The sequence below is a fragment of the Corythoichthys intestinalis genome, chromosome 8, assembly GCF_030265065.1.
Source record: "Corythoichthys intestinalis isolate RoL2023-P3 chromosome 8, ASM3026506v1, whole genome shotgun sequence".
NCBI classification, from domain to species: domain Eukaryota; kingdom Metazoa; phylum Chordata; class Actinopteri; order Syngnathiformes; family Syngnathidae; genus Corythoichthys; species Corythoichthys intestinalis.
Window position 1 is genome coordinate 8,665,673 of NC_080402.1, and position 72,089 is coordinate 8,737,761.

Here is a 72,089-nt window from a genome sequence, read left to right on the forward strand (position 1 = left end):
GTGAATCCCGAACTACCTTCTTTTTAATTCACTTCTACCAAAATAACACAATTAAACAGGGGATTAAACATTCCACACTGCCCTTAATAGGGATAATGTGCATAGTCTTGGTAAATAAATATAAATAGACACTAATGCTGACTGATGTTGGTGTTGTCATGATGTACCTTGAGTTTCACATTCAATATGCTAATGGTTTTCGAGACCGAAAGTGTTCATAAATCTCAGCGCCGTGTGTTTTGATGGAAAAATAATACGCTCTGTTCTCCTAACCGCCTTGAAACGATTGCGTTTCTGTGGTTTAGCAATATTGTTTTTAGCACGGCTATCGTTACTCATGTTACTGGAAAATGGCCCCTGTGCTAATGGTTTATAAGGCTCAACGCAGTTTTATGTATAATATTATAAACATGTGGTAATCGTTGTGTTAGTGTTGTTTTGAATCCACTGGCAGGATTTTATCAAAAGCCACTCATTGCTAATTAGCTAAATGATGGCTTTGTGCGGAATTAGCTCAGTCATTGTCATGTAGTGCATTTTAGCAAGTAGTAAGAGACACTTGATGTTTCATTTTCGGGCCATGTCAACACTTTATGCGTGAAACCGGCTTTAGTTATTGATGTTAGCTTGGGTGATGTTAGCAAAAATGGATTTGGATGTTATAAAACTATTATTGGTGGAAGTCAAATGCTGCGCATCCATGTTCTTATAACTGTTGTTTTTGGCAGCCCTTTTGATTTTCGTCTGCCTTTTTGGATTAAAAAAAATTCTTATTTGTCTGAGTCATATTTTACCCAGATAGCAGACCGACGTTGAAAAGATGTTGGATCAACATTCCGCTGTCGATATTATATCGTTGAACGTCACTTTTGCACCCTTAATTAAATGTTGTTTCAGCGTTGAAATCCTTACAAAACCTAAACGTCATTTCTATTATTAATAATATTGGAACAACGCTATGTTTTCGACCGAAACGCCCGCTCACCCATAATTCAATGACTTTTCAATCATATTTTCCGGTCAATCATAAATCAACTATTTGTCAACATTAGTTCATCAACTAAAAAACAGTGTTAACCCAACCATCGCCTGACATACCATAGAGCAATGTTGTTTCAACATCGCTTGACGTCGAAAATTTCGATGTCAACCATACGAATAATTTTGATGGAAAACCAACGTTTATTCAATGTTGGTCTGCTATCTAGGTAGTTATTTCAAAATGTATTCGTCTTCTTCTAGTTTTAATCAACGAAAACTCAGACAAATTTCGTCTATTTTTAGTCAACAATTCTCAAAATGTTTTCGTCTGTCAACTTCAAAATTTTTAGTCCATGAATAAATAGTTTTCAACAATTTCCGAATAAACATTGACAGATGAACAAATAATTGTAGAGTCTACAAGGATATCAACATCTTTATGATAATTCACACTCAGCAGGAAAACACTGGAAGATGTAAAAAAGGTTGTCCGCCCGATTGCCTGCCTGAGCGGTCCACTGTCCGACGGGTGGACTTCTTGGTCAGTTTTGCAAAGGAATTAACAAAGGAATTGCCTGACTTTCATGTGGGCGCAAAGAAGGCGCAGAAGGAAAAATTGAATTGGCAACAACCTCCAACGCCTAGCCTAAAAGGGCAAAGTGTCATATGTCACCACATAAAAATGTTTAGTTTTGTTTTTTATTACACCGTCCCTTGTACTGTAGGCAAACTGCAGCGAAGATGTAAAAAGGTTGTCCGCCCGATTGCCTGCCCGAGCGGTCCACTGTCTGACAAAGCCAAAGCACCCCTGCCATGCAAACACTCAAGATGCTAATTGGAACAATCCAACCCTGTGGATTTGTGAATGTGAATGACTAATGAGGACCTCAATGCTCACAAAAGATATGCTGATTAGGGTCAGATGACCCTTCTCTGGATACAAAAGGGATATGTATCAACTGATCCACCCTTGGTAGTTCTAGTTAAGAAGACACCGAGTCAAGGTGCTAAATGGTAACGCTAAAGCGAACACTATGCTAATGCTACAAGTTAGTTTAGTGTGTGTTGACCACCTAGCACAGACCTTTAAGGCTAAAGCAACATGGCATTGTTAAGAAAACAAAACTTACCAAGCAGTACCGGACACAAGTGTCACAAAAGGAGCCTGGAATGGGCGCATGCTTAAGCCTGTGTGTGGGGCGGGGGTGGTTGGGGGAAGGCACAGAATCTCACATGAGCGACACAACCAAACACTGCAAAGATGCGTGCTAACTACACATTCAATAAGAAAATATCACACATTGTGAACGGATGGAAACTATGGCGAATTTTCATCTCCTTCTCGTTTCGTCAGACGACAACTGGCGTTCATCTCATTACGTTTTAGTCTCCTAAGACACATTTTTAGCTCGTCATCATAGCGTCGTCATGAAAAAAATTGTTGACGAAATATTTTCGTTACCGTCACCGTTGTCGAGAACAACACTGTTTGGATGATAAAACTTATTAGCCTTAGTCAGATTTTAATCGTCTCGAAATGTGTGTCTTCGTCTAGTTTTTGTTGACGAAAATCGTGACCAATTTTATCTAGTTTGAGTCGACGTTTTCTAAATAATATTTTCATCTGTAAAATTATATTTTACTTCAAAAATAAATAAAGGTTTCCAACTATTTCGAATGAACATTGACAGACAAGCACATTCTATTGTAGCGTCTCCAAGGACAACGTGTCTGATCCACAAGCAGTTTGTGGCCTGTGTCCATATTTTTGTGGCCCAGCTGCAAGTAAATATAAAAAACAAAAACAAAAAAAAAACAAAAAAAAAAATAGTGAAAAATGTAAAAACCACCAAAAAGTCCAAAAACTTTAGAAAACATGAAAAACTGTGGATGAAAAAAAAACAAAAAACGCCTATCCAAACTGAAACAACAAAAAAAACAAAAATTTGAAAAACAGCTAAAAATTGCAAACTCGAAAACAGTGAAAATTTTCAAAACCACACAAAAATTGGTAGAAATGCAAAAACTACATTAAAAAAAGCATAATGATATTGACAAGAAACATTCACCAGACACTGCGCCACGCCTTCAAGTAGGTGGCCGTCCCGCACTCGGCTTCAGTTGGTCGAAGTCAGTCGCGGTTATTCCCAAACACATGCAGCGATCAAACGCCGCATTTAGGTTGAAAAAGAACAAAAGCTGTACCGCATACAAACAGGAAGAAATGTCTCAGGAGAGATTAGTTCGAGGATTCAATCTAATTATATTTTGCGTACCATGCATGCATTTTGAAACATGAAAAAAAATCTTTCGGAGAAATTAACCACTACGGCATTGGGGTTATGATTCTCAATATTTTCGTAAAATAACTGCCAGGTTTTTGCTTTTAATTGAAAATCATTTATTCACAATCATTTTCAACGGAAAAATCGCTTTGTGATAAGGCGGCGCCACAGTGGCTTAAAGACTAGCAGCACATTCGACATATTTACGTAAAATAAATGCTAACCGCCCGGTTCTTTGCTCTTTTAACAAAGACTCGAGACTGTTTTAGGTCCATACGTATCTATAAAGAATTCAGGGAGTTACGCATTTATTCACAAGAATTTTCAACGCAAAAAGCTCTTTGTGGTGATAAGGCGGTGCCACAGTGGCAAAACAAAAACATAGTAACCTTTGCTATGTTTGGAAGCCATATTACGTTGTGAATCAACCGTTAAAGTTGCTAAAATTGCTCCCATTTTTGCGTTAGTTGCCTTCTTTCTACTTTCGACATTTAAAAGTTTTAAAACTGTTTCATCATTCAAACATAGATTCAAGTCAAGATTTTGCCGATTTAGGAGTATTTTAGATAAAAGTTTACTTAGGTTCGCTAGGAAGGTTCACTACAAAAGAGCCTTTCTGAGAAGTCTACTGCTTTAAGATGGCGGCTGTTTACCAACGCCAGCAAGTGTATCATTTCGCATCTCTTTCATATACACGTGATATCTAGCGTAGCATCATGTGGGTGTAGTTTGCAGGCTGTTGGCTCCAGTCAGGTATTATTGGAGCCACCTAGCCTAGCATCGCGTTTGCAACTCCCTCTTTCCCACTCCCCTCTCTCAGTGTCTCTGACTTTTCTCGCGGCATTCAACCAACATAGAAACGCATAGTAAAGCATTGTCTCGTTGCCGAAACGGTGACAAAATCCGAACGGGAAAAAAAAACTGTAATGCACAAAAAACGTACAGATTTTGAACGTACGGCGTACACATTTAAAAATCAGTGCTCACTTGTACGAATTACTCCGAAACCGTACAACTTGACAGGTATGACGGAGATAGGCTCGCTATTAATCAGCCCCGCGCCTAGTCAATACATTATGAAATCTATGGAAAAAATATATGGACAAATATTAAATAAATTAGACGTCTAACGCCGTCAATCACAGCCAATGAGTCAACAACGTAAAAATAATATATTCAAATTCAAATTTATTTATATAGCACAATTCAACACAAGGCAATTCAAAGTGCTTTACATTACATGAAGATCATAAAAATCACATTTAAATCAACACAACGTAAAAACCAAGACAAAAGATCGCATTTAATCACAGAATAAAATAAAATAAATATAAAACAAAAATAAAAATAAAACAAAAACTACTACTACTAATAATAATTGAAATCAGCAATGGAGATAAGCACAAGAGGAATAGAAAGCAGGTAGATTGAAATATATAGACAGTTATGGATACGCAGTGCTAAACAAAAGCGTTTTTAGCCCTGATTTAAAAGAGCTAACAGTTTTAGCACACTTCAGACGTTCAGGTAACTTGTTCCAGAGGTGAGGAGCATAATAACTAAATGCTGCCTTACCCTGCTTGGTTCTTGTTCTTGGAACATGCAGAAGACCGGTTCCAGACGACCTTAGGGGTCTAGATGTCTTATAGGAATCTAACAAGTCAAGCATGTATTTTGGTCCAAGGCCATTAAGTGTTTTGTAGACGAGCAGTAGTATTTTATAGTCTATCCTTTGACTCACTGGAAGCCAGTGTAGCGATTTCAAAACCGGTGTAATGTGGTCCAGCTTCCTTGTATTTGTGAGGACTCTGGCTGCAGCATTCTGTCCTAATTGCAGCTTCTTGACTGATTTTTTATCAAGACCTGTAAATATACCGTTGCAATAGTCAGTTTAAATGGCTATCAAATTTTAGGTCTGAGTCAATAATTACGCCAAGGTTTCTGACTTGATTTGTAAGTGACATTGTGCTAAGTTGGCTGCTTATCTTTGACCTTTCCTTTTTGGGCCCAAAAATGATCACCTCTGTCTTCTCCACATTTAACTGGAGAAAATTCTGGCACATCCATTCATCGATTTGATGAATGCATTTACTCAGGGAGACTAAGGGACTATAATCATGTGGGGACACAGAAATGTACAGTTGTGTGTCATCTGCATAGGCGTGATAGGAGATGTCATACTGTTCCATTATCTGAGCTAACGGAAGCATATAGATGTTAAATAAGAGTGGTCCAAGAATTGACCCTTGAGGGACTCCACACGTGAATTTGGTTCGTTCTGACTGATAGTTTCCGATTGACACAAAGAAATCCCTATCATGTAAATAGGATGTGAACCACTGAAGAATAGTGTCAGTAAGCCCTACCCACTGTTCCAATCTGCTGAGTAGTATGTAAAGGACATTTATACTAGGTCGAGATAGCCCTACCATTTTTATCGAACATTTCTTGGGTGCTAATCAGTTGCTGAGTGTCTTGTGTCACACTTTGTGTGTGTTTTTTTTTGTTTTTTTTTGTCGCTTGTGTGTTGTGCTTGATTCCTTAGCGAGTGGCGTGTGTCTGACGCCTCTTCTCTCCCCTTAACCTCAATCAAATGGTGCTGGACCTCCACAGAACACCTGCTTTCACAATGTGCCTGTAAGTCCGTGACGCCCAATCGATGGGCCACCTCGGGAACGGCGTGTTGGGCCCGCACCGAGGGAAGCCGGGGACTTGAGGGGGGCACCGGGGGGATGGGTTGCGTCTGCCAGCCTCATTCTTCACGCTTCTTTTAAGAGAGGCGTGCGCGCGAAATAATACCTGCTCATTAGGAGCACGCCGCCTCCCGGCTAATTCATCGCGGACTGTCACGAGCTTGTGTACGACCCCCGGGAAAGACATAAATCACAGGCGGAACAGAGCGGCGGAGCGGCCGGCTCGGTGCCCCCGACGCCGCTGATTTATCAAGCAAATTACTGCGAGTCCTGCTCGGCCCAAACACTTTGCAGAGGAAATCACCGACTAACCCCTGAGCCAAGCGATTTATTGAAAAAAATCGCCCCCGCCCCCAAGCCCACACTCTCCCAAGCTCATCCTCTGCCATCCTTTCGCGTGCCACTCCACTCATCTTTCACCGACTTAATTAAAATCCATCCCGTCGGCTCGTTGGCATTTATTACGACCGGCGGGCTAATGAAACAAAGACAACGACAAAAGCAAAGCTGCTTTGTGCCAGTAAACATTTTACAACCAACACACACACACCTTAATATATGCTTGGGCTTCCTACTGTAGTGACATTTAAACAAGGTTTAAGGTAAGGTTTACTTTAGTCAATCATATAAACACCAAATGCAGGGCAGGAAAGTAAGGAGATTTGAAGGAAACCCTATGGGGATAAACTCATTATATGTCATTGAGTTGCTCAAATCTCAAAGACTGATTATGCTTATTGTCGCAAAATTATGAGACATACAGTGGGGCAAATAAGTATTTAGTCAACCACCAATTATGCAAGTTCTCCTACTTGAAAAGATTGATGAGGCCTGTAATTGTCAACATGGGTAAACCTCAACCATGTGAGAACTCCTAACTCCACTATGGCCAAGACCAAAGAGCTGTCAAAGAACACCAGAGACAAAATTGTAGACCTGCACCAGGCTGGGAAGACTGAATCTGCAATAGGTAAAACGCTCGGTGTAAAGAAATCAACTGTGGGAGCACTTATTAGAAAATGGAAGACATACAAGACCACTGATAATCTCCCTCGATCTGGGGCTCCATACAAGATCTCACCCCGTGGCATCAAAATGATAACAAGAACAGTGAGCAAAAATCTCAGAACCACACGGGGGACCTAGTGAATGACCCACAGAGAGCTGGGACCATAGTAACAAAGGCTACTATCAGTAACACAATGCGCCGCCAGGGACTCAAATCCTGCACCGCCAGACGTGTCCCCCTGCTGAAGCCAGAACACGTCCAGGCCCGTCTGCGGTTCGCTAGAGAGCATTTGGATGATCCAGAAGAGGACTGGGAGAATATGTTAAGGTCAGATGAAACCAAAATAGAACTTTTTGGTAGAAACACAGGTTCTCGTGTTTGGAGAAGAAAGAATACTGAATTGCATCCGAAGAACACCATACCCACTGTGAAGCATGGGGGTGGAAACATCATGCTTTGGGGCTATTTTTCTGCAAAGTGACCAGGACGACTGATCTGTGTAAAGGAAAAATGAATCGGGCCATGTATCGAGAGATTCTGAGTGAAAATCTCCTTCCATCAGCAAGGGCATTGAAGATTAGACGTGGCTGGGTCTTTCAGCATGACAATGATGCCAAACACACAGCCAGGGCAACAAAGGAGTGGCTTCGTAAGAAGCATTTCAAGGTCCTGAAGTGGCCTAGCCAGTCTCCAGATCTCAACCCCATAGAAAATCTGTGGAGGGAGTTGAAAGTCCGTGTTGCCTCACGACAGCCCCAAAACATCACTGCTCTAGACGAGATCTGCATGGAGAAATGGGCCAAAATACCAGCAACAGTGTGTGAAAAGCTTGTGAAGAGTTACAGAAAACGTTTGGCCTCCGTTATTGCCAACAAAGGGTACATAAAGTATTGAGATGAACTTTTGGTGTTGACCAAATACTTATTTTCCACCATGATTTGCAAATAAATACTTTAAAAATCAAACTGTGATTTTCTGGGCTTTTTTCCCCACATTCTGTCTTTCATGGTTGAGGTTTACCCATGTTGACAATTATAGGCCGCTCAAATATTTCCAAGTGGGAGAACTTGCACAATTAGTGGTTGACTAAATACTTATTTGCCCCACTGTAGCTTAGTTGTATCTTACTTTTCACAATGTTCTTGTTTGGTGTTACAGTATGTTGGCCTTATATGGTGAAGAATACCCTGATGAATAATTTTAGCACAAATTCAAAATGCATTTGGAGAAAAATAGTTCAGCTCTCCCTCAAAATATCCCCAATTGGTATTTACCAGTGGCAAACTGTGATTTTGCCATAAAATTGGACTCTAACTTGTCCTGCCAAACAATTCGTGTCTAGTTTGTTATGTTAGGAAATTGAGTTCTTGCTTATTTTACCAGAGAACCTAATTTCTTTCTTGACATGCCAGAAAACTGGGCTCCAAATTTTCCAGATAACCCAGATGTAATGTTATCGTGTCAGAAAATGGTGCTCTAACTTGTCCTGCCAGAAAACGGAGCTCTAATTTTTGTTATCAGAAAATGGAGCTCTGGTTTGTCATGACAGAAAACGAAGCTCCAACTTTTTCAGAAAACCGAGGTTATATTGTCCTGCTGGAAAACGAGCTACCTTTGAGGAAAACGACCTCTAACTTGTCTTGCCAGAAAACCGAGCTCTAACTTGTCCATCCAGAAAACTGCTCTAACTATTTCAGAAATCCAAGCCCTAAAATGTCCTGCTAGAAAACGCAGCTTGAATTTGTCATGTCAGAAAATGAACTCTATCTTGTCCTGTCAGGAACGAGCGCTTACTTGTCCTGTCAGAAAACGAGTTCTAATTGGACCTGTCAAAAAACGCCCTCTAACATGTCCCTCCAGAAAAATGAATCTCTTAAATTATCCTGCCAGAAAATTAATTTGTCTTGTCAGCAAACAAGCTTTAACATGTCAATTCAGAAAACTGTGCCCTAACTTTTCCAGAAAACAATTCTTTAACTTGTCCTGCCAGAAATTTGAGCACTAACTTGTCCAGACAGAAAACTGAGCCCTACCTTGTCAATTCAGAAAACTGTGCTCTATCTTTCACAGTACACGAAACTTGACCTGCCAGAAATTACAGCACTAATTTGTCCTGCCAGAAAACCGAGCTCTACCTTGTCAATACAGAAAACTGTGCGTGCTCTAATTTTTCTAGAATGTCAACCTTGACCAGCCAGAAATTTGAACACTAACTTGTCCGACCAGAAAACCGAGCTCTACCTTGTCAATTCAGAAAACTGTGCTTTAACTTTTCTAGAAAACCAAACTTGACCTGCCAGAAATTTGAGCACTAACTTTTCCAGACAGAAAACTGAGCTCTACTTTGTCAATTCAGAAAACTGTGCTCTAACTTTTCCAGAAAACCAAACTAACTTGACCTGTCGGAAATTTGAGCACTAACTTGTCCTGCCAGACAGTTATACCTTGTCAATTCAGAAAACTGCTCTAACTTTTAAAGAAAGTCAAACTTGACCAGCCAGAAACTTGAACACTAACTTGTCCTACCAGAAAACCGAGCTCTACCTTGTTAATTCAGAAAACCGTGCTCTAACTTTTCAAGAAAACCAAACTCTAACTTGATCTGCCGGAAATTTGAGCACTGACTTGTTCTGCCAGAAAACCAAACTCTTCCTTGACAATTCGGAAAACTGTGCTCTAACTTCCCCAGAACACCAAACTTGACCTAGCAGAAATTAGAACACTAACTTGTCCAGACAGAAAACTGAGCTCTACCTTGTCGATTCAGAAAACTGCTCCAACTTTTCCAGAAAACCAAACTTGACCTGCCAGAATTTATAGCACTAATTTGTCCTCCCAGAAAACCGAGCTCTACCTTGTCAATTCAGAAAACTGTGCTCTAACTTTTCTAGAATCTCAAACTTGACCAGGCAGAAATTTGAGCACTAGCTTGTCCAAACAGAAAACTGAGCTCTACCTTGTCAATTCAGAAAACCGTGCTTTAACTTTTCCGGAAAACCAAACTTGACCTGCCAGAAGTCATAGCACTAACTTGTCCTACTAGAAAGCCAAACTCTACCTTGACAGTTCAGAAAACTGTGCTCTAACTTCTCCAGAACACCAAACTTGACCTGCCAGAAATTTGAACACTAACTTGTCCTACCAGAAAACCGAGCTCTACCCTGTCAAGCCAGGAAACTGTGCTCTAACTCTTCTAGAAAACGAAACTTGACCTGCCGGAAATTTTTGCACTAACTTGTCCTGCCAGAAAACCAAACTCTACCTTGTCAATTCAGAAAACCGTGCTCTAACTTTTCCAGAAAACCAAACTAACTTGACCTGCCGGAAATTTGAGCACTAACTTGTCCTGCTAGAAAGCCAAACTCTACCTTTACAGTTCAGAAAACTGTGCTCTACCTTCTCCAGAACACCAAGCTTCACCTGCCAGAAATTAGAACACTAACTTGCCTGCCAGAAAACCAAACTCTACCTTGTCAATTCAGAAAGCCGTGCTCGAACTCTTCCAGAAAATTAAACTTGACCTGCCAGAAATCTGAGCACTAACCTGTCCTGCCAGAAAACCAAGCATTACCTTGTCAATTCAGAAAACCGTGCTCTAACTTTTCCAGAAAACCAAACTAACTTGACCTGCCGGAAATTTGAGCACTAACTTGTCCTGCTAGAAAGCCAAACTCTACCTTTACAGTTCAGAAAACTGTGCTCTACCTTCTCCAGAACACCAAGCTTCACCTGCCAGAAATTAGAACACTAACTTGCCTGCCAGAAAACCAAACTCTACCTTGTCAATTCAGAAAACCGTGCTCGAACTCTTCCAGAAAATTAAACTTGACCTGCCAGAAATTTGAGCTCTAACCTGTCCTGTAAGAAAACCAAGCACTAATTTGTCCTGCCAGAAGACAAGCTTTAACTTGCCAATTCAGAAAACTGCTCTAACTTTTCCAGAAAACCAAACTTAACGTGCCAGAAAACCGAGCCCTACCTTGTCTTGCCAAACAAAAACAGAACGGGCTTTACTCCTCCTGCCAGGAAACCCATTTCTAGCTTTTCCTACTAAGTAACCGAGCTCCTGTAAACCTAACTATAACCTATCCTAGTCTGTTTACTCCTACCCTAAGCTGTCTTAATTGTAGTGTATTTGGCAAATCCTTTTTGGCTATTGGTCTTCCACATGGAACCATTTCTTGGTCTTGTCCGTCAGTTAGTTGCCTCAGGTTAAGGCCATTGGTGTGTTGCCACATCTGCTTAACATAAGTGTAACCAGACTAGCTTACTGTGGGCCTTAATTGACTCTTGTGCTCGTGGAAGGGGGTGATGAAGAGCTGGAGAGCTTCTCAGATTGGCAATGATACTTAAAGTGCAAATGTGTCTGTATTGAATCAGGAAAACAACAACTCAATTATAGGTCTAACTGCCTAGACGGGAGGTCCAAATGACATTGTCGGCGTGGTTCCTGGCAGTCACTGGACTCTCTCTCTCGTTCTCCCACTCCTGCTTCCTCTTGAGGTTTGGAGATTGGGGGGGGTGGCGGTATAGAGGAAGGTGCTAAATTAGCTGGCTGATCCGCGCTCAGTGCCGCATACACATCCCCCTATTACCGCCGCCCGGGCGCCGCTTAATATTCCGGGCATGGCGGTGCGCGTCTAGATTGCAGATTTATCAAATGGGAAAATGAATGTATGATGATCAGTTAAATTGAAAATCAGCGCCCGGGTGACAGACCGCGCTGACACCTCGGTAATTAGAAAGAAAAATGATGGCGTCCGAATGCATAATAGAGCAAAAACAATTTACGCCATACACACTCCCACCAGTCCAACCTCCCTCTTCCACGCTGTAATGACGGCGCGCTCAAATTGAAAATTTCTCCCAGGTTGAAATTGAATTCATAAAGGGGGATGCATGAGGGACACGGCAGGAGGTTTCCAGGTCCACTCATGGATCGGCGTGCTGTATCGCCTGAAAACTGAAGCAATCAAGTGGATGTCCAATGTGTAAGGTGGCTGTCTGTCTCTTTCTGTGTCAATTCAATAGCAAACATCGCATCGTAGTTATGCTTAGGGTTTCCTTCAGATGGTCATTTTGTTTGACAAGCTGTCACCATGAACAACTAAATGATTAGCAAATGAGTTGAAAACTACTTTGAGTCGATTAAGGCTGCAACAACTAATCGATTATATCAATTAATAAATTAGTTGCCAACTAATTTCATAATCGATTTTTTAATCATTTGAGTCCTTGGTTGTGTGTAATGTAAGGCTGCACGCACGCACCAGTGATTAAAGCAAGAGAGAGAGAGAGTTCACTGCTGCAAGTGCTGCTGCTGACTCAATATTATTAAGTGTCAATAGCTTGATTGTCTTTTGTGTTGTTAGATCCATTGTGCCTCCCGCAGAAGTGAGTATATGAAGCCAATTGTATTGTGTGTATTCTTTGTTGATGAGATGTTACTACTTAGCACGGAGCTACGCTACTTAGCGATCACGCTAATTAGTGTCTTAAGTGTCAGTTTGTACTGTGTGAAAAAAAAGTCAATCAGCAGGACTTTTTTTTTTTATTTGAATAAACAGGTATTTTGTCTGATTTGTGTACTGGGAAGTTGTTTTAATTTTTTATACTCAGAAGCTTTATTAAAAACTTTAAGGTTTAAATTCTTGAAACAGTTGCCGACTACAGTTAAGTCAGGAAGCTGTGATAAAAAAATATTTTTGAAGGGAATAGTCATCCATTTTGTCTTCATTGTTACTTACAGCATGCCGAAGACAACTTCAAGTTCAATTGTGAAGGTAAATGAAAAATGTAACATTTATCCATTAATTGCTTAATCGTTTAATTAATCATCCAATTAACTGATTATAAAAATAATCATTGGTTTCAGTCCTAGAATCGATGAATCTTTTCGACACATTTTGATCACGGATTTGTCCAAATCGTCTTTTGTGAACCTCCTAATAGGGATATACATATATTTTTAAATTGTATTTACGTTGCTTATACACATATATATATATATTAGGGCTGTCAAACGATTAAAATTTTTAATCGAGTTAATTACAGCTTAAAAATTAATTAATCGCAATTAATCGCAATTCAAACCATCTATAAAATATGCCATATTTTTCTGTGAATTATATATAAATTCTGTAAAATAAATTGTTGGAATGGAAAGATAAGACACAAGATGGATATATACATTCAACATACGGTACATAAGGACTGTAGTGGGCATTTCACTCTACTGGTCATTTAAATCTGTCTATGCTGTCCTGACTCCGAAGCGTCTACTTTTTCCAAAGCTAGACAGCTAGTGAACGACGCCTTAATAATCAGACTTCTTCCTTTTTCATCTGATTTATTAATAAAATGGCCTCAAACCATTGTCCTCTTTAGGCCGTCGTAAAACTACAACAAAAAAAAAGTACACAAGCGTTGCATTAGCAATAACGTTAGCTTAGCACTCTATACAGGTCCACTAAACACAAACAAAAAGCGTCTCAGACAAAAAATATAACATTTCGCTTACTAACATAATATTTACATTCTTTACAACAACCATACTTACGGACAAATCTTGTCCAAGGATCATATAAGCACAACATTACAACGTAGGCGTCAGCCCGAGACGTTGTGCAGCCATATTGAAGTTGAACTGGCAAGAAAACAAACCATGTCGCAAAGCGATATGGCAAAGAGCCTTGCTGTAAAACTTACCAAAAGGCAGAATACTGTCTGAGCGAGACATGTGCGTTAATTGCGTCAAATATTTTAATATGATTAATTTTTAAAATTAATTACCGCGCGTTAACGCGATAAATTTTGACAGCTCTAATATATATATATATATATATATATACACATATATATATATATACACATACACACACATACTGTATATATATGTAAATATACAGGGGTTGGACAAAATAATGGAAACACCTAACATTTTGGTATCATAATCATTGAACATAATGATTAAAGAACGGCATGAGGGACATTCTATTTTGGATTTTTTTGTTTTTATTTCTGTTTTCTTAATTTAAAAGGGAAAAAACAGGAAATAGTATCTTTTTCATTTATTATGTTTTTCATTTTATTCATGTTTATTATTGTACAGTATTAGTCATAAAAAAGACAAGAAATCTCTTTTAATCTCAAATTTTAAATGTATTTTTCATTTTTATTTTCTTTACATTTTTTCAATACAAAAGAAGGGGAAATACAAATTTTCTTATATTTTCTTTATCAACTTTCTTTTTTAAATAAAAAGGACACAGTAAAAACAAATTATTTTGTATTTTTCCCTTTTTTTTTTTTTTTTCCCAAAATTAAAAATAAGGGGGAAAATTTTTGAATTTTCCGATATTATCAGGTAGCCGATAATATCGGCCGATAAAAGCATTTTAAAATGATATGGAATAATATCGACATCAGTATTTCATGATTGATTTTGGACCAACATGCATGTTGCCTTCAAGTGCTAGTCACAGCTTAGCACAGCAGTCATTCTTATTGACCATAAGTTGTCCCCAAAATAAAATGCTTGGGATTTGCTATGTGAGCATTATCATTGTTGTGCGAGTCCACTTACTCACATAGAGGGGAGGGCGGGGCTCTGTCAGACGCGCTGCATCCACGAAGAGTCGCGTGAGGCTGGGACTGTCATCCGATGGCTTTCATTTGGCTAGTTTTGCCTTAATGCGATCGCATGTATCATAAACGTTATTTGATCACGTGACTTCTGTAGTTTAACTTATATACTATATCTAGTATGTATTGTATATATCTCAAAAGTGTGCACCGTGATCATGTAGAACTTAAACATATACAAAAACAATTGAATACAACATATCAAAATAAGCGTACTAATTCGAGCGAATCAAATACGATCGGATAAAATACTAGCGGTCAACAGAAAATTGGCCCCCTGCCTACTCTCTTCCTACCTTAATCAAACCTTCCCAGGTCGTCACAGGTGATATAAATTAGGTGACGAAGTGACAGTGACACACCCACTCCACGCACAGATACTCATTAACCCTTTGCAATACCAAAACAAGTAGTGCTCAAATTCCTGCCTCTAACAATCATTATTAAAGCATTCAGTGGGGCATCAAAATACAATTAGTCATCATTTGTTAAGTCAACAACCGCATATATCGCTATTGGTTTGATATCGGTATCGGATTTTTTGAGTTGGACAATATCGGGACATCGGTTCAAAAGTTAATATCGGACAACTCTAGAAAAAAATACATATATTCTTTATTCTGTTCTTAAATCATTTGAGTGTTTTTTTAAAAAATTTATTTACTTGGAGAAAAAAACGGAAATATACTCTAATTTCATTTGAACTGGAAGGACTGGCTGTGAATCCTCATGTTTCACTGCCATTGACGACAATAGACGTCCAATCCAGTTTGACTTAGGGGCTGAGAGCGATCAAAATATTAATGTATTGGACTTCTATTGCCATAAATGGCAGCCAATAAGTTATCAAAATGGCACGTCCAAAAAAATTACAAAGTTGTCCAACTGTCATCCACGTCCTGTAGCAACAAAGCATCCGCAAACTATTATATTACCATCACTGAAACTATGATCATTCAATGCCACCCCTCCCAGTCAAAATAGATTGGATGTCTATCTCCATTAATGGCAGTCAATTAGTTAATTATTATTTTATTGTGTATTTTAATAAATAATATGGTTAAAAAAAAAATTTTTTTTAAAGCATTGAAGCTACTTAGATCTGAATTGATTTATCGCCTAGACTTCTATTGCCATCAATGGCAGCAAATGAGTTATCAAAATGGCATGTCCAAAAAAATGACAATGTTGTCCAACTGTCGTCCAGGTCCTGTTGCCACAAAGCAGCCGCAACTATTATATTACTACCACTTAAACTATGATCATTCAATGCCAACCCTCCCAGTCAAAATAGATTGGACGTCCATTTCCATTAATGGTAGTCAATAAGTTAATTATTATTTTATTGTGTATTTTAATAATTAATATGGTAAAAAAAAAAAAAAAAAAAAAAAAAGCATTGAAGCTACTTAGATCTGAATTGATTTATCGCCTAGACTTCTATTGCCATCAGAGGCAGCCAATGAGTTATCAAAATGGCATGTCCAAAAAAATTACAATGTTGTCCAACTGTCGTCCAGGTCCTGTAGCGACAAAGCACCCGCAAACAATTATATTACCATCACTGAAACTATGATCATTCAATGTCAACCCTCTTAGTCAAAATAGATTGGATGTCTATCTCTATTAATGGCAGGCAATTAGTTAATTATTATTTTACTGTGGATTTTAATAAATGATATGGGGGGGGGGGGGGCATTGAAGCTACTTAGATCTGAATTGATTTATCGCCTAGACTTCTATTGCCATCAATGGCAGCCAATGAATTATCAAAATGGCATGTCCAAAAAAATGACAATGTTGTCCAACTGTCATCCAGGTCCTGTAGCGACAAAGCACCCGCAAACAATTATATTACCATCACTGAAACTATGATCATTCAATGTCAACCCTCCTAGTCAAAATAGATTGGATGTCTATCTCCATTAATGGCAGTCAATTAGTTAATTATTATTTTATTGTGGATTTTAATAAATAATATGGAAAAAAAAAAAAAAGCATTGAAGCTACTTAGATCTGAATTGATTTATCGCCTAGACTTCTATTGCCATCAATGGCAGCAAATGAGTTATCAAAATGACATGTCCAAAAAAATGACAATGTTGTCCAACTGTCATCCAGGTCCTGTAGCGACAAAGCACCCGCAAACAATTATATTACCATCACTGAAACTATGGTCATTCAATTCCAAACCCTCCCAGTCAAAATAGATTGGATGTCTATCTCCATTAATGGCAGTCAATTAGTTAATAATTTTATTGTGTATTTGAATAAATAATATGGTAAAAAAAAAAAAAAAGCATTGAAGCTACTTACAGTAGATCTGAATTGATTTATCACCTAGACTTCTATTCCCATCAATGGCAGCCAATGAGTTGTCAAAATGACAAGTCCAAAAAAATGACAATGTTGTCCAACTGTCGTCCAGGTCCTGTTGCCACAAAGCAGCTGCAACTATTATATTACTACCACTTAAACTATGATCATTCAATGCCAACCCTCCCAGTCAAAATAGATTGGACGTCCATTTCCATTAATGGCAGTTAATTTGTTAATTATTATTTTATTGTGCATTTTAATAAATAATATGGTAAACAATCATTGAAGCTACTTAGATCTGAATTGATTTATCGCCTAGGCCTAGTTTTAAAAAAAGATTTTTAAGGAACAATCCCTCCAAAGTACTTTTCGCTATACGGGCAGATGAAAACCTCCGTTTTCTAATTAATCGTCCTCTCGAAACGAACCGATTAAAGCAAATAAAAGCGCAGATTTCACCGAAATGAACGATTTAATGTGATTGTTTCGGTCGAAGGGGACGTTTCCCCGGGCCTTATGGGAAAATAATGTCCTTATGAATTAAATAATAGGGTTATTACTTTCATTGATTTTAGCTGTCTGGGAATTTAGTGTTGAGCTGAGGGTCTTAACCCATCCTCCATCCTCCTCTTCCTCGTGTCTAATTATTTTCCTCTAAGCCGCCCCGCTTCCCGCAGCGCAAACAGCGCACTCGCCGGCCGAAAATTATGTAAATATTATTAAAGGGACTCGGGCGCGGAAATTCATTTTAAGCTCGGGCTCCGCGGAGCAAAGCCCTCCCGTCCCTCGGATCCGCCGTCAATTTATTTGCAAATAAAGCGGGCGCTGTGACCGGGAGGGATCAGGGATATTTAGGCGGCCTGTCAACACGGCTCCTACGCGCGCACGCCGGACAGAATTAATGCTTTTAATAATTGGGATTTCACTTTCCGGGGGGACTGGGGTGGCGTTTAGAAGAGTGCAATCGTAACCGGATTTTTTTTTTTTTTGCAGGTCCTCATGGGCGTTTAACCCGTTTTAGCTACTCAAGTTGTGATTTTTGCCCGGCCCTAAAAAGTGAGAGGCTAGCAGTGAATGGTTATGTTTCAGTTGCAATGACGGTGATAGATGTCCAATCTATGTGGATTGGAAGGATTGATTCTTGTGCCTTTCTTTTAACTGATTGGCTGCCATTGGCGTTGCGAGACTTCTAGTTTAAATTAATTGGATGCAGTGTTGTTTTCTTCAATGATGACTGTAACGAAAATATTTCATCGACGAACAATTCTGGCAATGACGAGATGATAACGAGCTAAAAACGTGTTCTGGAAGCACTGTTGTTTTTGGCAGCCATTTTGATTTTTGTTTTAGTCTTAGTCTTTTGGACGAAAACACTTATTAGTCTTAGCATATTTGAGACATTTCAAAATGTTTTTGTCTTCGTCTAGTTTTAGTCGACATTTCTCGTAATTTTTTTTCATCTGTAAACTTAAAAAGTTTTAGTCCATGACTAAATTAATAAATAAAAGGAAAACAGCACATTATTTGCAATGAATTAAACTCACCTAGACGCCACAAACTATATGCAAAATTTAAGACACCGAGTAACTGCGATAAATGCTAATGCGAACGCTATGCTAACGCTACAAGTTAGTGTAGTATGTGATGAAGAGTCTGAGCACAGACCTTTAAAGGCTAAAGCAATATGGCAAAGCCAAGATAAGAAAACAAAACTATGAAATATGTTTCACAAAACTACACATACAATAAAAAAATATCACACATTTTGGATTTTTGACAGAAACGATGGCGAATTTTCGTCTCGTTCGCACGTCGTCAGACGCTGGCATCCATCTCTCTATATCTAAGTCTTTCAAGACACGTTTTCTGCGTGTCATCGTCATGAAAAAATTGTTCGTTGACAAAATATTTTCATTATTGTCATCGTTGACGAAAACAACACTGCTTGGGAGACTAAAACATAACGATACGAAAGCCACTTTTCGTCTGATGAGACAAAAATAATGTACTTTTTAAAAAACTTTTTAACTTTTTTTTAAAAACTTTTTAACTTCATGCTTCAATTGGAATTCCTCACTAACATGCCTTAGCATATTGCAGTCCACCATGTTGATTTGAGAGGAATTCTCATATAAGTGCTGCTGGTGGTAGCCATATTTGAGTTATGTTCAACATAAGTGTCCAAGCCTGAATTTTGTAATATTTTTTTGTTTTTGACATGTCGCGTGATGATTTTAGGACATTCTCTTTGAATCACCCTGTACAGTACAATGTGGCTTATAGTACAATGCTGTTTATCCATGAACATATACAGTTTTCTTCTAAAATTTAGTAAGTGCAGTTTATAGTCAGGTGCAGCTTATATTCCAAAAAGTGTGGTGATTGCTATGTTCATGTGTTGACTTATAGATACAGTATATTATTTTTCAATGTTCTAAACATTAGCATTGGCTTTATCTGCTGTTTTGTCGCGTGAAATTATGTATGCATTGAAAAAAAAATCTAGTTAAAGCATCTTTCATTTGAGAGATAACATAAAAATCTATCCTTTTTCATTTTTAAATGCTACATAAGAGTTCTTGTAAAATTTAGTAGGTGCAGCTTATCATCAGGTGCAGCTTATAGTCCAAAAATTATGGTAATTCTCATGTTCTTAGGTTGAATTATATATATACATATATATATATATATATATATATATATATATATATATATATATATATATATATATATATATATATATATATATATATATATATATATATTAGGGCTGCAGCTATCGAATATTTTAGTAATCGAGTAATCGACTGAAAATTCTATCGATTAATGGAGTAATCGGATAAAACAAACATTTTTATATGAAGAGCAATTATAAATATACATGTGAAAAAAAGACATTTCATCTAATCTTGAACTATTTTCAGTCAATCAGTCTTAATTTTCAATGTATATTGTTGAAAACAGCCAACAATTGCATCTCAGATGTAACTAGAATTAAAAAAAAAAAAAAGACTAATTCACTGCTTTCACTCAAAAAACATTTAGATTAAAAAAAAAAAATATATATATATATATATATATATATATATATATATATATATACCTAAAAATGCCGTTACACTTGATAACACACATCACTTAAAAGTTAGGATTTTTCCCCACGTGTTTAAATTGAATTTCTATTTGTGTCAAGCCATTTTTAAGTTCTAGTTAAGTTTTAGGTTAGTCTAAACTGTAAGATAGGATTTTGAGTTTTTGCAGTGTTCAAAATAAATGTATGATACAGGCTGTATTGGAGCACATTATGGACCAGTGCTATTTGGTGTTTTATCCAGCAATGACTACTGAGCTAAAATTAGCTAAAATAGTTAGCATTATTGAGTTTTTATTTTACACCCTCATCACTCCACAACGCTATGTTATTTTAAAGCCTGTATGTAAGACACGTTAGCCACGCATCGACAGTGGTCATAATTAATAGAAACCTAGCCCTCCGCAGGGCTAAAGTTACGTGAGCTAGTGACAGTAACATTAATCTTATTTATTAGCGCTTAGCGCTCTTTATTAGCGCCTAGCGCTCTACTGGTTTAAGATGGCGGCTGTTTACTAACGCTGCCCAGATGCAGCCGAGTCTGTCATTTCACATCTAGTTCAACATACATGTGATCTCTATGAGAGTCATCAGACGCTACCTGCTATCAATGTAGCATCGTGTGGGCTAGTATTTAGCAACGTCGGCGTCGTTTGTAGCGGCTGTCGGCTGATGTACGTTTTTTTTTTTTTTTCTTTTTTTTTTTCTTCTTACTCTACGTACGTGACATCAGCGTGTTGTCCCGCATTAAAAGTAGTCCGAGCAAAACGTGATGCTTAGAGCTGTCAAAATAAACGATTACTCGAGGTGAATAAAATTGCTCGGATCAGTTTTTAAACTCGAGTTACTCGAGTTGCTCGAGTATTCGTTTCAGCTCTAATATATATACAGTATATACATTATATATATATATATATATATATATATATATATACAGTGTATATACATATATACAGTATATATATTCTTTTCAATGTTCTAAACATTTGAACATTACTAACATCACCTGATTTTAAGAATTTGCAGATACCGAGTCCTGATGCGATACCAATACATAGTTTTCTTATAAAATTCAGTAGGTGCAGTTTATCATCAGGTGCAAAAATTAGTCCAAAAATTCGAGTAATTCCCATGTTCTTAAGTTGAATTATATATATATATATATATATATATATATATATATATAAATTGCCTTTCAAGATGACATATCTGTTCTAGGCGTTTGATGTTATCAAGTAAATTTCCCCCAAAAATGCGACTTACAGTTGTGGTCAAAAGTTTACATACACTTGTGAAGAACATAATGTCATGGCTCTCTTGAGTTTCCAGTTATTTCTACAACTCTGATTTTTCTTCGATAGAGTGATTGAAATAGATACTTTTTTGTCACAAAAAACATTCACGAAGTTTGGTTCTTTCATGACTTTATTATGGGTTAACAGAAAAAGTGATCAAATCTGCTGGTTCAAAAATATACATACAGCAACACCAATTAGCAATTTTGGCGAATCATTGACTTGAACAAGTCAGGAAAGTCACTTGGAGCCATTTCAAAGCAGCTGCAGGTCCCCAAAGCAGCTGCAGGTCCCAAGAGCAACAGTGCAAACAATTGTTTGTAAGTATAAAGTGCATGGCACTGTTTTGTCACTGCCACGATCAGGAAGAAAACGCAAGCTATCACCTGCTGCTGAGAGAAAATTGGTCAGGAGGGTGAAGATTCAACCGAGAATCACCAAAAAGCAGATCTGCCAAGAATTAGAAGCTGCTGGAACACAGGTGTCAGTGTCCACAGTCAAGCGTGTTTTGCATCTCCATGGACTGAGAGGCTGCCGTGCAAGAAGGAAGCCCTTGCTCCAAAAGCGGCACCTTAAGGCTCAACTGAAGTTTGCTGCTGATCACATGGACAAAGATAAGACCTTCTGGAGGAAAGTTCTGTGGTCAGACAAAACAAAAATCGAGCTGTTTGGCCACAATGCCCAGCAATATGTTTGGAGGAGAAAAGGTGAGGCCTTTAACCCCAAGTACACCATGCCTACCGTCAAGCACGGTGGTGGTAGTATTATGCTGTGGGGCTGTTTTGTAAATGGGATAATGAAGAAGGAGGATTACCTTCAAATTCTTCAAGATAACCTAACGTCATCAGCCCGAAGATTGGGTCTTGGGTGCAGTTGGGTGTTCCAACAGGACAATGACCCCAAACACACATCAACGGTGGTAATGGAATGGCTAAATCAGGCTAGAATTAAGGTTTTCGAATGGCCTTCCCAAAGTCCTGACTTAAACCCCATTGAGAACTTGTGGACAATGCTGAAGAAACAAGTCCATGTCAGAAAGCCATCAAATTTAACTGAACTGCACCAATTCTGTCAAGAGGAGTGGTCAAAGATTCAACCAGAAGCTTGCCAGAAGCGTGTGGATGGCTACCAAAAGCGCCTAAGTGAAGTGAAAATGGCCAAGGGACATGTTACCAAATATTAGCGCTGCTGTATGTATATTTTTGACCCAGCAGATTTGATCACTTTTTTCTGTTCACCCATAATAAAGTCATAAAAGAAACAGACTTCATGAATGTTTTTTGTGACAAAGTATCTGTTCCAATCACTCTATCAGAGAAAAATCAGAGTTGTAGAAATAACTGGAAACTCAAGAGAGCCATGACATTATGTTCTTCACAAGTGTATGTAAACTTTTGACCACAACTGTATACTCCGGTGTGACTTATATATGGCGGAATACACTCAGGTGACTTGAAGTTCCGCTCTGAGACCCCCAATTTAGCCAAATTTCAAAATTGTCCTATATGCATGTTTGATACATCATTGGAAAGCTTAAAATCTCAATTTTCTGGGGGAACAAAAATTTTGAACAGGAAGGCATTTTTTTTTTTTTTTTTTTTAAACAGCAAAACCCTAATTGGAGGCGAGAACACGCAAGAGCAGAATTAAATACGCCACGATTTTAACAAGGTATTATCGCATACCTACCTTGTTTCGATCCAAAAACTCCATGTAGCATGTATCACTGAGTGTCAAGACAGCCACAGCCTGATTTTTGGGGGATTTTATGGGTGAAACATGGTGATACAACAAGGGTCGCGATGCAGAAATTGCAGACAACAAGGAGTGGTTGAGATTTTCTTTTTCATATAGTTACCCTTTTAAACGTTATTTTTAATTTTTTTTTTTGTTTGGATCGATTATTTATCATCTAACATATCGGGGAAAATGCGACAGGAACAAAAAAAAAATACAATTAAGCGATAGTAATGAGGTACAGTGCCTTGCAAAAGTATTCGGCCCCCTTGAATCTTGCAACCTTTCGCCACATTTCAGGCTTCAAACATAAAGATATGAAATTTAATTTTTTTGTCAAGAATCAACAACAAGTGGGACACAATCGTGAAGTGGAACAACATTTATTGGATAATTTAAACTTTTTTAACAAATAAAAAACTGAAAAGCGGGGCGCGCAATATTATTCGGCCCCTTTACTTTCAGTGCAGCAAACTCACTCCAGAAGTTCAGTGAGGATCTCTGAATGATCCAATGTTGTCCTAAATGACCGATGATGATAAATAGAATCCACCTGTGTGTAATCAAGTCTCTGTATAAATGCACCTGCTCTGTGATAGTCTCAGGGTTCTGTTTAAAGTGCAGAGAGCATTATGAAAACCAAGGAACACACCAGGCAGGTCCGAGATACTGTTGTGGAGAAGTTTAAAGCCGGATTTGGATACAAAAAGATTTCCCAAGCTTTCAACATCTCAAGGAGCACTGTGCAAGCCATCATATTGAAATGGAAGGAGCATCAGACCACTGCAAATCTACCAAGACCCGGCCGTCCTTCCAAACTTTCTTCTCAAACAAGGAGAAAACTGATCAAAGATGCAGCCAAGAGGCCCATGATCACTCTGGATGAACTGCAGAGATCTACAGCTGAGGTGGGAGAGTCTGTCCATAGGACAACAATCAGTCGTACACTGCACAAATCTGGCCTTTATGGAAGAGTGGCAAGAAGAAAGCCATTTCTCAATGATATCCATAAAAAGTCTCGTTTAAAGTTTGCCAAAAGCCACCTGGGAGACACACCAAACATGTGGAAGAAGGTGCTCTGGTCAGATGAAACCAAAATTGAACTTTTTGGCCACAATGCAAAACGATATGTTTGGCGTAAAAGCAACACAGCTCATCACCCTGAACACACCATCCCCACTGTCAAACATGGTGGTGGCAGCATCATGGTTTGGGCCTGCTTTTCTTCAGCAGGGACAGGGAAGATGGTTAAAATTGACGGGAAGATGGATGCAGCCAAATACAGGAACATTCTGAAAGAAAACCTGTTGGTATCTGCACAAGACCTGAGACTGGGACGGAGATTTATCTTCCAACAGGACAATGATCCAAAACATAAAGCCAAATTTACAATGGAATGGTTCAAAAATAAACGTATCCAGGTGTTAGAATGGCCAAGTCAAAGTCCAGACCTGAATCCAATCGAGAATCTGTGGAAAGAGCTGAAGACTGCTGTTCACAAACACTCTCCATCCAACCTCACTGGGCGCGAGCTGTTTTGCAAGGAAGAATGGGCAAGAATGTCAGTCTCTCGATGTGCAAAACTGATAGAAACATACCCCAAGCGACTTGCAGCTGTAATTGGAGCAAAAGGTGGCGCTACAAAGTATTAACGTAAGGGGGCCGAATAATATTGCACGCCCCACTTTTCAGTTTTTTATTTGTTAAAAAAGTTTAAATTATCCAATAAATTTTGTTCCACTTCACGATTGTGTCCCACTTGTTGTTGATTCTTGACAAAAAATTAAAATTTTATATCTTTATGTTTGAAGCCTGAAATGTGGCGAAAGGTTGCAAGGTTCAAGGGGGCCGAATACTTTTGCAAGGCACTGTAGATATCCGTGACTTTTTTACAGACGCCAAATTTTTTATTGTGACGTAATTCGTTAAAAGTTTAAAATATGCGAGTAAATAATTTATTTGTCTTTTTTTTTTTTTTAAACTAAAATTTAGACATCAATTAATGATTATAGGCTAAATACGACAGACATTTTGAATAATAAATATAATTACCTTCTTTTTATGGCTAGGTTGAAACAAAAGCGGTTGCGTGACGTCTGTAAACGGGGGTTTTCAGGGTAAAACTGACAAATTAAAAATAGTTCGGAGGCTTAGTGCGCCATGAATCTGCTATGGCAGCATATAGACATATTGTTCTATCAAACACAACAGTTCTTTTGCCTTGAAATACAGCATTTTATTTTAAAAAGGGGTGCAAGAGCAGAAACAGCTTTTTCAGTCTTGTCTGTGTTTTCCGCCATATGTTTTTTTTCCTCTTTGTTGTGCATTTGAGATTTATAGTCCGAAAAATACGGTAATTACTCTTACATTCAGGTAACTGAGTTACTAACGCAATTACTTTTTGGGAGAAGTAATTTGTAACTATCATTAATTACTTTTTTAAAGTAAGATTAACAACACTGTTCGTAGCTAGCGGTACCACTGTATATGTATTATTGTGTATCTGGATTATTTTGTTACTTTGTACCCCTTTAAAAAGATGTTTTTTAAAATCTATTAAAAACTCGATCCTTTAAAAAATGGCGTGGTTGGATCGTGGACGTCCCTAATGTACAGTGATAAACTCATTATGCTGATTTCACATCAGTGGTGTCTTTATCTGCTGTTTGGTAACAAAAAAGAAATCACATGTGCATAAAAAAAGGCGCCTATAGCCTCAAAAAATCTGGTTCAAACATCTTTCTTTCATTTGATTCCCCCCAACCCCAAAAAAATTATTAATGTGAGCCCCGACTCCACTCCCCCCCGTCCCTTGAATCTTTATCTGGCTCACTCCCGTAGGGCCCCCCACAATAACAACAAATGACGAGGGTCTCCGGCGCCTTTTGTGAAGGAGAGGGGGGCGGGACGCAGGCAGCACGCCTGTCCTATTATGTGCGACACATGATCAATAGGGCGATAAGGCAGCGACATCAATATAAGCGACAGAACAATGAGGGATATCATCGAACATCTATCTTAATATAGCCGGCTACAAGGGCTGGCTGACAAGCGCGCCAGCTCATGAAAATTCCGCCCCACGAATCACTCGCAGCCCCCCACCCCGACCCCTCCCTCCTACACTCAATAGTCTATGCACACACACGCGTGCGCGAGCGCCGTGCAGCTTGCTATTATTCCCCCATTTCAATTTGACACCCCTGCCTTTCATGCTAATTCTATTATTGTAGGAAGTTTATGTGATTCCATATCACTAGAAATCACTAATGTCTAATAACCCTTTGGGCTGAGGAGGGGGGGGGTGAAGGAGGAGGAAGGGGAGCTGCCTGGAGACCCTGCAGCAGCCAGTGGGAAAATAATTACTTTCATATCAAAACTCAGCAGGAGGCGCAGGGTCCTATAGCCGGCGGCCACTAACCTCATTCGAGGCCGGCCTTTTCAAATGAATAAATTTGTTAAAGCAATAAATACAAACAGCCAGACGGTAGTGAGAGAGGGGGGATTTATCTGCTCCGACGCCCGCAACGGTCCACCAGCCGGGCTCCCCCCAGTTTCCCTTCCCTTGCAAAGACAGTGCTCACTTTGAAACAATAGCTTTTATTTATCAAAACGTTAACATATAAATATTGTTTTCTCCTTTTTACAATATCTGAGGATTTCCGTTGCAAGACGAGTTTTCTATACAGGTTTTGGTCGCCAAAAAGACAGAAAAAGAAAACCTCAGCGTTCAGGATACGTGATTAAAAAATAGGGGAGGATTCGAGCCGGGTTTTCCACCAAGCAGTGCAGTTCATTTCTATCATGTTCATAACTGTCTTCAAAATTGCCACTTTACAAAGGGGTGGAGCCTGACACACTGCAGTCTATTGATTGGTTGACAAACAATGGTCACTCCGTACGAGGAAATGGGATTGCTATTCCAAGTAGAACGAACACATCCTCCATGTCATGTTTTACCACGATCTGACTTATTGAGTTTACTGACTGAGACCCCCTGTTACAGGCTGTTTTTTATAGGTGGGGACCAAGTCGCCTTGTCAGTAATCCAATTTGTGAGTCCGAACTATTCCTGTCAAAATAGTGGGATTATTCTCATCTCGTTCCTTGATACAGAGCTGTAACCTATAGTCCAGTGCGGTTTATTTGTTAATTTATTTGGGTTACTGTAATTTCCCGAATATAACGCGCACTTTTTTTCCCCAAAATCAACTTGTAAAATCACGGTGCGCATTATAAACGGGTACATGGATGGAGACAGAAATATATATATATATATATATATACAGGGGTGCACATACCGTATTTTTCGGACTATAAGTCGCGTTTTTTTTTCATATTTTGGCTGGGGGTGCGACTTATACTCAGGAGCGACTTATGTGTGGAATTATTAACACATTATGATATAATTTCACGTTATTTTGGTGTTTTGCAGTGACACTGATGGTTTTGTAAAGTTGTTAGCATGTTCTTATGCTATAGTTATCTGAATAACTCTTTATAGCTATGGCCACGTTCGCGTTCTGCCTTTGGCAGTGTATGTTCAATTGTATTATTGACTTTTTTTATCTTGAAATGGATGCATTTAGTTTGTGGTGCTTTCACGCCCACGTGAGGGCGCACTCGCACTTGTTTACGTGAAGAAGAGTGCTCACACGCCAGAAGAAGACGGACAGCTACGTAGCTCTGAGTGAGTAAGTGAGTGAGTGGGCAAGTTAGCGAGAGAGAATAGACGGCTGCGAACCTACTTTCATTGTTTATGCTTTTAAATCATCTCTACAGAGGCAACGCCTGCGTGTATCATCTTTTCTGTTGTTGTTGTGTGTTTTCCACCCGCGATCGGACACTTAGAGCCAGTTGTGTGGTTGTTTGAACGATGTGCTAATGATAGCGAACGCATGCTAACCTGTTACTTATTACTAATAGTACCTAATTATCATTTATTTACGTTGATGCAAACCTGTTTTCTATCGAGGACCAAATTGATTCAGCAAATTATACGGACGTCCAGCATTGTCTTTTGGTAGTTCGCTGTATAGCCAGGACCGAGCCGTAACGTTGGACAGTATATTCACATTTCGTTGTTCATACACTGTACATTTATTTAGCATGTTGTTCTCTATTGTATTTTTATATAAAATTGCCTTTCAAGATGACATGTCTGTTCTATGTGTTGGATTTTATCAAGTAAATTTCCCCCAAAAATTCAACTTATACTCCGGTGCGACTTGTATATGTTTTTTTTCCTCTTCGTTCGGCATTTTATGGCTGGATCGACTTATGCTCAGGAGCGACTTGTAGTCCGAAAAATACGGTAAGTGGTCCGCATGCACGCATGCGTACTGGACGTAGACAAACGGGCTGACCCTCAACGACTTCCATACGCTTTTGCGTACCGATGGCTGACCAATGTATTTGTGGCGGACACGAGAAAATAACTTCTCAAAATGTCGAAGAGGCAGGCCACACTGAGTAATTACTTACGTGTTCCCCCACCCCCGTCAAAAGACAGACAGACGACAGAGATGTCACCGGAGCTACCGAAAAAAAGGACTTTTGCTGAAAAGTGGCTACAGGAGGTACCATGGCTAGAAGCAAATGATGCTCGCACGGAAATGCGGTACAAAATGTGCCGCGAGAATCCCAATGTCGCCGATAAGAGCAGCGCATTTTATGTAGGGTCAAAGAATTTCAGCCATCCAAACTTTGAAAAGCACAAAAAAAACAGAGCGCATGTGGCAATTAAGCAAACTATCGATGTCAGACATGACCCCACTCGCCCTAGTCATGTGAATTTGTATATTAAGCAAAATATTTAGTTCTGACCATTTCCTGATTTAAAATTTAGATAGGATATAAATTTAAGATTTAAATTAAATTTTTAGTTCTGGATTCAAACAATCAGGTCCAAAACTTCTTATTTAAAAATAAATATTTAAGTTGCTAAATAATGTTGTAAATGTGCAAAATAAAAGTGACTCTTAAAAATTTCACACCATTTTAAACACAGTGTGCCGCTAAATGTGAGAAAATGTTGTCGTAATTTTCAGTATGTGCTGCTTTACAAACGGCGCCCCGTATAATGGTTGTATACAGAATTTGGGAAAAAAAATTCCCGGTTTCCCGGAAATTTGCCCAAAATGTTCCCATTCACTGCGATTGGCTGGCAACCAGTTCAGGGTGTCCCCTGCCTACTGCCCGTAGTTGCCTGGGATAGGCTCCAGCACCTCCGCGACCCTCGTGAGGAAAAGCGGCATGGAAAATGAATGAATGAATGAATGTTCCCATTCATTTTTAATGGGATCCAACGTTCAAATTTCCCATTTCACCTTCAATGGAATTTCCAATGCAACTAAAAACTGCAATTTCTGGAGAAATTACTCTGGGTCTTTGCTGTGTGGAGATACAGATTTTAGCCCCGCCCAAGTTGGTTTGGGGACATTTCGGGGACAATACCAGGTCACTTCCTGTTGATTTAGGGACATTTTGGGGGGTTTATTCCGGTCATATCAGGTCATTTGGGGACATTTGGGGGCGTGGCCTGGTCACAACAGGTCATTTGGGGACCTTTGGGGGGTGTGGCCTGGTCAATCACGTAATTTAAGGACATTTTGGGGGCGTGGCCTGGTCATACCAGGTCATTTGAGGACATTTGGGGGGGCGTGGCCTGGTCATACCAGGTCATTTGAGGACTTTTGGGGGGCGTGGCCTGGTCACATCAGGTCATTTGGGGACCTTTTGGGGGCGTGGCCTGGTCATATCTTGTCATTTGGGGACATGTGGGGACGTGGCCTGGTCATGTCAGGTCATTTGGGGGCGTGTCCGATTAATATTTGGTCATTTCCTGTTGGTTTGGGGACATTGTATTATATCCCAATTCCCCCCAAAAAACAGAATAACACTATCTGGGTCTTTTTTTCAAAGACCCAGATAATTGCATTGCATTGATGGCCATGTTTGTCCATTCTATTGATGCGGATGTACTTGGATTCTAATAATGCCTATGTAAGTTGATGCCATTGACTGCCATGGACGTCCAAATTTTTCCCATTCATATTGAATGCGAAAAAAAAAAAAAAAATGTCCCCAAATCCCCAGGAAATGAGCATATATAAATAGGACGTGTCCCCCAAACTTCCCCGATTCCATTGACGCTTATGGAGGGTGCTGCCATTGACGGCCATGGACGTCCAAATTTCCCAATTCTAATGGGAATTAGAATTCCCAAGGTTCTAATGTCATTAACTTTGTTTAATGCCATTAAGGAGCGTGTTTGTCCATTCTAATGATAGCCCTAGGCGGGGCTAAGATCTGTAGCACCACACAGCAAAGACCCAGAATAATTTCGGCAGAAGTTACAGTTTCTAGTTTATTCAGTTAATGTTCCAGTTGTTTCATTTATTGCTTGTTATGGTATTTGGTAACACTTTATTTGACAGCGGCGTCATAAGACTCATAAGACCGTCATAATTATGACATGACACTATCATGGGCATTACTGAATTCTTATGACAGGTGTCATTAAATGTCATCCAGCAAATTATGTTATTAACACCATTTACGTCCAGATTGTCTCTTTTACATCCATTCAAAAGTGAGATAATTTGCCAGATGACACTAAGGCTAAGTTCATACCGCAGGTCTTAATGCACAAATCCGATTTTTTCGTCTTTTTCCGACTCGAATCAGGCATTAACTTGACGGTCTGAACGGGACAGGTCGCATAAAAGTGGACCATTTCAAATCCGATCTAAGTCACTTTTGTATGTGGTTAAAATCCGATCTGGGCAACATTTTTCTAGAATGTGGCTGCGGTCTGAACTGTCAAGTCCCCCAAATTGGAATTCATGCAGCAATTACGTTAGCAAAGAACGAGAGAGACAGGGCGCTACGGTAGTGATGGAAAGTTAGCACCTAGCTTGAACATGGCTTTTAGGGAAGGGGCGGGCTTGACAACAGTCATAAAAAAAATAAAATGGGGCGTTATCTTTGCTCCAAAGGAGAATTATTTCAAGATTTCTTACATGGCCAAGAGTCTGGGCAAACTGTGTGCGTCACGCATGCACAGTGCGTGTATGCTATCAGTCCATAAAAAACTTTGAATATAATATTTTAAACGGGAATTATTTATGTCTGTTATTTATGTCCTTTTTTTGGAAATCAAAATATGATCACCCTAGAAGATGTTGAGCCAGTATTTGTTTTGATTATCCTGTGCATGCGGGTCAGTTTGCACAGCGCATGTCGGACAGCGACGAGTACACATGCTTGGTACCAGAACGGGCACGCCAAAAAAAAAACATATGACAAAAAATCGGAATTGTGCATTAAGACCTGCGGTATGAACCCAGCCTACATGACATCTGGTATAAGCATTCATTAATGCTCATGACAGTGTCATTTCATAATTATGATTTTCTAATGACAGTCTTAAGGCGCCACTGTCAAAGTGATATCAAATACCATAATTACTAATTAATGAACTTGGAACAAAAACTGGATAAATAATTAGCACAGAACATGAATTTTGATTGAAATTTACATCTGCAGTGCTGCAATGCATGCTAGGAGGCATGTTGGACAACAACAGTGTTGACAGCAGGAGGCAGAAGAGGTTGACTGTCTCCCCAAAGGAAGCAGTGATTGACAAATCAAGCTTCTTGAAGCAATGAAGCTTTGAAGCCAATTGGTTCAAAGCTTCACGGTGGTTCATTTGGTCTTATGACAGTTGTATGATGCCGCTGTCAAATAAAGTGTTACCGGTTAATATATTTTGGTGTAAATATCCCATAATAGAGTGAGGACAGCTGCGACTTACAATCCGGGGCGGCTTAATTGAGAACAAATGCCGTTTTCGTGTCACATTTGGTGGGTGGTGGCTTATAGTCAGTGCAAAAATTACGGTACTAATGTGAACTGACATGGTTCCAAAACTGCAAAGGTATTTCAGATCTGATTAGATTTAGCATGGTAATTGTTTTGTTTTTCAAATCTTAGGAAATTCAAGATTGTAAAATCTGATAAGCAGACATGTTTGCCTTGCAAAGGTTCTTTAGCATTTCTCCCTTTACTTGAAAATCGGTATCGGTACAATGTCATAACTTTTTTCAGCCTTTGCGGAAACCTTAGGTTTCTCTCAACAGAACCAGCAACACATTTGGCAAAGTTAACTATTCCCCATCCATGTCTTTATTTAAGGCAGTGGTCTCCAAACTATTCCACATAGGTCCGCAGTGGGTGCAGGATTTTGTTCCAACAAAACAAGACGATACCTTTGCACCAATCTGGTGTTTTACAAGTGTAATCAGTTGATTGCAGCCAGGTGCTGCTCATTAGTTAAACGGTCTGTGGTCAATCGGTAGGAACAAAAACCAAGACCCACAGTGGCCCTTGAGGACTGGTTCGGAGACCTCTGATTTAAGGGAATATGAGATCCAGCAATTCACGGTATCATCTGTAAATCTATGCTAGACCAGATCATTTCCTTCACTGGGCATTGAATGGATCACAACTGGACTGGTCTGGTTTATCAAACATGCCCTATGTTTTGTTGCAGGATCTCAAAAAGCCTGCTCTGATTAGAGTCAAAACTGCTTCCAAAACAACTGCAACAGTCCAGTTGTGATTGATTCAATCAGATCTGTTCTTATGTTCCAAACTGGAATTGAAATGAACTGCAGTGCTTGGTAGAAACGCGGCTCTCTCCCGATTCCTGATATGTTTGCAAGCATCTATGCAGAGCTTTGGGAATGTTTGAACAGTCCACTCTCAGAAAAATCTAGCCGTCAGGGTTACAAGGACTTGCGACACAAACATTTCTGTATCCATTGACACTTTAACGGCCTGGAAACATACCTGTACCTTGGAGTCTGCTAATGGAACAATATTATAACTCGATAGAAATCGACTCCTACTGTAGCCCTGTTTCTGACAGCGTCTGAGCAGTGCTGCTTTTTAGCAAGCGTTAGTCCATATCCACATCTTCGCCATCTGTATCTGCCGCTTCTCTACAGTCTGCGTTTGCGCCAAGACCCTCGGACAGAACCGGAGACGCCTGTTGCTCCTCGTCTTGGCAGCCGTTGCTCGGCGCCTCTGCGTGGACCTTCCCCGCCTCGCCGGAATTGGCGGACCGCAAGGGTGCCTGAGACTTGCCGAGTACCTGACAATCGTCGGCGAACTCCTCCTCTGTGTCGACTCTATTGCTAACGGGACTGTGGTGGTCGTGTGGTTTATGATCCGCGCTTATCGGCTTAGCGAGAGCGCAGGAGAGGTCAGTTGGAGCACACGTCTGTTCAAGGTGGAGCCTGTTGATGTCGTCCTGACACGGGGATGATGCCTTCAGGGCCGTTTGGGGCACGAGAAAGCCGAGAGGCTGATGAGTAATGGGGTAAAGCAAGAAATGGCCTTTACCCACCAGTGTCCTCTGGGCGGGAAGTACCGGGAAGTCCAGCGCGGGCTTTCGTCGAGGCGTGGTGTCTGAGAGGAGGCTCTCCACGCTGAAAGGGTTGCGCTTCTGCAGGGCAGAGGACCTCGGGCCGGCGGGACTACCGGAGCTGTGCGTGCTGCCCGGAGAAACCTGCTCCGCTTCTCTTCTTTGGTTTTGGTGGTTGAAGTCGTGTCGGGTTTGGTCACAGCTGGATTCAGTTTGGTGTCCTTCGGCTCCCCTCGACAGCAGGGGCAGCTCTGCGTGAATAGTCCCGTTGGGGCCCGAAGAAGGCTGCTGCTCGCTGTCGGTGAACTGAGACACGCCGCTGTCGCTTTCGGAACCGCCCGGCGTGTGGAAGCTGTCGCCCTGCAGAAGTTTACTCTGCGACCGGAGTAGTTTTCTCTCCTGCTTGCGTTTCTTCTTTTCGGCGCGTTCGTGCTCGCGACGCGCGATCTCCTCGGGGTCCATGGGCTCGCCGCTGCACGTGGTCGGGTGGGAGTTGTGCGCGGGCCGACCGGGCCCTTTCTTTGTGTTCTCCTTCTTCCTCCACTTAGCGCGTCGGTTCTGGAACCAAACCTGTGCGCACAAACATAACGGATTAATTGCACTCATTCAGAAGTAGGTAGTAAAGCTTTACATTAACGCTGTTACATATATTTGAGTAACTTTCTTAGAAAAAAGTAGTTTTATCATGCCATAGTTTTTACTTTTACTTGATTAGATTTGTGAAGAAGAAATGCTCCTCCTACCTGCTACCTTTGAGCTACACTACAGCCATTACATTTTTCCTCTTTATCATATGTATTAGATTTTACAAAATTTTTTTTTTTAGCGATGCCCTCAGTGGCTCTTTCAGTTTCACCGATGAGACGTAACAATAATCTAGAGCTGAAACGAATACTCGAGCAACTCGAGTTTAAAAACTGATCAAAGTAATTTCATTCACCTTGAGGAATCGTTTAATTTTGCCAGCTCGAAGCATCACGTTTTGCCCGGATTACTTTTAATGCGGGACAACGCGCTGACGTCAAGTGTTTAGAGGAAGAAACAATTTAAAAAAAAAAAAAACCTTACTGCAGCCGACAGCCGCTACAAACTACGCCGACATTGCTAAAAACTACGCCCGTATGATGCTAGTGTGGTAGCAGGTAGTGTCCGATGGGTCTCATAGATATCGCATGCATTTAGGACTAGATGCGAAATAACAGACTCGGCCGCGTCTGGGCAGCGTTAGTAAACAGCCGCCATCTTTAAGCAGTACACTTCTCAGCGCTAATAAATATAACGTTACTGTCACTCGCTCACGTAACATTAGCCCTTCGGAGGGCTAGGTTTCTATTGATTATGACCACTGTCGATGCGTGGCTAACGTGTCTTACATACAGGCTTTATTTAATCTGTAAAAACACAGCGCTCTAGCGTGATGAGGGTGTAAAATTAAAACATAATAAAGCTAACTGTCAGTTTTAGCTCAGTAGTCATTGCTGAATAAAACACCAAGTAGCACTGGTCCCTAATGTTCTCCAATACAGCAGGTATCACACATTTATTTGAACACTGCAAAAACTCAAAATCCTATCAGTACTTACAGTTTAGACCAACTTAAAACTTAACTAGAACTTAAAAATAGCTTGACACAAATGGAAATTCAATTGAAACACGTGGGAAAAACACGTAGCTTTCAGGTGATGTTTGTTATCAAGCGTAATTACATTTTTAGGTAAGAAATATATTAAAAAAAAAAAAAAATTTAAGATCTAGAAGTTTTTTGAGTGAAAGCAGTGAATTTTTTTCTAGTCACATCTGAGATGCAATTGTTGGCCGTTTTCAACAATGTACATAAAAAAAAGACATTGATTGACTGAAAATGGTTCAATATTGGATTAAATGTCTTTTTTTTCTCATGTATATTATTAATTGCTCTTTACCTTTCCGATTACTCGATTAAACGATAGAATTTTCAGTCGATTACTCGATTACAAAAATATTCGATAGCTGCAACCCTACAATAATCACATGACTCATTACACCAATCAGATGTAACAGAGACAAGCTTGCAATTGGAAGTCCTATGCTCACATCAGCCTATTCAATCACGTGGCGTCTTTAAAGCACCATAAACAATTAACATAGGGCACTGCTGTCAACATTCAACCCCTCTTCTAGTTTTTATTTCACACCAATAGACCACGAAAAACTGGAGATATCAATCAGTCTCCAGTTACAGTTTCATTGTAGGATATATGTCTGCTCAATTTGAGGGCACTCGTCCTCTTTGGATGGGTGAAGTTTCATTTCTGTAGCTTTCTCTTGTCAGAATTTAATAATTTTTTATTTTTCGGGGGGTCTAAAATGGTCATGGAATAGGTTATAGTACAGTATAATAACAGTTCATACAGTATAGATGACTCTGCTGGGAAAAAATATATACAGTGATCCCTCACTACTTAGCGCTTAAAACTTCGCCCTCAGTCCATCGCGGAATTTTTTTTTTCAATTAAAACATTAATAAATAAATGCAGTATTTTATAAAGCTGTCCCGATACGATCACGTAGTCTCGCATTCTCGCTCCTGCCGCTTTTCTTGGTCAGGCAGTGCATTGAAGTTGCTTATTTAAAGTTAACGATGATTGACAGACGTTAAGATTGGACATCTAGCTCCATTAGTGGCAGTGCGCCAAAACTTCAAAGCGCCAAATGAGTCAATCATAGTTTAACTTGTTATACAGTTGCTGCGACAACTCATTGTGGGTAAGTGAGCAGCTTGAGCGGATTTTAGTGGACTCACTCAATGAAACCTTTAAAAAAGACAAGCATTTTTCTACTTTATTGTTGTTTAAAAAATGATTCGGAGGAACAGTAACATGTTGAAAACGTATCATAATTATTACATTTGAATTGCTAAAAAAACTTTATTAAAATATATACTGTACACATGAAAGGTTTTTTAAAAAAGTTCAAAAACATGTCTATTATATATCTCTTGCAAATGCTAAATCTGAATAAATACATTGAACAAAAAAAAAAAAAAAAAAAGATAATTTTTGGGGGGGGGGGGGTGAGTGGCTGCTACTTCGCTGTATTTCACTTATCGCATTAACCGCCAAAAACAAGGGATCACTGTACCATTGTTAAAAAAGAAATTGTAAGCACTTACTTTAGTATTACTTTCACCGAATACGTTTTTACTTGCACTTGAGTACGTTTTTTTGGGATGCCTACCGTAATTTTCGGACTATAAGGCGCTACTTTTTCCCCTCATTTTGAATCCTGCGGCTTATAGTCCAGTGCCGCTTATTTGTTGATTTATTTGGGTTGATAATTAACACTTTATTTGACAGCAGCGTCATAAGACTGCCGTCATAATTATGACATGACACTATCATGGGCATTAATGAATGCTTATGACAGATGTCATTTATTTGTGTCATCCGGCAAAATATGTCACTAACTCTATTTTTGTCCAGTTAGGATCTTTTACATCCATTCAAAAGTGAGATAATTTGCTGGATGACACAAAACCACATCTGTCATAAGCATTCATTAATGCTCATGGCAGTGTCATAATTATGATGCTCTTATGATAGTCTTATGGCGCTACTGTCAGATAAAGTGTTACCAAATATTATAACTACCAATTAATGAAACAACTAGTACAGTAACTGAAGAAATAATCAGCACAGAACATGAATTTTGATTGCAATTTACATGTTTAGTGCTGCAATGCATGCTAGGAGGCATGTTGGACAACAACAGTGTTTAAAGCTGCTGGCAGCAGTGATGCCCAAATAAATTTTCTTGAAGCAATGAAGTTTTGCAGCCAATTGGTTCAAAGATTCATGGTGGTTCATTTGGTCTTATGATAGTCCTATTATGCCGATGTCAAAAAAAAGTGTTACCGGTTAATATCTTTTGGTGTAAATATCCCCTAATACAGTGAGGACAGCTGCGGCTTATAGTTCAGTGTGGCTTATCTATAAACAAATGACGTTTTCGTGTCAAATTTGGTGGGTGGCGGCCTTATAGTCCGAAAATGCTGTACTTTTACTTGAATATTATTATTTTGTAGTAATCAATGTTGTTAATCTTACTTTAACAAAGTAATTCATTACAGTTACAAATTACTTCTCCCAAAAAGTAATTGCGTTAGTAACTCAGTTACCTGAATGTAAGAGTAATTAGTTACTTGGCAAAGTAAATGGTGATAATTTTCATGTTTTTTTTCTCAAAAAAACAACAACAACAAAAAACAGGTAACACAATGTGAAGTTTAAAGTTTTTTTTGGGACAACTGGCCGTAGCCCAATTCTTTACCCTAAATTTAACTAGACACAGGGGTATTACGGATATTGCGATAACTAGATAGTAACCTTTGCTATGTGTGGAAGTCATTTAATGTTGTGAATCAACCGTTAAAGTTGTTAAATTTGCTCCCGTTATTGCGTTAGTTCCCTTCTGTCTACTTTTGACATGTGTATGTTTTAAAACTATTTCATCATTTAAAGATAGATTTACGTAAAAATTTTGCCGATTTAGGAGCATTTTAGATAAAAAGTTATTTAGGTTCCCAAGGAAGGTTCTCTACAACATAGCCTTCCTGAGAGGTTTACTGCTTTAAGATGGCGGTTGTTTACTAACGCATTTAGTTCTTTATTATAAATGTTGCTAATGCAGCCGTGTCTGTCATTTGCATCTAGTTCTGTATATATGCGATATCCAGTGTTGTTAATAACGGCGTTACAATATAACGGCGTTATTTTTTTCCAGTAGTGGGTAATCTAATTAATTACTTTTCTCATCTTGGCAACGCCGTTACCATTACTGAGGACGGAAAGGCATGCGTTACTATGCGTTACTATATTGGTCGAAAAGTCTGAGGGAGACGGACTCACCGAGACGACAGAGCAGAGCAGGAGAAGGGAGGAGGCAAGAAAGTTGTGACGCCGAGCAAACGCGATGCTAGGTAGCTCCAATAATACATGTTGTAGCCGATAGCTAGTACAAACTACGCCTGCATGTTATGATAGATATGGTAGACATGGTAGATATCACATGTACTGTACATAGATATAACTAGATGCAAAATGACAGACATGGCACTAAATGAGTTAGTAGACAGCCGCCATCTTAAAGCAGTAGACTTTTTAGGACGGCGCTGTTGTAGAGAACCTTCCTAGCGAACCTAAGTAACTTTTTATCTAAAATACTTCTAAATCGGCAAAATCTTGACTTGAATCTATCTTTAAATGATGAAACAGTTTTAAAATTTTCATATGTCGAAAGTAGAGAGAAGGGAACTAATGCAATAATGGGAGCAATTTTAACAACTTTTAACAGTTGATTCAGGGTAAAGGGTAAATTAGGGTAAAGAATTGGGCTCGGGCCAATTGTAACAAAAACCTTCACAAAAAACTTCAAATAGTGTGGCCAATGTTTTTTTTTTTTTGTGAGGAAAAAAAGAAAGTAATTATCACCAATTACTTTGCCAAGTAACTAATTACTCTTACATTCAGGTAATTGAGTTACTAACGCAATTACTTTTTGGGAGAAATAATTTGTAACTATAATTAATTACTTTTTTTCAGTAAGATTAACAACACTGGCGATATCTGCCGAAGCATCATGTGGGCGTAGTTTGTAGGCTATCGGCTGCAGTCAGGTATTATTGGAGCCACCTAGCATAGTAGCATCGCGTTTGCAACGGCGTCACCCTGCCTTGCCTCCTCCCCACTCCTGCTCTGCTCTTTCATCTCTGTGAGTCCATCTTTCTCACTTTTCTCACGTCAGTCAACCAACATAGTATCGCACGCCAACACTGGTAGTAATGCTATTCTTTTTTGAGTATAAAATTTTTTGGCTACTCGACACACCTCCGGACTCATTGGATGCCATTGACAGCGCTAGACGTCCAAATCTATTTGAAGTGGGAGGGTGGCAGCGAATGAACGTTCGTTCATTCGCTGCCATCCTCCCAGTTCAAATGGATTTGGGCGTCTACAAGTGATAAACTCATTTCAAAAGAGACGTCTATCATCGTCAATGGATGAATTAAAACTCATTAACTGCCATTGACGTTTATTGTCAACAAAATTAGATTTTTTTTTTTTTTTTTTTTAAATTTGTGTCGGTACATAAAACCAATCCTTGAAAAAAAAAATTACGCACTTCATGAGCCTCCACTTTAAGAACAATTCTAGGTCTTCCTTCTTTACATGTCAGGAAAATAAAACATGTTAAATTCCGGCTTTGAAGCTGCGAGCGCCTCAATGAGCTGACTGTTAATTAATTAGCAACAATAATCATCCGAGTCAATTAAAAGCGATACAAGGACACACTTGTGTATTGTACAATAAGGGATTTTGCCTTGCCTACAATATGACATGTATACATGATTTCAACTGATGTTTAGCTCACGTGAACATATGTTGTTGATCACTGTAAAATTACACAGCACATCAAAACATCCATTTCTATAATTAATCTTCCATACCATTCACTAGAAATGGGACTGTTCAATTCTGCTAGAAAAGCTCACCGCAGTACACTTTAATCTTACTGTAATGTATTCACTTATTATATTTTTATCGTATACATATTTGAAGCACCTTTTGTCAAGTGACTCTTACTTTGAACTCATTTATCAGTTCATGTGGCAAATTCTGAGCATCCGTTTTATGCATTTCAAGCACTTGATATGCATGTAGAGATGTCCCGATCGATCGGGTCCGATCACGTCATTTTCAAAGTATCGTAATCGGCAAAAAAATATCGGCCATGCCTTTTTTTAATATATATATATATATATATATATATATTTTTTTTTAATCTTTTTCTAATTGTATTTAACGTTACAGACATAATATGTTACACTCATCCAGAGTCTTTAGTTTAGGCTTAAGGTAGGGTTATCCGATAACGGTGGTAATTAATTTTTTAAAAAATGTATCACGTTAAAATATTTAACGCATAAATGCATGCGTTGCACGACCCACTCACGCATTGTCGCGCTCAATCTGTAATGGTTTAACCTATATAGAGAGATAAAAGGCAGCGTAAAATGAGTAGAGTGAATTTTGGCAGCCATTGGAGCCTTTTTTTAATTTGCTAAAGCCTTACAATCCCTCTCCCTACGACTAGATATATCATGGGAAGCAATGTGGGGAAGCAAGGTAGCAATGGATCTTTTTTTTTAACACCTTGCGTTATTTCCCAACGCAGAGAAGATATATCAATTGGTAGCACTACGCACAGTCATGGTTCCCTTTCCCATCATGCATTTGGGCATGGCTACAGTATCATTTACTGAAAGCTCAACAAATACACTAGATGGCAATATTTAGTCACAATATACAAAGTCACAAGTCTTTCTATCCGTGGATCCCTCTCACAGAAAGAATGTTAATAATGTAAATGCCATCTTGAGGATTTATTGTCATAATAAACAAATACAGTACTTATGTACTGTATGTTGAATGTATATATTCGTCCGAGTTTTATTCACTTTTTTCTTAATGCCTTGCCAAAATGTATATGATCGGGAAAAATTATCGGGAATGATTGGAATTTGAATCGGGAGCAAAAAAAAGCAATCGGATCGGGAAATATCCGGATCGGATCGGGAGCAAAAAAACATGATCGGAACAACCCTACATACTACCAATTGTTGAGTTGTATTGACAACATTGGCGGGATACTGCAAAAAATTAAACTAAATAAGAAGATTGAATACAGTTTACATCTGGGGAAAAAAAACCCATGCAACAAAGTGAAAATTGATATAAATCATATCGTATAAAACTAACCATAGAGAAAAACTACTGAATGATTTGAAGTAAATGTAAACAAATCTGGAAATTGCAATATAATGATTTTTTTTTTTTATCTCTAAGAATTAACCCCATAAATACGACCCACTCAAAACATTCCAGGAATTGGGTTAACTTAATAAAATCCATGTGCCCATCCCAGTCAAAATGGACTCTTTATTTGAACCACATTTACAATATTGTAATATCATATGGCGTAACACATTCCCAACTTATCTAAAAAAAGCTTGAAATACTACAGGAAAAATTTTTACGTGCCCTATATGGTCCGCGTTCAATGCTCCAACTAAATTAATTTTTCACCGCCACCACCTTCTGAGGCTAACACAACTACTTTCAAAATGATTACGTAATGTATCAGATCATCCGTGAACTAAACCATAAATTAGGTGATCTTATCCCAATCTATACTCCTCAGCACACATATACTACCAGAAGAAAAATCATATCACAGGAAAAACAGAAGGCTAAAGTGTACAAGCTTTGGCATTGTGTGCAAAGGACCACAGATCTCGAATGAACTTTACAAAACACTTAAAATGTTACACTCCATCTCCATTTTTAAGAAAAAACTCACCTCCTAGCAATGTATGTTTAATATGCTGATTTTTTTTAATAACATTACTAAGGTATCTCAAATCAAATCCGATGTAACCACAATGTTGACGTTTTCCATAGTTAATTGTATGTATGTGTATGGGTGTGTGTATGCTGTCCAGCTGGGCCCCTATTAAAAGCTTTAAATAGCTTCTTTGGAGTGTCCTTTTTGCGCATCTTATCAGATGAACTGTTTGTATATGATCATGTATTGTGTGTACTGTGTACCTCGAATGGTGTGTGAATAAACTGAAACTGAACTAGATTGGACGTCTCGCTCCGTCAATGGTACTGAAAGATGAGCATTCACAGCCAGTCCTCCCAGTTTAAATGAATTGGGCTTCTATCACCAATAATGGCATGCAATGAGTTAAATACATTGGAGAAAAAATATACATTACAGTGTTAGTTTCTGTTTTTATAAATTGTAATTTCATTAATTTAGCTTTTAACATCATTTTACCCCTTTCATGCACTAATTATTATTTTTTATTTTTAACCCTTAAAGGGCACTCATTCAATGCAATTGACAGCACCAGATGTCCAATCCACTTATAATTCAAAAAAATAAAATAATGATGAATAATTTGCCAAATAAAATACAACAATTTGGTAATATTTAAGAGTTTTTTTTTTTTTTTTTAATAACTAAAAATAGTCACTTGCTCCATCAAGGGTTAAAGGTCTAAAGCAGTGGTTCTTAACCTTGCTAAAGGTACCGAACCCCACAAGTTTCACATGTGGATTAACTGAACCCCCTCGGAAGTATAAATTTTGTTTTGTTTAGTTTTCTTTTTTTTTTTTTTAAATTGAAAACCTATATATCTAAACTATATAATCCGGTCTGTTGAATTCCCTCATATCAAGTGCGAGTCAACCTTCCACTGAGCAAACCAGATCCTCCACCCATCAGATCGAGGACTAGCCCTTAAAAGAAATGGATTAACGGTTACCCATTTTTCAATCCAAACTCAAAACTCACCTGTTCAGACTCGCCTGTCAATAATAATCCCTCATTTCTTTGTGTTTTAGTTTTCTGCTACTTAATTTTTATCTATTAGTATTTTTATTGTTCTTACATCTCTTTAGTACTTTAAATTTGCCCTTAACGTTCTAAACTTTATTATTTTTACTGTTTTCAATCTTTCATTTGTTTAAATTTTTTAAATGTTTGCACAGCGACCTTGAGTGCCATAAAGGCGCCTTCAAATAAAATGCATTATTATTGTTATTATTATTATAAAGCCTATAAATTGGGAGCAAACTAGTCCAAAACCTGGTCTAAAAGCACTTTGCCTAGATTTAATAAGCGAATGAAAATAGGGCTCTGCCTTTCCATACCTTCGCCGAACCCCTTACTTACTCACCGAACCCAGGTTAAGAACCACAGGTATAAAGTGTGAACTTTTGAATAGCTGATTATAAACTAATCTATAATCATATATGTGGCGGAAAACACAGACGAGACTGAAAAAGCAGTTTCTGTTCTTGCAACCCTCTATAAAATACAACTGCTGTATTTTAAACCAACAGAACTGTTGTGTTTTATAGGACAAAATGTCTATATGCTGCCATAGCAGATTCATGGCGCATTAAGCCCCCGAACTATTTTTAATTTGTCCCTTTTACCCTGGAAACCCCCGTTTATAGACATGGAGCAACTGCTTTTGTTTCAACCCAGCCATAAAAAGAAAGGAAGTAATTTTATTTATTATTCAAAATATCTGTCATTTTTAGCTTGGGATCAATTAATCGATGTCCAATATTTCGTTTAAAAAAAATTTAAAACGACTTTAAAAAATTATTCATTCGCATATTTTAAACTTTTAAGCAAATTACGTCAAGTTGAAAAAAAAATGGTGTCCGTAAAAAAAGTCACGGATATCTACCTTATAACTATTGCTTAATTGCATTTTCTTTGTAACTGTCGCATGTTAGATGATAAATAATGGATACAACGAAAGAAAAATTGAAAAATAACATTTAAAAGGGTAACTATAAGAAAAAGAAATCTAGACCAGTCCTTGTTGTCTGCGATTTCTGCATCGCGACCCTTGTTATATTACCATGTTTCACCCATGAAATCCCCAAAAAATGCGGCTCTGGCCATTCACAGCTGTCTCTTGACACTCGTTGATACATGCTACATAGAGTTTTTGGATCGAAAAGAGGTAAGTACGCGATAATATCTCGTTAAAATCGTGGCGTCTTTAATTCTGCTCTCGCTTGCTCTCACCTCCAGTTAGGGTTTTGCTGTTTAAAAAAATTTTTTTTTTCAAAATGTCCTCCTGCTCCAAATTTTTCTTCCCTCAGAAAATTGAGATTTTAAGCTTTCCAATGATGTATCACACGTGCATATAGGATAATTTTGAAATTTGGCCAAATTGGAGGTCTCAGAGTGTTTTCCGCCATATTAAAAAAATAATATAATAATTGCTAGTACATTAATTGCTTAAAACTTTTGAATTCACCGTCTTGATCACTGCCCCTGAAAGGGTTAACCATATAACTGATGGGTAATTTGACTCAACACTGTTTTAGAGCGTCGTTTAGACGCAGCCGTGCAGGAGGTCCATCAAGCGTTTTGCTCATCAACCAGCGACTTGGTTTCGAGTGCCAATTTAAATCTAATTGTGAGCGTGCAGCAGCTCCGCTCCTCGCCGGAATGGCTCCTTCTGAGGCGGCCAAGAAAGCGGCACATCCCACCCCCCGCTCCCCGCCTGGGAGCTCTCTCGGGCCGGCCTGTGGGCTCGCCGAGGGCCGCGTGTTGGCCGCTGATAAGGCGTGAGGCGCGGACACGGTGCACGACAATACGTGGGATTGTTGATGTCGCCCCTATCGCGTGTTCTCTCCCTCCCCCCCTCATTCCCATCCCCACCAACACCCACCCTGCGCAAACCTGCGATAAAAGAGCGTTTAAGCAGCTTGAAGGCTGAATAAGCTGAGGTTTAGGAACAAAAATCTCTCCGAGAACATAAAGCATCACCCGGTTGTAAAGGTTGTTCGACCATGACGTCTTTTACTCTCTAAAACGCATTGTTTGTTTTCACTCACTAATCCTGAAATTCATAATTAAAAACGTCAGTATATTAATAATTTTAGAGATTTTAGAAAGGCTTGTGGCAAATTTTCTTTATTAGTCCAATTTGCGTGATGATTGTATGGTCTTAAATGAAACTTCATAATCCAAATGGCATGTTTTTATTAGACAATGAAACAAATCTTGCTTGGGCAAACTTACATCTTGATATCTTATTTCAGTAATTGGTAACTTTCCATAATTTAAATGACTCCATTCTTTTATTTTACTATTAAATACGTGACTATAAGAATTTTAAGCAATGTGACTTTTTTCCCCTCTGTTAGAAACCTGATGTGTCATTAAAATATTCAAATATATGATTTTGATGTATGCACTGGAAAAAAAATAACTGGTGGATTTACTTGATAAAATCATTATAAAAATTTGCACTTACTTTTATTAAATAAAATTTACTGCTTGTGAACTGAACTTAATATTGCAAGTAGTAAAATTTACTTAATAAAAGTGCAAATTGCTACTATGATTTTTTTTAGTGTGATCATTAAGGTTCCAAATTTAACCCTTTAATACCTGCAACATGAAGCAATTATCAGAGAATCCCAACATTTGAATAATAACGTCCTAAAACCTTTTTTCAAATTTGTTAAAAGTCAAAATGAATATGTGTAATAAGCGTTCTAATATCTATAACCCTTCCTAAATCCTGTTTTTTTTTCTTCTCATGGAACCTGCAGATGCATGTGTTGACTTGCATCCACCTTTTTTCCAAAAGAAATGTCAAAATTCTGAATTAGTCTCAAAATCATGAAATTTTAGGTGTATCAAATGTTATACGTTTGGCAATAAAGGGTTAAAGAAGTTTAATTTGCTTTCAATCATTTTGTGGTTTGCGTTTTAAAGGGTTGATAATTCCTCAAATAAGTGTTCTAAGCAATAATACATCACATATTTTGCCAAATTAATTTCTTAAATCATATCTGTGATAGTAAAATTGAATCTCAAACGCAACTTTGAGGACTATAAAATTGCTACAACTAATACAGTCAATTAAAATTGATTTTCATACATATAAAAATAACTTTACACCTCTTAAATCTGTAATCGAATCAAAACTCTTTACAACTCCATTATTATTTTTCTGGTCAGATCACGCCTTGTTTTTATTAACCCGTAAATCAATAGGTTGTGTCCATGCATAATTCAAAAGGGGACCCTTTATTGAAGCTTTAATTGACAAATAGCTGCCCCCCAGTAAGGGTTGGGCCTCCACGGGCCACCTCCTGAACAAACAGACATGTCCGGATGAGGGGGTTGAGGAGGTTTCTGCAATAAAATTGCATTTAAAATAATGAATTAAAGCGAATTTACCTGAACTCTGGACTCGACCAGGTCCAGCCTGAGTGCGAGCGCCTCCCGCATGAAGACATCCGGGTAGTGGCTCTCGTTGAAGGCCTTCTCCAGCTCCTCCAGCTGCCAGCCGGTGAAGTTGGTTCTGGTTCTCCTCCGTTTACAACCGGGACTCTCTTTGTCTGGGTCCCCGGAATCTGTTTGTTGTTGTTGTTATAAGCAAGAGTTACTATAACTCATCGTGCATTGATTGACAGTTTTGCCAATTAGCTGTCGCATACTAATTACTGTTTTGTGCTGCAGCTTAATTAAATCGTTTTTAGCTGCGGATTTTGAAAAGATAATAAAATAGGAAGGAATTTAATCACGTTTGCCAAGAAGATAAGTACATTTTCGTTTTTTGCAGATATAGGTGAAAAAATACTGCTGTAAGATTAAAATAGAAATTAGAAGATATAAATAATGCTTGTTATAAATCATTTATAAGGCATTCATTTTACTCATTGGCTGCCATTGACGGCGCTAGACGTCCAATACATTTTGACTGGGAGATGCTGGCAGTGAATAATCGCTGACAAGCCTCCCAGTCAAAATGAATTGGACGTCTAGCGCCGCCAATGGCACCGAAAGATGAGCATTCACAGCCAGTGCGATCAATTTAAAGGAATTGGACGTCCAGCGTTGTCAATGACAGCCAATAAGTGAAATAAAATAAATTTAGAGTATTATCAGGGATGATTGTCTTTTATTAGTTTTTAATAACGTTTTAATAATTTACAATTTTATTTAAGAACTATATATTGATAATGATTCATTATTTTAAATATATACATATATACACACACATATACATTTATACACGTGTACATATATACACATATATAGACATACATATATATATATATATATTTATTATAATTGAGACCTGATGTCCACTTTTTGGGTTATGTAGGCCACACTTGTATAACAATTATTATATATTTTTATGATCAAAAATGGTCACTGTCCTAAAAAGGTTTAAATTAAGATTCTTTTTTTTTTTTTTTTTTTTTTTAATCAAGATTTGTAAATGTCAGGTTTTTTTCCCCAGGGGCACATTAGATACATTGAATACAAGACATAAAACAAGTTTTACTTGAATGCATGCCTGAGTTTTAGCTGCCTTTTTTAATGTCCACTGTAAAGTCGGTGTTTATACCTTATGAGTGAAATATCTTAAGAAGAAAATAAATAGAAATCGCTTGGTAGCTCTCAAAAACCAAAAAAAATGCCCCCATCCCCTCATAATTATTTTTTTTTTTTTTTAAATAGCAAGCATATAATTCAAATTACAATTAAAACATTAAAAAATCATCTGTATATAGCAATCCAAATTAACAATCTTAAACTCCTTCAAAAATGTACTATAAAAGCAGTTCCAACGTAAAATAGGAGCTTACCGGAGAGTTTGTACTGGCCGTCGGGTGACAAGAGCGCGCTGGAGCTGACCACCGACGCCGAGCAAGAACCGTTTAGTAATCCGTCTATGGTGAAGGGGACGGCAGCCGCGGATTGCAGTTGGTGCGCGCTGGCGAGCTCGTAGTGGTGGTGGTGGTGATGATGATGCTGTTGATGGTGCTGCTGCTGTTGCTGTTGCTGATGATGATGATGGTGAGCAGCGAGCGGGTACGGGAAGCCCACCAGCCCGCCCAAGGTGCCTCCGAAGTGGGCGTGAGGGTGATGCTCGAGGACGCGACTGTCCATGCTCGCCCGGGCTGCATGCGGCGGGGCCGAAGTGAGGATGCGCAGGCGGGGGCAGTGTGTGGCTGAACATGCAGTCAGCAAAAGAAGCAAAAATGTTGCTTGGAAAAGGAAGCTCGGGAGGTTGCAGCGCTCCGTGCACGAGCGTGCGTGCGCTGAAGCCGGCGGCGACGTGTTGTGGTCCAGCCCGAGATGTCAAGCTCGCTTCCCCCTCCTGGAGCCAGCTCATTAGGACTCCCCCATCTGCTGGCGGGACCAATCACGAGCCTTAATGGGCGCGTGACGTCATTTGAGCGTTGTTAGGGCATCGTTTTATTGTTTTAACTTCACCTCTTAACGCGTGGTGCTGCTCCCTCTCTCGGCATGTCCAAACATGTAAATTCAATTCTAGTCTGAATTCAATAATATTATACTTGCTATTTTTTAGCCAAAAGAATCTGTCTTGCCATGTGTACAACATCGTATCCCCCCGAAAAGGAGAAAAAACATGCCACAGACTCGCAAACATGACTTTTTTTATCTGGGTAAATTGGCCGCCACAAGCAGTAAACATAAAATATTAATTTGTGATTACAAAATACTAGCTAGGCGGTATATTGAGATGTACTGAGTATAAACATATAAGATGACTAAAGAAAAAGGATTTGTCCTCGACCTCTTCTCAAATTCTCATTTTTTGCAGCTTCCCTACTTAAATATTTAACCCTTTATCGGGAAGGCAATTACTTAACCACATAAAGACCTGGCGTCCACATGTGTGGACATCAAATTCTGGGTCACGTACAGTAGGTCACAAAAACAGTTGGACTTACATGACTCAAAATGTGATGTCACGCCAAGTTTTAATAATAATTATATTTAAAGATTTAATTACTTTTAACCATCATTGTATTTTTATATACTGACATTTATGGTGGGAAACACTCAGGCGACTTGAAGTTCTGCTCTGAGACCCCCAATTTGGCCAAATTTCAAAATTGTCCTATATGCATGTGTGATACATCATTGGAAAGCCTAAAATCTCAATTTTGTGGGGGAACAAACATTTTGAACTGGAGGGCATTTTTAAAACAAAACAAAAAAATTTAACCTCTAAACCCTAACTCGAGGTGACAGCATGAGAGAGCATAATTAAAGACACCATGATTTCAACGAGATATTATCACATACAGTACTTACTAGGGTTGTTCCGATCATGTTTTTTTGCTCCCGATCCGATCCCGATTGTTATAGTTTGAGTATCTGCCGATCCCGATATTTCCCGATCCGATTGCTTTTTTTTGCTCCGGATTCAATTCCAATCATTCCCGATAATTTTTCCCGATCATATACATTTTGGCAATGCATTAAGAAAAAAATGAATACAATTCGGACGAATATATACATTCAACATACAGTACATAAGTACTGTATTTGTTTATTATGACAATAAATCCTCAAGATGGCATTTACATTATTAACATTCTTTCTGTGAGAGGGATCCACGAATATAGAAAGACTTATAATTCTTAAAGGATAACTGTGACTTTGTATATTGTGACTAAATATTGCCATCAAGTGTATTTGTTGAGCTTTCAGTAAATGATACTGCAGCCATTTAACTATTCTGCCCAAATGCATGATGGGAAGTGTAACCATGACTGTGAGTAGGGGCACCAACTCATATATCTTCTCTGCGTGGGGAAATAACATAGGGTGTTAAGAAAATGATCAACTACTACCTTTCTTCCCCACATTGCCTTCCACGATATTTTTAATTGCTGAGAGAGGGATTGTAAGGCCTTAGCCAAATAAAAAAAGGCTTCAAAGGCTGTCAAAATTCTTTCTACTCATTATACGCTGCCGTTTAGCTTCAAATATAGGTAAAACGGCGCCTTTATAGATTGAAAGCGACAATGCGTGAGTGGGTCGTGCAGCGCATGCGTTAATTATATAACGTGATTAATTAAAATCAATTCATTACCGCCGTTAACGCAATAAATTTGATAGCCCTACTTTAAACCAAAACTACTCTGGATGAGTGTAAGACATTTTGTCTGTAACTTTAAAAACAATTAGAAAACGATTTAAATAAAAAAATATATATACAGGGGAGAACAAGTATTTGATACACTGCTAATGGCCATTGGCAGTGTATCAAATACTTGTTCTCCCCACTGTATATTAAAAAAAGGCATGTCCGATATTATTTTGCTGATTCCGATACTTTGAAAATGACGTGATCGGACCCGATCGATCGGGACATCTTTAGTCCTTACCTGTTACCCGCTTCACACACAGGCTTAAGCATGTGCCCATTCCAGGCTCCTTTTGTGAAACATGTGTCAGGTGCTTCTTGGTAAGTGTTGTTTTCATATCTTTGCTATACAATGTTGCTTTAGCCTATAAAGGTCCGTGCTGAGTAATCACCACACACTAAACTAGATACAATACATTTTGAAACTTGTTTTTTTTATTTTTCCCGAAAAATTGCCGTTCACAGGCAAACGGTAAATTTTTCAGGCTGTTTGAAAAATTCCCATTGTTGCGCAAAAATTTCGGTCGTTTCGATACTTGAACGGTGTCGATCGGTCAAATAGTTCGGGCTGTGCGGCGCACCGAAAAAACGCAGAGAAAAAAATTCTGATCGTATAATTTTTTTAAAAACCCGCGTTAACGGGTGAACGGAACATTTTTGGGGGTCAATCAATAATTTCCCATCGTTGCGTGAATTTTCCGGTCGTTTTGATACCTGACCGGTGCCAATTGGTCGAATGGTTTGGGCTGCGCAGCGCGCCGAAAAAAATGCGGAGAATAAGATGTTTATATACATATGTAGATGTGTATATGTGGCGGAAAACGCTCAGGTGACTTGAACTTCCGCTCTGAGACCCCAATTTGGCCAATTTTCAAAATTGTCCGGTATGCATGTTGGAAATCCTAAAATCTTAATTTTATGGTGGAAGAAGTTTTTTGAACAGGAGGGCATTTAGAAAAAAAAAATTAACCCCTAAACCCTAACTCGAGGTGAGAGCATGAGAGAGCATAATTAAAGACACCATGATTTTAACAAGATATTATCGCATACTTACCTATTTCGATCCAAAAACTCTGTGTAGCATGTCTCACAGAGTGTCCAGACACAGCTGTGAATGGCCACAGCTGGATTTTGGGGGGATTTTATGGGTGAAACACGGTAATATAACAAGTGTCGCAATGCAGAAATCGCAGACATCAAGGAGTAGTCGAGATTTTCTTTTTAAAATATTTTCCCTTTTAAACGTTTTTTAATCTTTTTTTTCATCATTTTTTTATTAATAATCTAAAATCTCAGGGAAAATGCGACAGTAACAAAAAAAAGAAGATGTAATAAAGCGGTAGTTATGAGGTAGATATCCGTGACCTATATTTACAGACGCCTATTTTTTCATTGTGATGTAATTTCTTGAAATGTTTTGAAATATGCGAGTGAATAATTTTATAAAGTCGTTGTTTGTTTGTTTTTTTTAGCTAAATATTAGACATCAATTAATGATTCTAAGCTAAAAATGACAGACATTTCGAATTATAAATATAATTATATATAGAGATGTCTCGATCGGGTCCGATCACATCATTTTCAAAGTATCGGAATCGGCAAAAAAATATCGTACATGCCTTTTTTAAATATATATATATATATATATATATATTTTTTTTTAATATTTATTAATTTTTTTTCTAATTGTATTTAACGTTACAGACATATATGTTACACTCATCCAGAGTCTTTAGTTTAGGCTTAAGGTAGGGTTATCAAATTTATCCCTTTAACGGTGATAATTATTATTATTTTTTTATTTATCACATTAAAATATCTAACGCAATTAACGCATGCGCTGCACGACCCACTCACGCATTGTCGCATTCAATCTGTTATGGCGCCGTTTTACCTATATATAGACCTAAAAGGCAGCGTAAAATGAGTAGATTGAATTTTGGCAGCCTTTGGAGCCTTTTTTAATTAGCTAAAGCCTTACAATCCCTCTCCCTTCGATCAGAAATATCGTGGGAAGCAATGTGGGGAAGACAGGTAGTAATTGATCTTTTTCTTAACACCCTATGTTATTTTCCAACGCAGAGAAGATATATCAATTGGTACCACTACGCACAGTCATGGTTGCACTTCCCATCAGGCATTTGGGCAGAACAGTTAAATGGCTACAGTATCATTTACTGAAAGCTCAACAAATAACACTAGATGGCAATATTTAGTCACAATATACAAAGTCACATTTATCCTTTAAGAATTACAAGTCTTTCTATCCGTGGATCCCTCTCACAGAAAGAATGTTAATAATGTAAATGCCATCTTGAGGATTTATTGTCATAATAAACAAATACAGTACTTATGTTGTTACGTTGTGTTGATTTAAATGTGATTTTTATGGTCTTCATGTGATGTAAAGCACTTTGAATTGCCTTGTGTTGAATTGTGCTATATAAATAAATTTGCCTTGCCTTGCCTTGCCTTATGTACTGTATGTTGAATGTATATATTCGTCCGAGTTTTATTCTTTTTTTTTTCTTAATGCATTGCCAAAATGTATATGATCGGGAAAAATTATCGGGAATGATTGGAATTGAATCGGGAGCAAAAAAAAGCAATCGGATCGGGAAATATCGGGATCGGCAGATACTCAAACTAAAACGATCGGGATCGGATCGGGAGCAAAAAAACATGATCGGAACAACCCTAATTACATACCTTTTTATGGGTGAGTTGAAACAAAAGCGGTTGCACGGTGTCTGTAAACGTGGGTCTCCAGGGTAAAACGGACAAATTAAAAATAGTTTGGGGTCTTAATGCGCCATGAAACTGCTATGGCAGCATATAGACATTTTTTTCTATAAAACACAACAGTTCTTTTGGCTTAAAATACAGCCGTTTATTTTAAAGAGGGGTGCAATAGCAGAAACTGCCTTTTCAGCCTTGTCTGTGTTTTCCGACATGTATTATGAATAAATATATAAAACATTAAAATGATAATTAAAAACCAAATTATTAAAATTAAAATGAATGAAAACAAATATACTGTGGTTATGACCCCCAATAAGAGTCTAACGTTACAAATTTTAAAGTATTTTCATAGTATTTTACTCATTGCCTGGCGTTAACAATTATCCAATTCATTTAAACTGGGCGTACTGGCTGTGAATGCTCATCTTTTAGTGCCATTGATGGAACTAGACGTCCAGTTCATTTTGACTGTGAGGGGTGGCAGCGAATATTCGCTGCCATCCTCTCCCAGTCAAGATCTAGAGTTGTCAGTGGCAGCCAATGAATTAAATGAGTGCCCTAATAAGGATTAAGATAATCAAAACAAATGTAAAAGTTTCAAAAAAGTAAAAAAGGTTAAGTCAGTGGCCGAACAAATTAGCTTTTCTGAGGAAGTCAAGTGAATTTTAGTTACTTTGTATCATGTTTTTTTTTTTTTGCCAATATTGAACAATTTAAATACTTTAGGAACAAACTTATTTCGAGTTTCTGGGCTAAAAACAGTGCACTTCATTTCTTTCTGTGCTTGTAACTGTACAAAAAAAACTGGTTAAACGATGTGACACGCTTAAACACTTTGTACAGATGCTATCTTGTTGCTTTGACATGACTAGATAAACTTGTGCTTATTTAACCCCTTCAGACCTGAGTATGCTGCTGAAGGACATGACGCGTTCACGTCTCTAAACCAATAAATACACTTAATTCAGTTGCTATTGCCAATTTTGGAAGATGATTGGACAAAACTTTACCCATCGAAATCAAATCACGACGTTTAGCATGCCCTCTTTGCTATTTTTGGCTCTTTGAAAATGGCTGGGACAAAACGCAACTTCAAAAAGGCAAACGTAAGTGCTCTTTTCTTATCAAAAACACATTAACATTAACATAAAAAATAAACAATGAAAGCATGAAATATCCCTGACCAAAAAAAATTGCACTTTGTTCTGGTATTTGAGTAGATTAAAAATCAGCAAAGATTTTTTTTTTTTTTTGCCTAGCAGAAAAAATGTGGGCCAGAAAGGGTTAAAATGTGGGTGTGTGCATGCATATAGTATTTTATTCATCATTAAATTAGCGATTGAAAATAATTTCAGAGTACTGCTGTGTTAAAAAAAAAAAAACGAACTTGTCAGTAAAAACTAGTACTCGTTAGTGACCACGTTGACACTACGAAAAAAAAACTTAGCAGCAATAACTGCAATCAAGCATTTTCTCATACTGGTATTTAGTCTGTGGAGATGTTTTGGCCCAAAACCTTATTGCAGAATTGTTTGACTTTAGAAACACTGGGCGGTTTTCACGCAAAAATGGCATTTTTAAGTTGACGCCAGAGAATTTCAGTCAGATTCAAGTTTGTATTCAAATGAGGTCACTCCAGAAGCTTTGTTTGTGAAGTGAACTTTAACCTGAGGGTCACCAATTGAAGGCAGAACGTTATCCCTCACGAGTGGAACTAATGATTCTTAGCCGTCCAGGTCTTGAAACGACAAAGCAGCCCCGGGTTTTTACATTACCAGAAGCATTTGTCTTTCTGTGATGTTCTTTTTCTTAAATGCAGCATTACATTTTTTTTTTAAAGTTCAACTCTTATCTTCTCAGTCCATCAATTTACTCAGATTTTCTTGTTTCTTTTTGCAAAAGTAAGACAAACTTTGTTCCTTCCTATCTTTAAACTCTTCCATTAATCTACTCTCTTTATTAATTACAAAGAAAGAAGTTGTGAGGCTTAAGTCCAAGATTTTGATTGGTTTTCCAAATAAATATGCTCAATTTTAAAATGACCTTTAATTCTCTGCTTCTGCCATAATTAAAGCAGGAAGTTGAGTACTTCATAATCGAGAATGTCAAGTCAAAACAAACTGGTTAGAATATTAGATGAATACACAAATTCTTGCGGGATGCAATTCTGAAAAACATATTTATTAACTTATTTAGCGCCATTGACGACAATTAATTTGGACTGGCAGCTATCATTCGCTGGCATTTAAAAAATAGCCCAAAAGTAACAACATGCCGCAAAATAACGCTATGTTTTAGGCAACTGCAGACAATAATAGGGAAAATATCCCACATGCTGGACTGCATTGCTGCCAAGTGCACCAATAATGTGAAAATCTGTCAACTATGAGAAGCTAATGTTGACAATGATTCAGAAAAATACATATTAAACAACATACAAAGGATTGAAGAGTTCAACTGGTATTGGGTGAAAATAAGAGTCTATATAAAAATACCACCAATATAAGGATAGCAAAATTGTAGATTGCGTGAGAACTAAAGCATATTTTTTTTAAAATGTTGGCCAGTGATTGGTTAAAATTAGGGCTGTCAAACGATTAAAATTTTTAATCGAGTTAAATACAGCTTAAGAATTAATTAATCGTAATTAATTGCAATTAATCGCAATTCAAACCATCTATAAAATATGCCATATTTTTCTTTTAATTATTGTTGGAATGGAAAAATAAGACACAAGATGGATATACACATTCAACATACGGTACATGGGGACTGTATTTGTTTATTATAACAATAAATCAACAAGATGGCATTAACATTATTAACATTCTCTTAAAGGGATCCATGGATCGAAAGACTTGTAGTTCTTAAAAGATAAATGTTAGTACAAGTTACAGAAATTTTATATTAAAACCCCTCTTAATGTTTTCGTTTTAATACAATTTGTAAAAATTTTAATAAAAAAATAAACTAGTAGCCCGCCATTGTTGATGTCAATAATTACTTACACAATGCTCTTGGGTGCTGAAGCTTATAAAATCAGTCGCACCCAAGCGCCAGCAGAGGGCGGCAAAACTCCATAAAACACAATTAACATGTGGGCATTTCAATGTGCTGTCAATTTAAATCTGTCTGAGCGGGGCATGTGCGTTAATTGCGTCAAATATTTTAACGTGATTAATTAAGAAAATTAATTACCGCCCGTTAACACGATAATTTTGACAGCTCTAGTTAAAATTAATGCAAAATATTTTAAGCTAACGTTTTTGTTTGTTTAAGTATAAGTAATTTTGTTGCCGTCTTTGTGATGGAAAAGCCGAAAAGGTGACTTTGTACAGTATTTTTACTTTATTTGAATTTCATACTGGGAAATGTGTATGTAAAGTTTTCAAACAGATAAAAATTTTATCATGTTACTTAAAGGGTTAGACAAGACCTCATATAACAACCTTCATGTAAAAGACAGTTGCTAAAAGTAAGTGTATGCAAATGGAGAATTTGACCACAGATGATGGAGAAAATAATGTCAAAACATAAAAAATGACACCGCTTACCAGTGTTGTTTTCGTCAAGGATGCCGACAACAAAAATATTTCATCAACGAACACTTTTTTCATGACAATGACGATAACGAGCTAAAAACGTGTTTTGGGAGACAACAAAACAACAAAAATATTTCATCAACGAACACTTTTTTCATGACAATGACGATAACGAGCTAAAAACGTGTTTTGGGAGACTAAAACATAACGAAACGCATGCCAGTTTTCGTCTGACGAGACAAAAACAACACGAAAAAGCGCCATAGTTTACGTCACATGTTCACAATGTTTGACATTTTATATGTAGTTAGCCTGCATTTTTAGCAGTGTCTGGTTGTGACGTGCTGCGCCCCCCGCCCCTCCCGACTCACCACTCTGTCGTTTCCAGTCTCCATTAAGGCTTGCACACAGGGTAACATTTATTTTATTGGCGAGAGAGAATATGCAATGTTGCTTTAGTCTTTAAAGCCCTGTGCTGAGTGATTATCGCGCACTAAATGTAACTTGTAGCGTTAGCATGGCATTCGCGTTTATGTTAGCAATAGGCTAATCCTAATGCAGTTTCATTTGATACATATAATCGGGTTCTAATATGGTAGATGTATTTTGCATGCTGTTGCTCAACGTACCGTGTGAGAGTGCCAGTAGCTGAGACAGACGGAGCCTCTTGGGGTGGCTGTTTCATTAGACTCTCTCGTCACGAAAGTGAGAGCGATCGCACGCCTGTGTGACTTGGGCTACCATGCGGTTACCTTTCGTGGTTTAATTTTACCCAGTGCCTTTTTTATATACTTGATGGGGGAAAATATTATGTGATCCGAAGTGAATTAGCACATTATGCCTTAACATTATCACATTATGCTTTAAGTGAAGCAATCATAATTCGTAAGGTAAAACGGTCGCTAAAGAGTAGAATGTTTAAGGGTTGATTAATTAAATTCATTCCGGGTCAAAGGGCGGAATGACAGGTAAAATATGTGATTCTATGACCCGGAGTGAATAGCCATAATATTGCTTGTGTTGTGTGACAATAAACTTGTTTACTCCGCCACTCCAACACCTGTTATGCTTGTTGTCTATTGTGAGGGAAATTGTTTTTCACGCCGTACTGGCGCCTGTACTACACAACAAACCTCAATTGGGAAGGAATCTCCTACCATAACGGGGAGGGAAACTTATGATAGTAATACGAGCTGAAATCGCCATGTATGGGCAACATGGTTCATCTTCTGAGCTTAGAGGCTGGCCAACTGTGTGCTCACGAGATGTACTGTTATAAAGTCAGGAGCATTCTCCACCCCGTTAGAGTCCTCCGAGGGATAACGTACAGATCGCTCGGTTTTGTTCCTCTTCTGACTCTGATCGGGGCGTTGGCTCACCGCCCTTTTGTCACGGTAAGAGTTATTTTCATTGTTAGGGAATATTTGTGCTTTAACTGTAGTGCGGGGATTTTAGAAGTGACAATCTATATCTAGCGTTATTGTTTCTTGTGTGCTTGTGTGCTTTAACCGTGGCGCGGGGATTTCAGACGTGACAATCTGGATCTGGCGTTATTGTTATCACATGTTGTGCTTGTTTTGCTTGCTTTTGTGGGATTGTAATCAATAAACCTCATTTATTTTGCAATTTGTAATCAATAAACATCGTATATTTCGCAAAAGTGTGCCTGTTGCTGACCCACTGCGGACCCGGAAATTTCGGAAAACAATACTCCAGTTCGCTCGAGTAGGGAGGGAGCGACCCCGCCGATGGCCGAGCAGCGACTTGCTATGCTACACTAGTAGCTGCACAAAACAGTCAGTTAACAAAAAAATTACACCTACAGATGCACGGTTATGTTATCAATACAAAAAATAAATAAATTAAAAAAGTGGGGAAAAAAAACAAAACAAAATAGAGTTTAACCTGTAAAAATAATGCTATGCTACATTACGTCGTAGTATTTCGTCTTCTACTTGTCCAATCAATGATTGGACAAGGCGCACCCGTGTATAATGCGCACCCTAAATTTACTTGTAAAATCTAGTGAAAATTATTGTACCCGTTTACAACGTGCACCCTAATTTTAGCACCAATAAATAGAAGAATACAAGAAAACAGAGCTCGTGTACAGATACAGAAATGTCATTTTACTGACTGGTGAAACACAGCACAAGCATAGCACATTGGTAGTTCAAAACATTACCATAAACTGGCAATATTTACGGTAATAATATGATTTGACAACTTCTCCAACTTACCAGAATCTAGGAGAAAACAAAACAGATGTGACTTTTCTTTTAAAGTCTGCCGTATAACTTGCTCGTTTCATCATGATGAATAAATGTTTCTTCCATGGATTGATACGGTAAAAACAAAGTGGGGACTGAAGTCAGAAAACGGAAAGAGCGCATCGCTGTGTGTAACAAGAGGAACTATTGTTGTTTGGGTTTGAGTTTCCCGAGGGACAGATATAGTTGACGGACACAGGAAGTCTGTGTGCTTACGTTTGTTATGGTCCGAGTTGCGGAGCTGCAATAAACGTTGACTCAAATGAGTTCAAGAAACTAAATTCTGTGCTTTATGAAGAGTGAAAAAAGCAGACTTTCACACAGACGAAATCATTCGGCCGACTAGAGTGAAGTATTACCGAAACAAAATGGTGACGTCACGTACCGTAATGGTTGGCAACGGGTCACCGCATACGTTTCTTCAACACAACGTGGACGTGTCAATAACAAAAAAAATCGGTTTATATTTATGTAATATGTATATATTTCTGTCTCCATCCATGTACCCGTTTATAATGCGCACGATGATTTTACAAGTTGATTTTGGGGGAAAAAAGTGTGCGTTATATTCGGGAAATTACGGTAATCGTTATCGGGAGCCTTGTATCGCAAATCGTATCGTATCGTGACGTACCTAGACGAGAGGTTCCCTCCAACCCGTTGTGTTTTTTCATTTGATTAAATTGTTGTCATTCCCTTCAAACGAGTAACGCGGTTTATTTTTCTGCTTCCAACGAAAAGAACTTCCTGGACCGGAGGTTCTGCAGTATTGTGTTAGTCTTTCCTAATGAGCGTTGTTTTTCAAGTGACAAGCATTCCGAGCGTTACGTGTCGTGCGTACGCTTTAAATAAGCTCATTATCCAGTTGAGGACTTGTCTAATGGCCCTCGACTTGAAGTGTGCATTGGAAAAGGAGAGGTGTTGAAATTTACAGTCATGCAACTGGCTGTGCAGGTCCACATCTTTGGGGAGCGAGTGTGATGAGGAGGGGGGGAGAAAAAGATTATACATATAAATTGTAAACGGTGTCGCCGGGGCCAAATCTTGCCCGAGGCGGTGACTGCTTCATTTTGTGTTAAATTTCTTGACAGAGAGACACCGGCGTGCTGGTGAATACTGAATGGTAATCAGAGCTGCTTGAATAAGTGCCCCCTCCCTCCTCCTTCCATTATACTGTGAATTAATTCGACTTTATTTATCCAATTTCTGGAGCTGACAGAATGTTAATTTGAGTTGAGATTTCGCCGCGCTGTTCCGCGTGTGACCCCGCAGCCCTGGGATTGGCGTGTTGTAATAACCTGAATCTTTCACCAGAAGCTCCGATAATTGTTACCTTATTAGCATGTAAATTGTTTAATTAATATTATTATGAAGAAGCATATAATCCCCTCCGTTACTTGACCCGCGAGTCAGCTGACGAGCGGGCTCTCTGCATTTCAATGCTCGCTGCTTAAATGGCCTCTTTAATGTCGCCTTATGAAGCTTTTCCTGCAATCTTAGTGCAACTTTGAGCACTTAAGAGGCGCTTTTGATGTCACTCCATCGCTTTCTTTATTTCCCCGCTGCTCCCTCTGATGCCTATTTATTTTCCACATCAAAATCCATCGCTTTCTTGTCATTTGCTTAGAAAGGCTTCTTCTTCCACAAAGGCCGGGCCCCCCTTCCTCCTCTCCGCCGGCGGCGCTGCGAGCCAAACGCATGCGGCGCTGGATGAAAAGCAGCCCTTGACATGAGGTCCCGCGAGAGCGCACCATTTAAATTCGGCTTTCTTCCTTCCTCCTCCCTCTTTTTTTTTTTTCATTTGCAGGGCACGAGTGACATTGTCAGATGCTGGCTTTAATTAACTTGATAATAAGATGGGCAATTCACGTTCGAGGCCCGCTACCGGCCTCTGAAACGCTGTCCTCACTTCATCGAACAGGCACAAAACCGTAGCAGCGCTCTGAAATCTAAAGACGTTATGTAGTATTGTGATGAGTGTTCTGTCGCAGTGACAAAATTGACCTGAAAGAGGCAGTGTAGCGCCACAGAACATGAAAATATCAAGAAGAAAATGTTGTAGTACACTGTAATAAATACATTCTATTACCAGAATCTCTGCACTGTCTTTATTGACATATTTTCGGTAGGGTTGGGAATCTCTGGCATGAAGCTGATTCGATATGTATCTAGATACACAGGTTACGATTCGATTAAAAAAACGCTACATTTTTTTAGGCCGAGCGATTCGATACGATTTGATACAATTTAAGAACGATACGGTTTGATACAGAGTGAAAACGATACGATAGTAAACATTTGTTGTGTGTGTTCGTACAGTATTTTAAAAATATAATAAAGACCAATAGCAAAATTAAACAACAAAATTTCATACCAATATTATGTTTTATTTTTTTATTAGGAAAAAAAATAAGGCTTACTATATGACCGTCATTTTGTTGGATGGGATTGATAATACAATAAAACTCAAGTGACAGACAACAATAAAGTGCAGTAATTTAATTACTGTATTTCCTGGTGTTTTGAACACAATAGGTAAGTAATTCAAGGGCAAACATTCAACGTAAACATCTTACAAGCAAAAAAATATTATATGCGGCAGCTCTTGAAAAAAACAATTAAACCTGTTAGTGTTATCATAAATAAATAATAAATTATGCTTTACCACTGGTAAAACTGGGGGAATAAAAACATGGCATTTTAGACAGACAGGTCTATAATCATTACTTTAACCTTATAGACCCTACTCACGTGACGTCACAGCCACGCCCCCGCGCCATATTGTCCGTATACTCGTCATGATCGGTCCAGACCAAGAATGGAACTGTTGACCCCTCCAGCCAGTGGCGCCACTCCTCCAGAGCAAGCTTGACAGCGAGCAGCTCACGGTTGCCTATGTCGTAGTTCTCCTCAGAAGGGGACAATCTGCGAGAGAAGAACGCACAGGGATGGAGTTTGCCATCCTCTGCTGCTCGTTGAGAGAGCACAGTGCCGACTCCCACATCAGAGGCGTCCACTTCCACATTGAACTGCCGGTCTGGGTCCGGCGTTCGGATGATGGGGGCAGAAGAGAAGCGTGACTTAAGGATACCAAAAGCTTTATCTGCTGCTGAATTCCAGATAAATGGCTGTTTGGAGCTGGTCAGGGCGGTGAGGGGGGAGGCAACACTGCTGTAATTGCAGATAAACTTGCGGTAGAAATTCGCGAAGCCAAGGAACTGCTGAAGTTTCTTCCTGTTTTCTGGCAAAGGCCATGAGGTCACCGCCGAGACTTTGGCCGGGTCCATTTGGATGCTTCCCGCGGCCACGATGTACCCCAGGAAAGCCACGGACTGAGCATGAAATTCGCATTTTTCAGCCTTGACGTACAGAGAGTTCTCCAAGAGGCGACTGAGGCCTAGTTGGACATGGCGGGTGTGTTCAGACGAAGTTCGGGAGAAGATCAAAATGTCATCCAGGTAAACGAAGACAAACTTGTTTAGCATATCTCGCAAGACATCGTTTACAAGAGCTTGGAATACGGCCGCAGCGTTGGTGAGTCCGAACGGCATGACCAGGTACTCATAATGGCCTGTTGGGGTGTTGAAGGCAGTCTTCCATTCGTCTCCCTCCCTTATGCGCACCAGATGGTAAGCATTTCTGAGGTCTAGTTTGGTGAAGATGGTGGCCCCTTGGAGCAACTCGAAGGCAGAGGTGAGCAGAGGAAGAGGATAGCGGTTTTTAATGGTGATGTCGTTTAATCTCCTATAGTCGATGCAGGGGCGGAGCGAACCATCCTTTTTCCCCACAAAGAAGAACCCGGCACCGGCAGGAGATGATGATGGACGAATAATTCCAGCTGCCAGAGAGTTAGTGATGTAATTATCCATGGCTTTTCTTTCAGGGGCGGACAGAGAGTAAAGACTGCCCTTCGGTGGGGCAGTCCCCGGAAAGAGGTCGATCGCACAGTCATAGGGACGGTGAGGAGGCAGAGAAGTGGCCTTGACTTCGTTGAAGACCTCCCTGAGTCCATGGTAGCACTTCGGCACATTAGAGAGGTCAGGGGCAGAACTGTGGGAACCAGAACTGGAGGGCAGTATGGCAGAGCGCAGACAGGTTCGGTGGCAGTCTTTTCCCCATTCTTTGATTGTTCCGGTCGTCCAGTCGAGGTGGGGGTTATGCTGGCGGAGCCATGGGTACCCTAGGATAAGGGGTTGGCCTGGTGAACTGAGCAGGTGAAAACGAATCAACTCATGATGGTTTCCTGACAGGATCATAGCGACAGGGTTTGTGATGTTGGTGACTGTGCCGAGGGGGTGACCGTCCAGAGCCCGGACCGGGACAGGATAGGGCAAACGTTGACTCTCCAACCCCAACTGGCGAGCCAGCTCACTGTCCATGATGTTGGCCTCAGCACCAGAGTCTACGAGCACAGCCAAGGTGTGGGTGGTCTCAGGGAGAAGAAGACGTACTTGAAAGAGAGGCTTACGGTGCGTGGAGGCTTGGGTGGTCATCGAGCTCAATCGGACGCCTCCTATGTCCGATGAGCTCTGGATTTTACTGGGCAGGTGGAAACACGATGACCATCGCCTCCACAATACAGGCAGAGGTTGGACGAGAGGCGACGTTGGCGCTCGGCGGCAGATAGGGAGGCACGGCCGACCGACTCCATGGGCTCTGGTAGATCGATCTGGCTGTGGGGAGTGGCGGACAAGCGTGGCCGGGCGGCAGACTCTCTCGGAGTGCAGGCAGATGACAGGGTGGAGCTTCCTTTCTCTTGTCGGCGGGTCTGAATGCGATGGTCCACCCGAACAGCAAGGTCGATGGCCTCATCTAGCGTCTTTGGCTGGTCGTGCGAAACGAGTCCGTCCTTCACATAGTCTGCCAGGCTGTTATAGAAGGCGTCCACCAGAGCGGCCATGTTCCATGAACTGCGCCTTGCCAGGGTGCGAAAGTCAATTGAGTAGTCTGCCACTGTCCGGTTCCCCTGACGAATGGACATCAGGCCCCGGCTCGCCTCCGTCGTTGATGCGCCCATGTCGAATACCTTTAACATCTCTTCAGCAAAGGCATTAAAGGAAGTGCAGGCTGGAGTTTGCCGGTCAAACTCTGCAGTTCCCCAAAGCCGAGCGCGGCCTGTCAGATGTGTAATGGCATAGGCCACCTTGGCCCCCTCAGTGGCGAAGGTCCTGGGTTGGAGGGAAAATTGGAGCCGGCAGCTAGTCAGGAAAGCACGCACCTGGGTTTGATCACCATCAAAGCGTTCTGGGTTTCCAATCTGCGGTTCGGGGGCTATGGGGTTCTGAAGAAATGGTGCAGGCATGGGTGCGGTTGGCGTGGCGGAAGAATCAGGAGCTGGAATAGGAGGTGTGGCTAGGTTGGTGAGCTGCTATATGACCTGGGTTAGGAGTTCGTGTTGCTGGTGAACCTGTTGTTGCCTCTGATGACCAAGCTGAATTAATGATGAGATTTCCCCCGCCATCCGCTTCATCTCGCCTTCTGTGTGTTCCAGGCGCTGCATGGCGGTCGGGGTTGTCGGGTTGTTGTCGTTCATGCTGGGAGTGTTGTGCGCTGGGTCCTTGCTGGTCAGACCGTACTGTCACAGACCCGACAGAGGAGGACCACAAATGCATCACGTTTTCAACAATTTATTGACAGGACCAGCAGGGCAGGTGAAAAGATGGCAGCAGTACAGACAAGGGCTAGGCAGAAGTCAGGTTTCCAAAAGCAAAAGGCAGGTCGAGCTCCCAGGGCAGGAGAGAAGGCAGCAGTCAGGCAGGTTCAGATTCGGCAAGGAGAGTCAGATTCAGAGAGCTAGGCAGGCAGGTAACAGGCAGACTTCGCAGACGGTCTGACAGAGTGGAAATGAAAATCTGGGCCTTAAATACACAGGTAGATTGCTGAATGCAGCAGTGCTATTGGCTGGGCTGTGAGTAGGTGAATTGAGGACAGGTGGGGATAATTGAAGGCAATTAGGCAATGCTGCAGCAGGGGTTGAGGCCATGACAGTTACAGTGGTTTTGTTAGCTCTCGCATTGTTATGACATGCCCGTGACGATCGGGTAATGACGGCGACTACTAGCGGTTCTGCCGAAATGAATGGGAAGTTGAGGCAACCACTAACGGCGGTCATAATCTAAGTGCGCTGTGTGGTGAATGACACAAGCGCAGCATGTGAGGTAAAAGCTAAATTATCATACTAAGCAATGGCTTGAACTAGGCATTAAAAGCCAATTCTTGTGCTCGCGATAGCCGAATTCTATCTCTACTATCGGTTCATTGAATATTTAATGGATAATTACTGTCGAATGGTTACTTTACTATCGATACAGCTGTATCTCTCACCTGTAAAACCGGATATCCGGTCTTATCAGTTTATTGTTCTCAAGCTTAATTTTCGGTGGACGTGCAGTTGGTTGCGTAACAAGTAGAGTTGTCCAATACAGGAAGTCCCCGGGTTACGATGAGAGTTGGGCATCGACCATCGATGGGATCTGGTTCAAACACTCCGATGCTCCCAGAACCGTTCGAATTTTTAAATTTCGATTCCATGTTTTGATGCCCTGACAAGCGGGAAAAAAATTGCTGCTGAAAACCAGTCGAAGTCGCATGAAGAATGTGTTTGTGCATTGCAACTTGATAACAACTAGAGTGCGAAATTTCCGATTCTTAGATTATTCGAGATTCGGCCGTGGAACATTCGAGAACGATTCACAAACATTCAAATTCCAATTATTGAATTATACCAGGTAAAACGGAAGTAAAACACAGTCAGCGCGGTCTTTGGGACGCAATGAGGAACGGACCGAGAGTAAATATCATGTTCAACTCATGCTGCTAGATAAAAAAACAATCATACCTGACTGCGGCTGACAGCCGCTACAAACAACGCCCAGTTGCTAGTTGCTACAAACATACGGCTACAGTAGATATCATATATATATGTAGACTCAGATGCAAAATGGCAGACGACGGGCGCCGTTAGAACATGTATTATTGAACCGAGATGCGAAATGACAGACTTTCCAGCGTTAGTAAACAGCCGCCATCTTAAAGCAGCACTAAAGCAGTGACTTCTCTAGAAGGCTCTGTTGTAGCGAACCTAATTAACTTTTTTATCTAAAATACTCCTAAATCGGCAGAATCTTGTCTTGAATCTATCTTTAAATGATGAAATAGTTTTAAAACTTTGACAATAGTAGACAGAAGGGAAATTATGGAATAACAGGAGCAATTTTAACAACTATAACAGTTGATTAACAACATTAAATTAATTGAATGTAGTTTAAAGCTGCTGATACAGAATGAGGACTGGAGTTTTATTTACTGTTATTTTTGTATATTTGTTTGCTGTTATATGCTAACTTGATACTGAAATAGTAGTTTGGTTCAGACTGAGGCGATTTTTTGAACAATTTTGGAACTAATGTACAAAACACAACACAAAAAAAAAGGAGGGGGGTGCATCAATAATTGTTTTATAATCGAATCGGAGCCTCTGAATCGTAATCGAATCGTTAGGTGCCCAAAGATTCCCAGCTCTAATAACAACTATCACTTAAAAAACTGATGCAAGCCCTTCTTATATGTAGCACATTAACTTTGTGTTTGATTTGCTAAAACACATTTATTAAATACGAAATATATGTACATTTCATAGTGTCAACGTAATAATTTCATCTTCACATTCAGAACTCAAAATGAATGCATTTCATTTGAATTGGGACTGCCCATTGCGCATGTGCAAAGCAACGCGCGCTCAGCCTCTGTTAATCCCCGTCTGGACTTGTTTTTTCACTGTCAACTTCTATCGGCACTGCTGCGGGGTTATACTTTACAGAGACGCTCAAAGGTGCTGTAATCCCACTCATTGGTGAGTATGTGATTATGTGAAATTTTTAAAAGCTTGCTGTGAAAAGACCGTGAGACAAATTTCAGTCAGACATTGCGGGCTTGCTAGCTAGCTAACTAGCTAGCTAGCTAAACTACACGAGGGAGAGTTTATATAACTTGCGGAATGCGTCAAATGGCATCGGTACTCTTGCACCTTGCATAATCTATTATATCGTGAGGCTAAATGTAACTGTGCATTTTTATTTTGTATATGATTTTCTGTTCTTTGTTTAGCGTTTTACTTAAATTTGTTTTCTGTGTTCAGTCATCTGCTGCTGAGGATGCAGAAAGGGACATCGCCACCCCAGTCATGGGGATTTACACAGTCAGAAGAGATGGACATGAGGAGCCAGAGGACGTGGGAATTGTGATTGAGGGCATATGGATAGGCTGACTGGACTCAAAGAAATTTAAATGTTATTCAGGTTCTGTTTTGTACTTCTACATGTGTTTTGTACATATATTTATATTCAATATGTGTTTGCAGGCGTTACATATTGCACTATATGGTAAGGTTTCATGTTTAATTGGAGCTGGTTATACCATGCCTTAGACTTTGCAAATATTGTACTGATTGTTGTACTAGTACTTGTGCTACTTACAGTGCCTTGCAAAAGTATTCGGTCCCCTTGAATCTTGCAACCCTTTCGCCACATTTCAGGCTTCAAACATAAAGATATGAAATTTAATTTTTTTGTCAAGAATCAACAACAAGTGGGACACAATCGTGAAGTGGAACAACATTTATTGGATAATTTAAACTTTTTTAAATAAAAAACTGAAAAGTGGGGCGTGCAATATTATTCGGCCCCTTTACTTTCAGTGCAGCAAACTCACTCCAGAAGTTCAGTGAGGATCTCTGAATGATCCAATGTTGTCCTAAATGACCGATGATGATAAATAGAATCCACCTGTGTGTAATCAAGTCTCCGTATAAATGCACCTGCTCTGTGATAGTCTCAGGGTTCTGTTTAAAGTGCAGAGAGCATTATGAAAACCAAGGAACACACCAGGCAGGTCCGAGATACTGTTGTGGAGAAGTTTAAAGCCGGATTTGGATACAAAAAGATTTCCCAAGCTTTAAACATCTCAAGGAGCACTGTGCAAGCCATCATATTGAAATGGAAGGAGCATCAGACCACTGCAAATCTACCAAGACCCGGCCGTCCTTCCAAACTTTCTTCTCAAACAAGGAGAAACTGATCAGAGATGCAGCCAAGAGGCCCATGATCACTCTGGATGAACTGCAGAGATCTACAGCTGAGGTGGGAGAGTCACACAATGGCCACAATGCAAAACGATATGTTTGGCGTAAAAGCAACACAGCTCATCACCCTGAACACACCATCCCCACTGTCAGACATGGTGGTGGCAGCATCATGGTTTGGGCCTGCTTTTCTTCAGCAGGGACAGGGAAGATGGTTAAAATTGACGGGAAGATGGATGCCGCCAAATACAGGAACATTCTGGAAGAAAACCTGTTGGTATCTGCACAAGACCTGAGACTGGGATGGAGATTTATCTTCCAACAGGACAATGATCCAAAACATAAAGCCAAATCTACAATGGAATGGTTAAAAAATAAACGTATCCAGGTGTTAGAATGGCCAAGTCAAAGTCCAGACCTGAATCCAATCGAGAATCTGTGGAAAGAGCTGAAGACTGCTGATCACAAACACTCTCCATCCAACCTCACTGAGCTCGAGCTGTTTTGCAAGGAAGAATGGGCAAGAATGTCAGTCTCTCGATGTGCAAAACTGATAGAAACATACCCCAAGCGACTTGCAGCTGTAATTGGAGCAAAAGGTGGCGCTACAAAGTATTAACGCCAGGGGGCCGAATAATATTGCACGCCCCACTTTTCAGTTTTTTATTTGTTAAAAAAGTTTAAATTATCCAATAAATTTTGTTCCACTTCACAATTGTGTCCCACTTGTTGTTGATTCTTGACAAAAAATTAAAATTTTATATCTTTATGTTTGAAGCCTGAAATGTGGCGAAAGGTTGCAAGGTTCAAGGGGGCCGAATACTTTTGCAAGGCACTGTATTTTGAACCACTTTTGAAGTCAGCAGATTACTTTTCTAAATGTGATAGGTCATGCACTGTCTTCATCATAGAGGAAAAAACTTAAGAGAATTTTTTCATCATTATTTTTGATGAGTTCCATGTTGATGATAGGTATACTGTAAATTGGGATGCGTTTTTATTTGTTTTAAATAAAAACACTAACCAGATTTTGTGTTCTGTCTGATATGAGGGTCAAATGAAGTATGAAAAAAATTATTTTAGACTATTTTGAGTTAAACAAATCTAAATAAGTTGAGGCCAGTTAAAGTACAAATTTTATTTTGGCTGAATTTGATAAAAATGAGTTTGACGAACTGTATTTTATCATATTACAAGGAGGTACTTAGTTTAAGTTGGGGCTACATAAATTTAATGGATGGAAATCCTGCCCAAAATTTATTTGTGTTTATCCAATGAGTTATTTTTTTTCAGTGTATGGACACGGTGCTCAAAAGTTTTGGCTCAACTTTACAACAACAACAACAACAACAAAAGACCAGTCAGCTCAGTGCAACATTTGCAAGACAACTATGGAAAGCAAAGGTGGCTGCACGACCAATATGATCAAACACCTCCAGCTTCATGGAATACAAGTGCCGAGTTCATAGCGGAGTGCCACGTAATTGACATGCTCTGCCGATCCTCTAACCCAGGGGTGTCCAAACTTTTTGCAAAGGGGGCCAGATTTGGTGTGGGAAAAATGTGGGGGGCGGACCTTGGCTGACGTCCTTTACATAGAACAATATATTTAAGCAAATTTTAGCAAGCCGTTTTGTGTGTCACATTTGCTTTATTATAGGGCTGCAGCTATCGAATATTTTAGTAGTCGATTAATCGATGGACTAGTCTGTTCGAATAATCGAGTAATCGGATAAGGAACATTAAAAATTAAAACACCTGAGCTGAGCCTCAAACGATATAATTTTTTTTTAAAATGAGGATCTGTGTACAACAAAAGAACAATTGGATAACTTGGATAGAAAAAGTCTGCTAGCTTAAATGCTCTAAAATGCTAAAGTTTTTGTTGTTGTTTTTTTTACAATGCTCTTAACAAGTGGTTCAGACACATATTCCCACAAAAAACGGCTAAATATACCTACAAACTAAATTAAGAATGCATTAAAAAAAACATTCACTCAAACCAAAACTTAGCTTATGTTGGTCTTAACAGGGAGCAGTTGGATTCAGCCATGTGAAAAGATGCAGACCAGAGGGCATTGTATCCACCCTCATCAGTAAAATTAAATGCAACCACTTTTAAAATCATCCATTACAATGCCACTTCAATTAAACCAGTGCTTCTCAATTATTTTCTGTTACGCCCCCCCAAGGAAGACGTAAATGTTTCGCGCCCCCCCAACTCTCTGCCGCCACTGTAAATAGTATCATTCGTCTATATTACCATTATAAGTACGCCTCAGCCTAACATTGTGTCCTTTTTTTTCTATTAAAGAAAAAAAGTAACATAGATCAACTTATAATAAAGTATAACTTTTTTAACATTGTGTTGCTTGTAACAGAAAAGACTTAACGCGCATCAATTTGCCTGAAGTTAAAAAAAATAAAAAATAAAAAAAAAGTCACATCCAAACTGTAAAAATACACTCAAGGTACATTTTTGACCATTTGATACTGAAAAATAAAATGTAATAAAATCAGTAAATAATAACAAATTCAAATTGATTAGAAACATTTACTCTTCAGGACAACATGCCAAAAAATTTGACCGAAAAAAAATAAAACTGAACAGAAGGGGGGAAAAAGGTCTTTGGACAGAAGGAAAGTTTTTATTTTCGCTGATTCACCACAGTGCTCACTGGTTTACTGATATAACACTGACAAAGCAGGACGATTGTGACAATTGGCAATATTCGGCACGTTTTCGCTGAAAAACAATCAAGCGGCTTATCAATGAGATTGAGGTCTAATGTCTTTAAGTGGCATCTTAACTGATTTGGCTTCTCCGCTATAATCATTTTTAGACTCAGTAAACAGTGGTCTTTCCTCATTTCCCACTATATTAAAAGTCAAAGGCAAACGGCCCGAAAAAAGCGCATTCTCGGCGGCCGAGGGAGAACCGTAGGTGAGGGCGGTGGTCGTGACGATCCCAAGCCGAAAACGGCACTTCTCGGCCGGACACGTGAGAACCGAAGAAGACAGCGGGTCGCTGCGTGAGTCCAGCTCTGCATGAGTCTCTTCCGTGTGCTCTTGCTTACTTCAAAAATACTGCACGCACTTTGAAAATGAGAGCGCCACTGCCACCCACGGAGTGGATGTGCAAGTACACTTTATTCTAGTACGGCAAAAAAAAAAAAAAAAAAAAAGCATGTTCCCCGAGGTCACTCGCGCCCCCCCTGGCATCGCTCTGCGCCCCCCTGGGGGGGCGCGCCCCACCATTTGAGAAGTACTGAATTAAACGAATACTCGAAGCAACAAAATTTAGTTCGAATATTTTTTTCTAATCGAATACTCGAGTTAATCGATTAATCGTTGCAGCACTACCTTTTTTTTTTTTTTTTTTTAAATTAATAATTTCAACAATTTTGCAACTAACCTTTGTGACGTTCTCTTTCAACTCTCGGGCTCTTGCGAAATACTGCTGCTGTTATTGAACTTTTTAAAAACAGCGACTGTCTCTTTGCAAATGAGGCAGACACAGTCGTTGCGTAGTTTAGTGAGGAAATAGTCCAGTTTCCACCTATCCTTGAAGTGCCAGCCGTTGCAGTCAACTTTTTTTGTTGTTGATTGTCGCCATTTTAGAAAATTGGGAGTAAAGGGTCACATGTGGTAATGTTGCTTAGAGTGCTGCTCCCTTTTAGTGAGTGAATGAGGAGCAGCATTTAGTGTTTAAGCTACTTCATATGCTTGTAGCAGTACTGCTGACCAATTTATTAAGTCTGTGTGCGGGCCAGACGTTATTGATTTTATGACAGAGGCTGGGGGCCGGATGAAATATGACCACGGGCCGCATTTGGCCCCCGGGCCGGACTTTGGACATATCTGCTCTAACCAGTCAGAACTAGGTAACTAAAATAAAAATTACGTCTGTCTCCTGCTGCCCCCGCGACCCGACCCCGGATTAAGCGGTAGATAATGGATGGATGGATGGATGGATGGATGGATGGAATAGTACGAGAATAAATCGTATTATTACATCGTGCTAATGCAGCTATATAAGCAGCTATGTACTTTACGTAGCGCGTTGCTGCCTCCGTTAAAATCAACAGTATTGAAAGCATCTTTTGTTTTAGAATCTGTTGTGTTGCTGGCTTAGAAAGAAGTAGCCATGTGAAACATTCGATTACTTTTTTAATGAACTCCTAGCAGTGAGCACATGCAGACATCACATAGCATCCTAGCCAGATGCTCTCATCTCTTCTTCTATGCATTGTACGTACACACTCCTACAGCGCCACTCACTGGTAGTGTCACAACGTAAACATTGCGTGTGTCTGTAAACACAACAGAATCGGTTTGAAAATAAGGAAACCTTATTATTTTGCCTCATCTACAACAAATTATAATCAATAGAAGAATTTATACTCATG

At 39.3% G+C, this 72,089-nt stretch overlaps 1 protein-coding gene across 1 annotated transcript; it reads right to left on the bottom strand.

The window, feature by feature from the left end:
• Nucleotides 1-31,547: 31,547 nt before the first annotated feature.
• On the bottom strand, nucleotides 31,548-48,044 carry LOC130920683 (homeobox protein unc-4 homolog). Its single transcript, XM_057844055.1, has 3 exons — nucleotides 47,730-48,044; nucleotides 46,312-46,487; nucleotides 31,548-34,053 (listed from the first exon to the last, which is right to left on the bottom strand). Exons 1-3 carry the CDS (start codon nucleotides 48,031-48,033, stop codon nucleotides 33,016-33,018), a joined length of 1,518 nt encoding a protein of 505 aa, XP_057700038.1. The 5' UTR covers nucleotides 48,034-48,044; the 3' UTR covers nucleotides 31,548-33,015.
• Nucleotides 48,045-72,089: the final 24,045 nt, after the last annotated feature.

Excerpts from the sequence above, each read along its gene's own strand:
- LOC130920683 (XM_057844055.1), bottom strand. The coding sequence starts at position 48,033 with ATGGACAGTCGCGTCCTCGAGCATCACCCTCACGCCCACTTCGGAGGC. Across the intron at positions 46,488-47,729 it reads CGGCCAGTACAAACTCTCCG|ATTCCGGGGACCCAGACAAA; the intron begins GTAAGCTCCTAT and ends AACAACAAACAG. Across the intron at positions 34,054-46,311 it reads TGGTCGAGTCCAGAGTTCAG|GTTTGGTTCCAGAACCGACG; the intron begins GTAAATTCGCTT and ends TTGTGCGCACAG.